This window comes from Salvelinus namaycush, chromosome 6 (assembly GCF_016432855.1).
Source record: "Salvelinus namaycush isolate Seneca chromosome 6, SaNama_1.0, whole genome shotgun sequence".
In the NCBI taxonomy this organism is placed as follows: Eukaryota; Metazoa; Chordata; class Actinopteri; order Salmoniformes; family Salmonidae; genus Salvelinus; species Salvelinus namaycush.
The window spans coordinates 34704186-34776274 of record NC_052312.1 but is presented as its reverse complement, the minus strand read 5'-3'; the positions used below and the strand labels follow the sequence as shown (position 1 = coordinate 34776274).

The window sequence follows — 72089 nt, the reverse complement described above, 5'->3', positions numbered from 1 at the left end:
CTTTCCGAATGTACAGTATGTACCATTTGACATCTACTTTATATCTGTAAGGCCTGTGTGAGATGGGAATTGGTTGAAAGAGGCTAAGCAAACAGGTGTGTGTGTGTGTGTGTGTGTGTGTGTGTGTGTGTGTGTGTGTGTGTGTGTGTGTGTGTGTGTGTGTGTGTGTGTGTGTGTGTGTGTGTGTGTGTGTGTGTGTGTGTGTGGGTGGGTGGGTGGGTGGGTGGGTGGGACAGAAGTAGGCCAAATGTAGAATCTGGGCTAAACAGATGCAGATGGGCTTCTGGTTCCTCAAAACAATCAATATGTTTGTACTGAGACACAGGACAAACCAATACTGTTTTGAAACAGCATTACAAAGAAATGAACAAAGACATTTCAGTCATGTATCATGTCAATTATACTGTTACCTTTGCAGGTGTTTACTGAAAATAATAAAATAGAAGAGGACTTATTTGTCCGTCTTGCAAAGGAAATTTGTTTTTTCCTGTTCCCCCACACCCCTCCAGACAACACAGTCACACGCACTCAATTACATTTGATTTGGGCAGATCGGCTGAAAGAACAAGAATTAAACTTATCAAATGTCCAGTTATGTCCGGATTAGTTTCATTTGCAGGACAGAAAAAACACAGCAGCTGGACACTATTACAGAAAATCATAATGAATTATAATCTGTTATTATTGAGGATTTTTGCTATGTCATTGTGCAACTCAATTACAATAATACAAACACTCATTTCAAAGTAGGTGTAATTAGGACACAGCTATGCTAAAAAGGGGACACAGCATCTGTTTCCGTATAGTAGTTCCCTCTAATGTGATTGTGACAATGTCAAAGAGTAATGAGGAGTAAGAAATGTCGGACCAATACGCAGCGTGGTGAGTATTCATATTTATTCGAATACTTTCAATAAAGAACAAAACAATAAACAGACGAAATAAACGAAGACGCAACAGTCCCGAAATAGTGAACACTAAAACACACGAACAGGAACACCATAACAGGAACAATCACCCACAAACCACAATACAAAACAGGCTACCTAAATATGGCTCCCAACCAGAGACAACGACAAACACCTGCCTCTGATTAAGAACCATATCAGGCCAAACACATAGAAATAGACAAACTAGACAAACAACATAGAATGCCCACTCAGATCACACCCTGACCAAACAAAACATAGAAACATATACAGCAAACTATGGTCTGGGCGTGACAAGTAAAGTCATTGTGAACCAGGGAATAAATATTCCTGGTTAAAATATAGTGTGATTTGGTCAAATCTGTTTCAGAGAGATTAGGGAATGAATGACCTTGGTGTTTCTCTTTCATTTTTGTTATCAGTTCAGAGACCCTGTTTTACTAGGTTCAAGGTTCAAGGTTCATCGTGTCGGGGGGGGGGTCGGTGAAATGTGTCTTTCTACATTTTTCCTCAGTGTTTTGGATCTATTGACGGCTTCTTAATTGGGGAGGACGGGCTCGTCGTAATGACTGGAGCGGTAATCAGTGGAACGGTATCAAATGCGTCAAACACATGGTTTCCAGGTGTAGGATGTCATTCCATTTGCTCCGTTCCGGCCATTATTACGAGCCGTTCTCCCCTCAGCAGCCTCCACTGATGGACACAATGTTTTTAATCTATCAAAACCCTCCAAAATATTCGGGTTTAGGAGAGGATACACACGTTAAGTAGTCAGAACAGACATATATTACTTAGCCTCTGTCTTAACAGTCCAACACATGGGGAGGAATGAGAATAGCTAAATCTCTGGAGGATTTTACAGAGAGGAATGTGACTGCACTACTTCCTCATCAGCTAACATCAACCATCCAGAGAGATATATGTCTAATATAGTAGATGTCTTATATATGGGTGTATTTGGTCCCCAGCTTACATCTGTCTGCTTATGGATTTATTACTTAGAAATTATTTGAAGAAAATAGGCGTCTCGAGACAGACTGAGTGACTAATAACTAAAGCCGACAGCGGGTGAAAACACACACGCACGCACACACACACACATACACGCACACACACACACAGAGTCATAGCGACAAGGCTCTGCTACACTGAACAAAGGAGTCAGAATGACACATCCTCCGTGGCAGTGGGATAAAACTCAACCACCCCCAAAGCCACACACACACTCACATTAACACACATACACACACATTACAGAACAGAATGCAAAAGACACACTCAAGCACACACAGAACACATACAGACACACATTTGATGTCCCTCCAACTCCATTGAGTTCTACCCAAGGTCCTAGCAGTATCAGTTAGAGATGGGGAGATAGAGGGAAAGAGATGGTGTGACAGTGAAGGAAAGGAGGTAGAGAGATGGAGAGGTGGAGTCATTGAGGTAGAGAGATGGAGAGGTAGTGTCATTGAGGTAGAGAGATGGAGAGGTAGTGTCATTGAGGTAGAGAGATGGAGAGGTAGTGTCATTGAGGTAGAGAGATGGAGAGGTGGAGGGAAAGAGATGGTGTGACAGTGAAGGGAAGGAGGTAGAGAGATGGAGAGGTAGTGTCATTGAGGTAGAGAGATGGAGAGGTAGTGTCATTGAGGTAGAGAGATGGAGAGGTGGAGTCATTGAGGTAGAGAGATGGAGAGGTAGTGTCATTGAGGTAGAGAGATGGAGAGGTGGAGTCATTGAGGTAGAGAGATGGAGAGGTAGAGTCATTGAGGTAGAGAGATGGAGAGGTAGTGTCATTGAGGTAGAGAAATGGAGAGTTAGAGTCATTGAGGTAGAGAGATGGAGAGGTAGTGTCATTGAGGTAGAGAGATGGAGAGGTGGAGTCATTGAGGTAGAGAGATGGAGAGGTAGTGTCATTGAGGTAGAGAGATGGAGAGGTGGAGTCATTGAGGTAGAGAGATGGAGAGGTAGAGAGATGGAGAGGTAGAGTCATTGAGGTAGAGAGATGGAGAGGTAGTGTCATTGAGGTAGAGAGATGGAGAGGTGGAGTCATTGAGGTAGAGAGATGGAGAGGTAGTGTCATTGAGGTAGAGAGATGGAGAGGTGGAGTCATTGAGGTAGAGAGATGGAGAGGTGGAGTCATTGAGGTAGAGAGATGGAGAGGTGGAGTCATTGAGGTAGAGAGATGGAGAGGTAGAGTCATTGAGGTAGAGAGATGGAGAGGTAGTGTCATTGAGGTAGAGAGATGGAGAGGTAGTGTCATTGAGGTAGAGAGATGGGGAGGTGGAGTCATTAAGGTAGAGAGATGGAAAGGTAGAGTCATTGAGGTAGAGAGATGCAGAGGTAGAGTCATTGCGGTAGAGAGATGGAGAGAATTATAGGTGGAGAGTTGGAGTGACAGAGGTAGACTGATATACGTGGAGAGATGCAAGGATGTAGAGGTACAGTGATGGAGGCAGAGAGATGGAGAGGTGGAGAAACAGATTGTGTGAAGAGTTTAATCCCCAGAAGCATCCTGACAGCAGCTGCTGACTCCAGATGGGGACAGAGAGCTACTGACACACACACACACACACACACACACACACACACACACACACACACACACACACACACACACACACACACACACACACACACACACACACACAGACACACACACACACACACACACACACACACACACACACACACACACAGGCCCTCACATCATCTTTATGGTGACAGTGGGTGCAGTATCAAGAGTAAATCTTTTTCAGTGAAGGCCTATCAGAAACCCATCTCTGAAACAGTCACACTGGGGTTGACCAGAATGATAGAGACATTTTGGATACAGAGACCTTAAAAAAATGGATAAACATCAACCTGTCAGACAAATGAGCCTTTCTGAATTTCGGACAACAATGCTGCTTTGAAACCTTTTTTGTTTCGCTCTGTTTTGTTTTTCGTATTTATGCGGCTCCACATCCTAGTCAATCTTTCATCGCTCGCTCTATTTAAAGGATGGGCAATTTATCGCCCTTCAATGGAGAATACACACACACTATTGCCCTTCAATGGTACATGGGTGTACGGAGGTGAGGTCACACCATATCAGCTCACTGAGTCGCCATAGCGACAATGGCCATTGTTCCTGGACCCAACAGGAAATGGCTGTGTGGGACTTCCTGTCGCTGATACTCTAACTCTCTGGTAGACAGAGGTGTGTGGGCTGTGTGAGTGCATGTGGTTAATCACATTGTTTTCCAAGTAGGTCTCTAGGGGCCTCTGTATTTCCCAGCCACACAGGGCCCCTGCCCGACCACAGCCTGAAAACCCAGTCCTCAGTCCCACAGCCTTAATATAGATCTGAATACGGGCCACCGGAACCAACCCACAACTCACAGTCTGAACACAGCTTTATTTAGTGTGTGCCAGGAGACAGAGGGACACACACGCACACAGTATACCTACATACACAAACACATACTATACACAAGCAAACACGCACGCACTCACACAGCCTTCACATCACCACCTCAATGGAAAAGACACAAACAGGAACCTGACACAGCAACATGGTGTGTCACACAAAGATAAATGCCCCTAATGTCTGCCTTACTACTGTTTCTCTCTCTCTCTCTCTCTCTCTCTCTCTCTCTCTCTCTCTCTCTCTCTCTCTCTCTCTGTCTCTGTCTCTGTCTCTCTCTCTCTCTCTCTCTCTCTCTCTCTCTCTGTGTAATAGAAACAAAACATCTGAACACAATCCAGTTTTGATCATGCAAAAGGGGCAGTCCAATTGAATAGGAAATAACCACATTCATTATTTATTTAGCAGAATGTTTCGATGTCCTTGTCTATTTTCTCCAAAGGTAATGGTAACAATTTAGAGCTTGCCTCTAGAAGCAAGCAGGAAGGCTTCTCTCCAATAGCGTTACGTTGATCTGTGTCCCAAATGGCACCCTACACTCTTAGAAAAAATGGTTTCAAAAGGGTTCTTCGGCTGTCCCCATAGGAGAACCCTTTTTGGTTCCAGCTTGAACTTTTTTTGTCTCCAGTTAGAACAATTTTGGGTTCCATGTAGAACCCTCTGTGTAAAGGGTTCTACATGGAACTCAAAGGGGTTCTACTTGGAACCAAAAGGGTTCTACCTGGAATCAAAAAGGGTTCTGCAAAGGGTTCCCCTATGGGGACAGCCGAAAAACCCTTTTAGGTTCTAGATAGCACCTTTTTTTCTAAGAGTGTATTCCCTATATAGTTTACTACTTTTGACCAGGGCTCATAGGGACTGTAAACGGTATGGGGTGTCATTTGGAACGTTTTGTTGGTTTCCTGTAACACCGCTGAAAGGCTTTTGACCCGCCAAGCAGGGTTTGGTTGGTTTCCTGTAACACCGCTGAAAGGCTTTTGACCCGCCAAGCAGGGTTTTGTTGGTTTCCTGTAACACCGCTGAAAGGCTTTTGACCCGCCAAGCAGGGTTTTGTTGGTTTCCTGTAACACCGCTGAAAGGCTTTTGACCCGCCAAGCAGGGTTTTGTTGGCAGATTGTGGCTTTCACACAGACATTAGCAGAATCACTGGGCTCTTGGCGATTCTACTCCGGAACAAATGCACAGGAATTTTCTCCAAATAACTCCCTCTATGGCTGAGTCTGAAATGGCACCCTATTCCATATACAGTGCACTACTTTTGACCAGAGCAGGGAGTCCAGAGGGAGATCAGTCTCATCTGTCTATCTATCCATCTATCTATCTCTATCTATCTATCAGCCCCCAGCTGTTGTGTGAGGCCCAGTGAGGCAGCAGCCGGTCATTCACTAACAGACCTACATTACCGGTTGCCCCTCTATTAACCTCTTGCTGTAGAGAGGAGAGAGAGAGGAGAGCAAGAGCTTCACATGTGTTTGAGGCTGAGGAAGATGTATTAATGACTGGATGATATACAATGAACAGCAGAATATTGTGTTCAAGGATCAACGAGAGAGGGGGAAGAAAGAGAGGACAAAGAAAGAATAAAAGAGAGAAACCCTTTATGCTTGTTCCTTGGATAACATTATTATATTATATCATCCATAGATTATGATTTTCTTATTGATTGAGAATGGGCTGGCCATCCCTGACCTCCGGAAGAGCTCAGCGTTGGCTCTTATTTGTTTACAAAGCAGTTATTCTACAAGTCCCGATCTACTTCCCTTCTATCCTGGAGATCTAGTGAACATCATACAAGCACCCAAGTAGGCTACTTTTCCATGTTCCCTGCACTCTTAGAAAAATGGCCTCCACTTCCAGAAGGGTTCTTTGCGGAGGGATAGGGTTCTACCCAGAACTGTTTTGATCTGAAGAACCCTTTCTGGAAGACAAGGGTTCTTTGTAAGGCAAAGGGTCTCCCTAGAACCTTTAACATCCTAAGAACCGTTTTTGGATGAAAGGGTTCTTTGATGATCCTTTGGAAGGCATTGCAGGGTTAATTTCAGAATAGTTTTTTTTATATATATCTGTGCTTTTGCATGTACATTGATTGGTTGATTTAATATTATGCTACACAAAGATAAAAAGCTTACATTTTTCGATAAATAATCCAATCTGTTAGTAGTTGGATTTATTACACCCATTACTGAGATGGTTGTTCCAGTTCAGATGATTGAGGTAGTCTCAGTATTCAATTTTCCCCATGCTGGCTGTCACGTGTCACCATCGTTACACCTGTCACCATCGTTACGTGCACCTGCTCATCTTCAGACTCACCTGGACTCCATCAAATCCCTGATTACCTTCCTTATAAACTCAGCAAAAAAAGAAACGTCCTCTCACTGTCAACTACATTTATTTTCAGCAAACTTAACATGTGTAAATATTTGTATGAACATAACAAGATTCAACAACTGAGACATAAACTGAACAAGTTCCACAGACATGTGACTAACAGAAATAGAATAATGTGTCCCTGAACAAAGGGGGGGGTCAAAATCAAATGTAACAGTCAGTATCTGGTGTGGCCACCAGCTGCATTAAGTACTGCAGTGCATCTCCTCCTCATGGACTGCACCAGATTTGCCAGTTCTTGCTGTGAGATGTTACCCCACTCTTCCACCAAGGAACATGCGAGTTCCTGGACACTGGAATGGCCCTAGCCCTCACCCTCCGATCCAACAGGTCCCAGACGTGCTCAATGGGATTGAGATCCGGGCTCTTCGCTGGCCATGGCAGAACACTGACATTCCTGTCTTGCAGGAAATCACGCACAGAACGAGCAGTAGGGCTGGTGGCATTGTCATGCTGGAGGGTCATGTCAGAATGAGCCTGCAGGAAGGGTACCACATGAGGGAGGAGGATGTCTTCCCTGTAACGCACAGCATTGAGATTGCCTGCAATGACAATAAGCTCAGTCCGATGATGCTGCGACACACCGCCCCAGACCATGACGGACCCTCCACCTCCAAATCGATCCCACTCCAGAGTACAGGCCTCGGTGTAAAGCTCATTCCTTTGATGATAAACGTGAATCCGACCATCACCCCTGGTGAGACAAAACTGCGACTCGTCAGTGAAGAGCCCTTTTTGCAAGTCCTGTCTGGTCCAGCGACGGTGGGTTTGTGCCCATAGGCGACGTTGTTGCCGGTGATGATTGAGAATGGGCTGGCCATCCCTGACCTCCGGAAGAGCTCAGCGTTGGCTCTTATTTGTTTACAAAGCAGTTATTCTACAAGTCCCGATCTACTTCCCTTCTATCCTGGAGATCTAGTGAACATCATACAAGCACCCAAGTAGGCTACTTTTCCATGTTCCCTGCACTCTTAGAAAAATGGCCTCCACTTCCAGAAGGGTTCTTTGCGGAGGGATAGGGTTCTACCCAGAACTGTTTTGATCTGAAGAACCCTTTCTGGAAGACAAGGGTTCTTTGTAAGGCAAAGGGTCTCCCTAGAACCTTTAACATCCTAAGAACCGTTTTTGGATGAAAGGGTTCTTTGATGATCCTTTGGAAGGCATTGCAGGGTTAATTTCAGAATAGTTTTTTTTATATATATCTGTGCTTTTGCATGTACATTGATTGGTTGATTTAATATTATGCTACACAAAGATAAAAAGCTTACATTTTTCGATAAATAATCCAATCTGTTAGTAGTTGGATTTATTACACCCATTACTGAGATGGTTGTTCCAGTTCAGATGATTGAGGTAGTCTCAGTATTCAATTTTCCCCATGCTGGCTGTCACGTGTCACCATCGTTACACCTGTCACCATCGTTACGTGCACCTGCTCATCTTCAGACTCACCTGGACTCCATCAAATCCCTGATTACCTTCCTTATAAACTCAGCAAAAAAAGAAACGTCCTCTCACTGTCAACTACATTTATTTTCAGCAAACTTAACATGTGTAAATATTTGTATGAACATAACAAGATTCAACAACTGAGACATAAACTGAACAAGTTCCACAGACATGTGACTAACAGAAATAGAATAATGTGTCCCTGAACAAAGGGGGGGGTCAAAATCAAATGTAACAGTCAGTATCTGGTGTGGCCACCAGCTGCATTAAGTACTGCAGTGCATCTCCTCCTCATGGACTGCACCAGATTTGCCAGTTCTTGCTGTGAGATGTTACCCCACTCTTCCACCAAGGAACATGCGAGTTCCTGGACACTGGAATGGCCCTAGCCCTCACCCTCCGATCCAACAGGTCCCAGACGTGCTCAATGGGATTGAGATCCGGGCTCTTCGCTGGCCATGGCAGAACACTGACATTCCTGTCTTGCAGGAAATCACGCACAGAACGAGCAGTAGGGCTGGTGGCATTGTCATGCTGGAGGGTCATGTCAGAATGAGCCTGCAGGAAGGGTACCACATGAGGGAGGAGGATGTCTTCCCTGTAACGCACAGCATTGAGATTGCCTGCAATGACAATAAGCTCAGTCCGATGATGCTGCGACACACCGCCCCAGACCATGACGGACCCTCCACCTCCAAATCGATCCCACTCCAGAGTACAGGCCTCGGTGTAAAGCTCATTCCTTTGATGATAAACGTGAATCCGACCATCACCCCTGGTGAGACAAAACTGCGACTCGTCAGTGAAGAGCCCTTTTTGCAAGTCCTGTCTGGTCCAGCGACGGTGGGTTTGTGCCCATAGGCGACGTTGTTGCCGGTGATGATTGAGAATGGGCTGGCCATCCCTGACCTCCGGAAGAGCTCAGCGTTGGCTCTTATTTGTTTACAAAGCAGTTATTCTACAAGTCCCGATCTACTTCCCTTCTATCCTGGAGATCTAGTGAACATCATACAAGCACCCAAGTAGGCTACTTTTCCATGTTCCCTGCACTCTTAGAAAAATGGCCTCCACTTCCAGAAGGGTTCTTTGCGGAGGGATAGGGTTCTACCCAGAACTGTTTTGATCTGAAGAACCCTTTCTGGAAGACAAGGGTTCTTTGTAAGGCAAAGGGTCTCCCTAGAACCTTTAACATCCTAAGAACCGTTTTTGGATGAAAGGGTTCTTTGATGATCCTTTGGAAGGCATTGCAGGGTTAATTTCAGAATAGTTTTTTTTATATATATCTGTGCTTTTGCATGTACATTGATTGGTTGATTTAATATTATGCTACACAAAGATAAAAAGCTTACATTTTTCGATAAATAATCCAATCTGTTAGTAGTTGGATTTATTACACCCATTACTGAGATGGTTGTTCCAGTTCAGATGATTGAGGTAGTCTCAGTATTCAATTTTCCCCATGCTGGCTGTCACGTGTCACCATCGTTACACCTGTCACCATCGTTACGTGCACCTGCTCATCTTCAGACTCACCTGGACTCCATCAAATCCCTGATTACCTTCCTTATAAACTCAGCAAAAAAAGAAACGTCCTCTCACTGTCAACTACATTTATTTTCAGCAAACTTAACATGTGTAAATATTTGTATGAACATAACAAGATTCAACAACTGAGACATAAACTGAACAAGTTCCACAGACATGTGACTAACAGAAATAGAATAATGTGTCCCTGAACAAAGGGGGGGGTCAAAATCAAATGTAACAGTCAGTATCTGGTGTGGCCACCAGCTGCATTAAGTACTGCAGTGCATCTCCTCCTCATGGACTGCACCAGATTTGCCAGTTCTTGCTGTGAGATGTTACCCCACTCTTCCACCAAGGAACATGCGAGTTCCTGGACACTGGAATGGCCCTAGCCCTCACCCTCCGATCCAACAGGTCCCAGACGTGCTCAATGGGATTGAGATCCGGGCTCTTCGCTGGCCATGGCAGAACACTGACATTCCTGTCTTGCAGGAAATCACGCACAGAACGAGCAGTAGGGCTGGTGGCATTGTCATGCTGGAGGGTCATGTCAGAATGAGCCTGCAGGAAGGGTACCACATGAGGGAGGAGGATGTCTTCCCTGTAACGCACAGCATTGAGATTGCCTGCAATGACAATAAGCTCAGTCCGATGATGCTGCGACACACCGCCCCAGACCATGACGGACCCTCCACCTCCAAATCGATCCCACTCCAGAGTACAGGCCTCGGTGTAAAGCTCATTCCTTTGATGATAAACGTGAATCCGACCATCACCCCTGGTGAGACAAAACTGCGACTCGTCAGTGAAGAGCCCTTTTTGCAAGTCCTGTCTGGTCCAGCGACGGTGGGTTTGTGCCCATAGGCGACGTTGTTGCCGGTGATGTCTGGTGAGGACTACAAGCCCTCAGTCCAGCCTCTCTCAGCCTATTGCGGACAGTCTGAGCACTGATGGAGGGATTGTGCGTTCCTGGTGTAACGCAGTTGTTGTTGCCATCCTGTACCTGTCACGCAGGTATGATGTTCGGATGTACCAATCCTGTGCAGGTGTTGTTACACGTGGTCTGCCACTGCAAGGATGATCAGCTCTCCATCCTGTCTCCCTGTAGCGCTGTCTTTTGGCATCTCACAGTACAGACATTGTAATTTATTGCCCTGGCCACATCTGCAGTCCTCATGCCTCCTTGCAGCATGCTTAAGGCACGTTCACACAGATGAGCAGGGACCCTGGGCATCTTTATTTTGGTGTTTTTCAGAGTCAGTAGAAAGGCCTCTTTAGTGTCCTAAGTTTTCATAACTGTGACCTTAATTGCCTACCGTCTGTAAGCTGTTAGTGTCTTAACGACCGTTCCACAGGTGCATGTTCATTAATTATTTATGGTTCATTGAACAAGCATGGGAAACAGTGTTAAAAATCCTTTACAATGAAGATCTGTGAAGTTATTTGGATTTTTATGAATTATCTTTGAAAGACAGGGTCCTGAAAAAGGGACGTTTCTTTTTTTGCTGAGTTTATATGTCACTCCCTTTAGTTCCTTCCCCAGGCGTTATTGTTTCTGTTCTAGTGTCATGTCTGTGCGTTGTTCGTGTTTTCTTGTTTTGTGTCACGTTTATTTATTTAAACACTCACTCCCTGAACTTGCTTGCCGACTCTCAGCGCACACGTTAAAGAATGACGCCTCCCCAGAGCTAAGCATCAGGGAGTTTTTATTTTATTTTATTTTTAGGTGGGAATGACGTCGGATCCGGAAGCCGCTGTCAGGCCTGAGACAGATCGCCAGGCTCCCCTGCCTCTGCCGGGTTCATTGGGCTTTCATGCCTTCACCGGATCGCCAGTCTCCCCTGCTTCCTCCGGCTCGTCAGGCTCTCATGCCTCAGCCGGCTCCCCAGGCTCCCCTGCCTCAGCCGGTCTGTTACGTTCCAGCACCCAGCCGGCGACAGGTTCCCACACATCAGCAGGGGTGACCGGTCCACTCCTGATCCCCAGGATCGTCCCTTTGGTTGGCGTCCTGCGGCTGGAGCCGAACGCACCAGGGAGGGGGTACCGTCACTTATGCTCTCTCCGGCGCTCTAGGTCGCCATGCTCCCGCGTCTCTGCCGGACTAACAGGTTTCCCGCTCCTCAGCAGAGGTGGCCAGTCCGCTCCTGAACCCTGGGATCGTCATTCTGGTCGGCGTCCTGTGGCTGGAGCCGCGCGTCAGGGACGGGGTACTGTCATGTGTGCTCCCTCTCCGTCTCTAGGTCGCCAGGCTGCTCGTTATGGCGCACACCTGTCACCATCATGACTTGCAGGCCTGATGTGGCCTGTAAACCAGGAGTTTCCCAACACCACTATGTCAGGTTATAACTAGGGTCTCAAAAAAAGGCCTTATGATATATGTAATGTATTGTCATAAAAAAATACATGTTGAAGGATTAAAAAAAAAATATATATATATTTTTTTTAATTTCACCTTTATTTAACCATGTAGGCTAGTTGAGAACAAGTTCTCATTTACAACTGCGACCTGGCCAAGATAAAGCATAGCAGTGTGAACAGACAACAACACAGAGTTACACATGGAGTAAACAATAAACAAGTCAATAACACAGTAGGGGGAAAAAAGAGTATATACATTGTGTGCAAAAGGCATGAGGAGGTAGGCAATAAATAGGCCATAGGAGCGAATAATTACAATTTAGCAGATTAACACTGGAGTGATAAAACATCAGATGATCATGTGCAAGTGGAGATACTGGTGTGCAAAAGAGCATAAAAGTAAATAAATAAAAACAGTATGGGGATGAGGTAGGTAAATTGGGTGGGCTATTTACAGATGAACTATGTACAGCTGCAGCGATCGGTTAGCTGCTCAGATAGCAGATGTTTAAAGTTGGTGAGGGAAAATAAGGATGTTGAAGGATAATAAGGCTTGTGGCACCATTCATAGAGGGTTCTTGGAAGAACCTTGAGATTATAAAATGGTTATTGGTAGAACCCTTAATAGAGGGTTATAAGCAGAACCCTACATATAGGGTTCGAGGTAGAACAATATACGGGGGGTTCTAGGAAGAACCCTACAATAGAGGGTTCTAGGTAGAATCCTCTGCAAAAAGGCTTTCCCTATGGGGACCGACCAAAGAACCCTACATGGTTCTAAATAGTGTTTTTAGTTCTAGTGCCCCTCATTTCTGGAATGACCTTCAGCAAATATTAGAGCTCGGTTTCCTGATTTCATTGGGTCACTTTAAGACTTTAATATAGGACCTGTTTATTGTGAAATGTACTTGTAAAATCAAATCATTTTCCTCTGTATATAATTTCTCCTCTGTATGCAATTTTATCTGTTTAAAATGTTTGGTTTGTTGATTGTTATAACACAGGGCATCATTTAAAAAAAGACCCTGGTCTGAATTGGGATTCCCTATTTAAGGTATTCTAGCATTGGGCCAGTAACCAAAAACAAGCTGGTTCGAATCCCCGAGCAAACTAGGTGAACAAACTTTCTGTGCCCTTGAGCAAGGCACTTAACTCTAATTGCTCATGTACGTCGCTCTGGAGAAGAGCATCTGCTAAATGACTAAAATGTTAAACGAAAATTAAAAACAAAATATCCTCTCTCATTTTGTCTCTGTCTGGTAAGAGCTGCCCCTATTCTCTTTATATACAGTGCCTTCGGAAAGTATTCAGACCCATTGACTTTTTCCACATTTTGTTAAGTTACAGCCTTATCTAAAATGGATTTTTTTAAATTATCCTCAGCAATCTACACACAATACCCATTAATGACAAAGCGAAAACATGTAATGTATAAAAAACCATAAACAGAAAAACCTTATTTACATAAGTATTCAGACCCTTTGCTATGAGACTCTGTTGTTTCCGTTGATCATCCTTGAGATGTTTCTACAACTTGATTGGAGTCCACCTGTGGTAAATTCAATTGGATTGGACATGATTTGGAAAGGCACACACCTGCCTATGTAGCGTGGTTCGTTCTGCGTTGTGTACTTTTAATTAGGACGCTGCCACAACTGAAGGTCTGCTAGTTGAATTCTTTTTATTTGCCCTGCACACGAAGAGACAACACACATTATGTTAGCCCTTGGCGCAGTCCTAGCTCTCAGGCACCTTGCTAGCCGAAGGTCAGGCAAAAGAGAGCGTCAAAAGGAAATAACATGTGCTGCGTACACACATTCAATGCACAACAGCACACCATACAATACAATACAAGTAAAATGATACAGAACATAATTCGGACAAAATAAAAGACATAACTGCACACGAAGAGACAACACACATTATGTTACCCCTTGGCGCAGTCCTAGCTCTCAGGCACCTGCGCGAGCACATGGACACTCACTCAAACACTGTCCCAAGTACTCACAAGTTACAATAGATACCGTAGTTAGCAAGCTTTGTGAAACTTGTTAGCATAAATCTTTATATTATCCACATTGTAACAAACGTATGGTAGCATAACGGTACATTGTGTAACATTATGACTGTTTTATGTCAAACAATTTCGGAGCCAAGGACAACATACCTTGCTATGCCGAAGGTCAGGCAAAAAGAGGACAATAAGGGGGTACAGAAATATAGATAACCCGCGATGGGCCAAACCAAAATATACAAAACTTTTACAATCACATGTATGTACAATATTGATATGAAAAAGTGTTTGTACACCAAAGAAAAACATTAGCTATGCAGCTGTAATTAAATAAAAAATACACTGAATTATTATTATTATTATCAAAATATTAACATCCCCTCTTGACCTGGCCTATTTGAATTGGTCCTTGTGTGCAACTTGGTGCATAATCTAGGGGTACAACATCACACTGCTACACCTACATAAGGTCCAACAGTTGACAGTGCATGTCAGAGCAAAAACCAAGCTATGAGGTCGAAGGAATTGTCTGCAGAGCTCCGAGACAGGATTGTGTCAAGGCACAGATCTGGGGAAGGGTACCAAAAAATGTCTGCATGATTGAAGGCCCCAAGAACACAGTGGCCTCCATCATTCTTAAATGGAAGAAGTTTGGAACCACAAAGACTCTTCCTAGAGCTGGCCTCCCAGCATAACTGAGCAATCGGGGGAGAAAGGCCTTGGTCAGGGAGGTGACCAAGAACCCATGGTCACTCTGACAGAGCTATAGAGTTCCTCTGTGGAGATGGGAGATCCTTCCAGAAGGACAACCATCTCTGCAGCACTCCACCAATCAGGCCTTTATGGTAGAGGGGCCAGACGGAAGCCACTCCTCAGTAAAAGACACATGACAGCCCGCTTGGAGTTTGCCAACTGGAACCTATAAATACTCTCAGACCATGAGAAACAAGATTATCTGGTCTGATGAAACCAAGATTGAACTCTTTGGCCTGAATGTCAAGAGTCACAACCTGGCACCATCCTTACGGTGAAGCATGGTGGTAGTAGCATCATGCTGTGGGGATGGTTTTCAGCGGCAGGGATTGGGAGACTAGTCAGGATCGAGGCAAAGATGAACAGAGAAAAGTACAGAGAGATCCTTGATGAAAACCTGCTCCAGAGTGCTCAGGACCTCAGACTGTGGTGAAGGTTCACCTTCCAACAAGACAACGAGTTTAAGCACACAGCCAATACAACACAGGAGTGGCTTCGGGACAAGTCTCTGAATGTCCTTGAGTGGCCCAGACAGAGCCCGGACTTGAACCCGATCTAACATTTCTGGAGACACCTGAAAATAGCTGTGCAGCAACGCTCCCATTCCAAGCTGACAGAGCTTGAGAGGATCTGCAGAGAAGAATGGGAGAAACTCCCCAAATACAGGTGTGCCAAGATTGTAGCGTCATACCCAAGAAGACTCGAGGCTGTAATCACTGCCAAAGGTGCTTCAACAAAGCACTGAGTAAAGGGTCTGAATACTTGTGAAAATGTGATATTTCAGTTCTTTTTTTTATTAGCAAAAATGTCTAAAAACCTGTTTTTGCTTTGTCATTATGGGGTATTGTGTGTAGATTGATGAGGGGGGAAAACAATGTAATCAATTTTAGAATAAGGCTATAACCTAACAAAATGTGGAAAAAGTAAAGGGGTCTGAATACTTTCCGAAGGCACTGTATTTCTCTGTCCCCTTCTCTCTTCTCCATCTCTACATACATTCCTCTCCCTCCCTCCCTCCCTCCCTCCCTCCCTCCCTCGCTCGCTCGCTCCCTCGCAGTCTCTGGGAGTCCAGCCAAACCCTGGTCACTGAATATGTCTGACTGCTGTCCCTGTAATGTGGTTATGGCCATATTAACTCACATTCACTGGAATTCACGCCGGAATGCTTCGGTTAAGTGCATTTCAGTCGTTTCTGTCTACTCACAATCACAGCAGGTCATCGGTGATATTTGTTGAGTTTTTATGTGAAGCCCTTGTTAAAAAAGGAAAATATTGGCAATTACAGTCAATAACAATAAAACAGCCCAATGTTGTTACAGTAATACTATCGTCCTAATCTCTATTTACCCCTGCTGTATCACCACCCTAACACACACATAGAGTATGGATTTTGTTTCATATGGATTTATGTTTTAGGTGTGTGTGGGGAAGGGGTGTGTGTGCGTCTGTACTGTATGCAAAGCTGATCTCAGTACACCACACTTCAAACTCTAGTCTTGGGCCCCACCTCTAGTCTAGTGTGTCCCTTATACAGTAAATAGTCTGGGGGAGTGTTTCTCCTCTCTGCCTTACCCAGCCTCAGTCAGCAGTACTAGCCAGGACCAGGACCAGGGCTGTGGGCACCGTGAGTAATGTTGTCTTTGCCTGGGCCCAGTCAGTCCTACACACACACACACACACACACACACACACACACAGTCCTATTCCTACCCTCACATGCAAGTGCACACACACGCACGCATTCACAAACATACAATTTCACACAGGTCGCGTCAGGCCCCACTAACAGAGCCTGGGGCTGGGGGGTTCGGAGAGGGCCTTCAGAGGCCCCCCACTCCCGTCAATGGCTCCTTTGTCCTGCTCTGTGTTTGCAGAGGAAATAGCTGCTCTTTATTCTCCTGTGGGGAATATGAAGCTGAGATCACCTAATCAAACTGCACTGACAGAGCAGCTCAGTTAACCCTCGCCACCGCAACGCTTATGCACACACACATACACAAACACGCGCACAAACGCACATTCAAACACACACTTACGCACGCACGCACGCAGACACACACACACACACGTGCAGACATGGTAGACACACGCACACACACACAAATATAGTCCAGATACACACACACACACAATGAGACACGCACACACAATGGGCCGTTTACGTGACCCCCCACACCCTCTCTCTCTCTGCCTACATTCATAAATCCTCAGACGGAGACAGCTCTGTTGTTTTAGTGACATAGAGGAGAGGTACAGTATGTGGTCTTAATTTAAACATCAGGAAACCCTGCCGTGGGGTAACCCCCCTTCCTCTCTTAACTAACCTCTCCCTTTCACTCTGACTGTCTTGCCTTTCCGTTATCCCTCAATCTCCCTCTCTCCCCCTCTCCATCCCCTTCTCTCTCCTGCTAGAGCTCTTCTCTCCATCTCTTTATTTCTCTCTACCTCCCCCTTCCCCCCTCTGTCCCTGTCACAGCAGAGAGGTTAAAAGAGAGACACAGTGTCATCCTACAGTAGGGATTAACAGCAGTGACACTGGAACAGATTAACCATGCTGACAACACACACACACACACAGAAGAGAAGGGAAGAGAGGAGAAGTGGAGAAACAACCAGAAGAGAGAGAGAGAGAGGTAGTGCTCTACCTAGATAGATAGATAGATAGATAGATTGTAACGGTGTTCCTCCTCTTCATACGAAGAGGAGGAGTAGTGATTCGACCAAGGCGCAGCGTTGTGATATGACATGTTATTTATTTAAACAAGACGAAAAAACGAACTATACTTGATAAATTACAAAACAACAAAACGAATGTAGACAAACCTGAACATACGAACTTACATAAAACACGAAGAACGCACAACAGGAAAAATGACTACATAAAACGATGAACGAACGAAACAGTCCCGTATGGTGCAACAAACACTGACACAGGAAACAATCACCCACAAACCAACAGTGTAAAACAGCCTACCTATATATGATTCTCAATCAGAGGAAATGAATAACACCTGTCCCTGATTGAGAACCATATAAGGCTAATTAACCAACACACTCCCACATAGAACAAACAACACAGACTGCCCATCCCAACTCACGCCCTGACCAACTAAACACATACAAAACAAGAGAAAACAGGTCAGGAACGTGAGATAGATAGATAGATAGATAGATAGATAGATAGATAGATAGATAGATAGATAGATAGATAGATAGATAGATAGATAGATAGATAGATATCTATAAAGTTTCAAAGACAGTAGTCAAATGTGGGCATGCAGTAATCTAAGATGGGAAGGAGGGATGGAGGGGCTATTGATGCTTTTATAGCTAATAGGAAGAAAACACAGCGATCTGCTGCTATTCAGCCTCCAACCACAGGTCTGAGAACATCAGAACAGGTCACGGGAGGCAAGACAAAGGAGTGGGTCTGCATCTGTGTACGGCAGCAGTTTCCATAGCTCTGTAGCTCCAAGAGAAAACACAAAGATGAGTCTTCATTACTATTTGTCCCTGACCCTGTCCAAGCTCCCTGTGTTTTTCTTCTTCTCATCTTCTCACACTCCGCTCGCCTCGAAGCCTGGAACAAACACTATTAGAAACACACAAGGTTACAACCCTGCTTCCAGCTGCCATTGTCTACAGCTGACATTGGTTCTGTCACTGTGGAGCTACCTGAACATGCGGGGGTCACAGTCGATTCAAAGAGGAGTTCTGTGAAATGGCATTTCATTGATGTTTCATCTGAACTAACTAATGGGAACGGATGTTCTGACTAAGAGAGTGTTCTTCTCTGTATGGTTAGGCTGCTATTGTGTTAGTACTCTCTGTGGGAGTGAAGGGAGGCTGACAGTAAACAAGGCTGAAGGTTCAGGAGGGGAGCGAGAGAGGACGTGGAGGAGGAAGAAGAGGGGGAAGAGGAGAAAAGGAGAGGAGAGATAAAGGAGGAGAGCAAAGTAACTCAGTCCCTGAGCTGCCCCATGGCATAGTGCAATATTGATGTGAGGGGTGAGATACCACACACATGCATTCACAAGCACAAACACACATGCACACACACACACACACACAAACAAAAGACTACCCACACATGCACACATATAGTCATTACTCTGAGATTGCACTTTCACAAAGATCGTAGGAGCAAGAAAACTTCTATCTTCATTAAGAGAAAGAGATCCCTTTGACTCTAACAAGCTCTGCTATTCTTTAGTTCATAGCAGATGGGATGAATCATGATAAATCACAGCTACCGCTCTAACCCTGTGGCCCCTAAAATACCAGTAGGACCTGGTAAATCTGCGTCCCAAATGGCACCCTATTCCCTTTAGAGTGCACTAATTCTGACCAAAAGTAGTGCCCTATAAAGGGAAAATAGGGCACTATAAAGGGAAAGTAGTGCACTATGTAGGGAAAGTAGTGCACTGTAAAGCAAATCAGGTGGCATTTGGGACGCACCCTAAAAGACCAGTAGGGACCCTCAACTCCCAGCAGGGTGTGCCAGGCCACAGCGGTAGTCAGAGAGTGGAGAGGACTGAAGTCTATTCCCATGTAAAGATCAAACCACTGACTCTGCAGGGGAGAGATGTTGAATATGGAGAGAGGAACTGCTGTGTGTGGTGTCTTCTTTACAATTGGAGCCTTTTAAAACATGCAGAGGACGAGACGAGTGATTGTGTGTGAATGTGTGTGAGTGTGTGTGTATGTCGAGTGGTGTTACCTCTCTTGGGAATATCAGCACAGCTGGGAGTAAATTACAATTACAGTGTTTAACCGTTTTATCGGCACTTAGAGGCAGCTATACACTGCCAAGCCCATGTATGTTATGGTACTTAAAACAAACACACATTTACATACACACACACACACACACCAATCAGTCGACTATAAAATACTGTGTTCTATTGATGGATGAATCCATCAACCTAGAGTGAAGTCATCTCTTAAAGAACATTGATTTACAGCTGGTTTTTAGTGTTGTACGGCACATAGATCATTAAATATGACTCTATAAGATATGAGTGACTGATGATGGAGGGAGGGAGGGAGGGAGGGAGGGAGGGAGGGAGGGAGGGAGGGAGGGAGGGAGGGAGGGAGGGAGGGAGGGAGGGAGGGAGGGAGGGAGGGAGCAGAGAGGAGCGGAGCAGAGAGGGAAAGAGCAAAGCAAGAGAGGGACAGAAACTGAGGGAGAGAAAGAGTGAGTGAGAGGGAAGAGAGAGCAAGACAGAGACAGAGCGAGAGAGAGAGAAAGTAGAGGGGCACCTTGTTCCTGTGCTGTGCTGGTATGTAGTGCTGGCTTGTCTCGGTGCCCGTTGGCCAGTTGGCTGCTATGTCCTCTGGCTTGCTGGCTGGAAGGAGGCTGAGGTGGTCAAGGCACTCTGGGTGGCTTCTCTTCTGGCAGAGTGGTGTGTGTGTGTGTGTGTGTGTGTGTGTGTGTGTGTGTGTGTGTGTGTGTGTGTGTGTGTGTGTGTGTGTGTGTGTGTGTGTGTGTGTGTGTGTGTGTGTGTGTGTGTGTGTGTGAGTGAGTGTTTCTGTCTCTGTGCGTGTGTGTGTGTGTGTGTGTGTGTGGTGACTCATGCCCACCTGCAGGGAGACAGAGCAGTGCCAGCCGCCAGGCCTGGAGAACATTACTCACCATCAGGACTCGTCTCTCTCTCTCTCTCTCACACACACACACACACACACACACACACACACACACACACACACACACACACACACACACACACACACACACACACACACACACACACACACACACACACACACACACACACAAAATATTTGGATCCCCACATTAGACCCCTTTTCTTCTGTGTCTGTGTTGTGTCCCTGAAGCGAGGGATGAAGTGAGGGATGAGGTGGAGAGATGGAGCGGGACAGTGTAGCGTTGGCCAGGGGGTGATGCACTGAGAGGACTGTATATGGCAATGAATGAAGATGAATAACAATCTGAAAGGCCTACAACTGAACAATGGCATTGTCCCATCCCACTGGGAACACACTGGCTGAATCAACGTTGTTTCCAACGTCATTTCAATGAAATTGCGTTGAACCGACGTGGAATAGACGTTGAATTGACGTCTGTGCCCAGTAGGATTGTTCTACATTTTGATAATACTAATAGAAATCACTTAGACCTTTATCAACAGACCTGAAGTCAGTAGAATCTGAGTATTATATAACCAGTCCGTTGTGTGGCCTGGACAATTGGCATGTCACACAAACCACAGTAGCCTTTAGTGTGACTGTGAGTGAAGAGACAAGAGTGGTCTCTATCCGTCTATCCCTCCATTACCACCATCCCTCCATCCTTAAGCCCTTAAGCAGCGCTGGTTTTAAAACTCCCTAAAACTCTGTTAAGGCAGATAACATGTGTGAGGCGAGGATAACGTTGATATAATGTCATCTCTACAACTGACACCCAACGTTCTGTCCCGGGTGCTAACAAAACCCATCACACGGCATCAGACAGGGAGAGCTAGGCTAGGAGCTGTCTGTCTGTCAGAGCGCTTAAATCTCCTCTTAATCACACAGAGAGAGGCTCTTATTTAAAAACATTTTTTTTAATGTAACAGCAGAGTTTAACAGAGAGAGGAGAGGGAGATGATGATGATTTGTGATTAAATGATTTGATCACTGTATTAGGGTATTAAGACAGCCATGACAGATTACTTTTACATTCATTTTCGTTCTGATTGGCAGCGATCCAAGATCCCAGAAATGGGGAAATGAGGAACATGAGGCAGGCTGGCTCTGATGCTGTGACGGACTGATCAGTAGCGGTAACCACAGCTGGTGTACGCTGCTACCGCCACCTGCTGGTGATGTGGGGCATGGCCGTAGAGTACCATTACTCCCAGCCATTAGCACTCTCAATCAGAGAGGTTTGTGTTCAATCGTGACGCCTCTGTTTGTCTCAATCGTGACGCCTCTGTTTGTCTCAATCATGACACCTCTGTCTCGATCATGACGCCTCTGTCTCGATCATGACGCCTCTGTCTCGATCATGACGCCTCTGTCTCGATCATGACGCCTCTGTCTCGATCATGACGCCTCTGTCTCGATCATGACGCCTCTGTCTCGATCATGACGCCTCTGTCTCGATCATGACGCCTCTGTCTCGATCATGACGCCTCTGTCTCGATCATGACACCTCTGTCTCGATCATGACACCTCTGTCTCGATCATGACGCCTCTGTCTCAATCATGACGCCTCTGTCTCGATCATGATGCCTCTGTCTCAATCATGATGCCTCTGTTTGTCTCAATCGTGACACCTCTGTTTGTCTCAATCGTGACGCCTGTTTGTCCCCGACCCTGTGTGACTCCTCATCATGGTGCCAAATACCCTGATACCATCTTCCTCCACTATCTGCGTCTCAGACACAGACCAGGGTCTGAAGTTCCAGCCTCAGAAAGAGCAGAGGGGAAGGAGAAAGGGTAAAGAGAAGACAAACGGCAAAGACAAACAACAGCGGCGAGCGAAACGAAACACAAAGTGGCTGCGAGTTCATTAATTAGCATTTCAAATTGGACAAACTCAAGATGACAGCGCCGTGCTTGTCAAATCAGATCATGCCCTGGCTGTGGGAGAGAAGGAGCGGCGATGAGAAAAACGACGGAGGGAGGGGAGGGAGAGCGCTCAGAGCTAAATTCCGCTTGCTGCAGCTGCTTGATGACTGGGCGCCAGCGGTCTCTCTCTCTCTCTCTCTCTCTCTCTTTCTCTCCCTCTTCTCCCTCTCATCTCCTCTGATTACTCTGGCCCGCCCCTCCACTCTGTGCTGTCCCCTAGTGAATGTCACTGCTGTCTAAATAAGATGTGACAATTAAAACATCATCTTATCTTCAGGCTAAGAGGAGGAGGAGAGGAGGAGAGGAGGAGAAGAGAGGAGAAGAGAGGAGGAGGGTGGATAGGGTCCTTGCTTGTCCCTGGGTGTAGGGCAACGACACCACAGGAGACCCACATGAAAAAATACTACAGTCTACTATAGAATACTACAGTACTTAGTATAGAATTCTGTAGTAAACTGTAGAATACTATGCTACACACTAGTACCCCTCAATAATGTGTAGTACTTACTATAGAATGTTGTAGTATACTGGAGAATACTATAGTAAAAACGACAGTATTATCAGCAAAAACACTCCGTACTAAATACTACAGTAATGTCCGCAAAAACATTACAGTCCGCAAAAATACACACACAGAAAATACTATAGTAAATACTACAGTATTTAATTTGCATATACCTTGCCCATTTCCCTCCCCCATATCCCAATTTGTGCCACACACAAGTGAGAAACCTACATTCCAAGTATAGACCATATATTGTGTTCCCTTACAGGTTATAGAAAAGAGCAGAGGCTCTGAACTCTCCATTCAGAACCCAGTCCTACCGACCTACAGGTTATAGAAAATGTTCTTTTAGTATTTCTCCAATAGGTTTCCTGAAGGAGAAAGCCCCCACTTCTATGTCTAAGATAATAAAACAATAACACTACAGTAAATACTACAGAATACTACAGTCCGCAAAAACACTACAGTTAAATACTACAGTAATGTCTGCAAAAACACTACAGTAAATACTTCAGTCCGCAAAAACACTACAGTAAATACTTCAGTCCGCAAAAACACTACAGTAAATACTTCAGTCCGCAAAAACACTACAGTAAATACTTCAGTCCGCAAAAACACTACAGTAAATACTACAGTAATGTCTGCAAAAACACTACAGTAAATACTTCAGTCCGCAAAAACACTACAGTAAATACTACAGTAATGTCTGCAAAAACACTACAGTAAATACTACAGTCCGCAAAAACACTACAGTAAATACTACAGTATACTACAATCCACAAAAACACTACAAGATCAGGTACATGTATAGCTTGACAAGGAAAATTGGAGGACTTGGCTAAAGCACAGGCAGATCTGGAGACTAAGATACCACATTGGCGTGTAAGTGAGACAGACAGAGAGGGGCGTCTTTATTCTTTTGAAACGTTTGTGAGTGTTATGTTTACTGTTCATTTTGTATTGTTTATTTCACTTTTGTTTATTATCTATTTCTCTTGCTTTGGCAATGTTAACATATGTTTCCCATGCCAATACAGCCCTTAAATTGAATAGAGAGGGGGGGGGGGTTGTAAGCTCCTCGCTCCAAGGCACTCTGCAGGGAGGCAAAGAAGAAAACAGAAGAAGAGTGACAATAAAGAGGGGAAGGAGAGAAAAGAAAGAGATGATGGAGAAGACTAAGAGAGAGAAGAGAGAGAGAATAGAGGGAGATGAGATGTATCCTCAGAGTCAAGAGGGAGAAGGAGATAGGATGGAAAGGAGAAGTATGATCCTGCAAACAGCCATATGTTGGGGAATTTGTTTACAGTTTCCTGTCCTGCATGCGATCAACAGCCAGTTAAAAAGGACTACAGTGCAAGGGGGAAAGTACTGTATCTAAGGCCTTGGGAGCTGGGAGCCGTACCAGGGGGTAAGTTGGTAAGATGTGTGTGCTGGGCTTTATACCAGCCTGCCGCAGGGCATAGGGCTGGAACCAGCACCAAACAGCCCGATTTTCACTGGGAGGCAGCTCAGCCAGGAACCATGGGCCCTGCCTTGAGGAACCACACACACAAGGGTACACACTCACAAACACACACACACACTGTACTGAACATAATGCAGTAGACACAAATGTTTTGGTGCGTGTTTATTATTTGGATCAACAGAATAGGCAAAATATTGTATCACTTGACGCATTGCGTCGACGACATAAATACATCTCTTCCATCTAAGCATATATAGAACTTGACATAAAACAGATCTTGTGCTTGACTTTCTAGGTACAGATAGAGAGATATCTGTCAATCAAGGCATTACAGGTCTATAGTAAATGACAGACAGTCCAAGATACATCAGCACACAAATGACCAGTATTATGTTTGATTAGACGTCACCATCAACAGATTGTAGATATAACATACATTTTGACATTAAGCACCACACACTCGTGCACAGCAACTGGCGTGGAATGATATGATACTACTTGTAGAGCTACTTGGCCTTGTGCTTTCTTTGATAGCAGTGGTTTGTGTATCATTCCACCGCTCTCGGTTCCAAGCTTCAGACGTCAGGGATCTCTCTCCCTCCGATATACCAGGGCTTATTTCCAGTGCCCTCTTTGAATTCATTCATCGTTCTCTTTTAGCAGTGCTAAAGTGCTTCTCCTTGAGAAACTTGGTCCGCCATTTAAGCTCACTTTAAAACGGTTATATTTGTTCAAAATAAAAATTCTAAAATGCTCTATTCAAAATAGAAATAGCATATTTAAAAAGAACGTTTTGGCATGGCATGGTTCAAACGCACACTTGCATGTAACGATACTGAAATACATAACCTCTTGTCTATGTAACATGACCCCTTTAAAGGTCTATTGAGTCAAAGTGGTTTAACATTAGTTGCTGCTCATTGCTAACGTTACTCCTCTAAGTCTCCTGCTGGTAATATTTTAGAGTGAACACTTTAGCAGGGCTGCCACACCAGGGCAGACTATTGAGATCTGCACCGTCTGAGTGTCAGTTCTGCGCAGGGCAGGGTGTGTCAACGTGGAGGTCGTGCACATTTTGAGCAGAGTTAGAGTGGAATAATATTGCTACTCACCCTATGGGATTTCAAACTGAACATCCAGTATACTGCAATCTGAGTAAGATTATTGCACATTTAAAAGAGCTTACCCACACACAAGATTTTACTGATATAGAGGTTACACTGCCGGCTTGTTATTTGGTGTGTGTGTGTGTGTGTGTGTGTGTGTGTGTGTGTGCGTGCGTGCGTGCATACGTGTGTGCGTGCGTGCATCTGTGTCTTGGTTACACGAGGACAGACCAGTCACTCTGGGTCCGGCCGTACTGTGACCAATGAGAGAAAAGATCATCAGAAGGTCAAAGGTTAAACTGGGGTCAAACAGGCATAAAAGCACAGGCCAACAATTACAGTAGCAGTCACAAACTGTTTTAACTCCTTGCCTACAACACAGTGAATGGCGCAACCGAAAACACAAAACAAAAAATAACAAATATCCCAAGAAATCTTGCGAACTCAGCCACACACAAAACAACGACCAAATCAAAACAGAATGTTCCTGAACTGCGACAACCGCGGAGACAAATCCAATTATTTACGTCTCATGTTGCAAATTAGTTGTAATGGACAGAGTCGTGAAAATAAATAAGCACCCGCGAAGAGAAACAAAAGAAATGCAATTTCTAATTAACATGAAAGAGAAACGGAGGACCGTGTTAGTAAACCCATCTTTCATCCCTCTTCTCATCCCTCGCTCCCCTCATCTTAGACAACGCGTTTGTTTGTGCCCAATGTCTTCTTCTTGGGGAGGCGGACGCCATTCTCTTTCTCATCCAAATTAAGTGTCAACAGATTTAACATCAGGCTGGAGTTTTTTTTGCATTTTGTCGACGTTATTGTTCATTAGGCTCCTCCGTGTCTCTCTCTCTCTCTCTCTCTCTCGCTCTCTCGCTCTCTCGCTCTCTCTCTCTCGCTCTCTCGCTCTCTCTCTCTCTCTCTCTCTCTCGGTCAAGCAGCGTCATTTGCGGCATCTTGGCTTTGATCACAAAGGCTGAGACAATAATTAGGTTTGTGTAATTACAGCAGGCATCTTAATGAGAGCTTTCAGGACTGTGTGACTGCTCTATCTCCCATCCCTGCCCAGCCATTACTACATGAACCTCCTCCTATCTCCTCTGTCTGGGTGTGTGCCAGCGCTACAATGAGCTACAGGGAGGAGAGAAGCCACACATACACTCAGATAAGGTTTACACACAAAGGCAGGCACGCACGCACACACACAGATCCACACACACACAGCTACACACACAGCACTAGTGGTTTGGCAGAGGAGACACACACAAGCTCTCACACAAAGCCGGGGCGATGAGGAGATTTAGAGGGAAAACGATAATCACCTGACCTAGCCCTGATAGGGTGAAATGATATGAGGCAGAGATGAACACAAACTCACTGACGTGACAGAGAGACGGCCAGACAGACAGAGAGAGATAATTAGAAAGATCTAGACTGAATGAATGACCCCACTCAGTTTAACACCCCCACTAGCAAAGGTATTCCGGTAGGCAGGCAGGGTGAGTGGGATGGTATCCATTTACAGCTCTTAACCAAGGCGATGGAGAGTAGAACATACAGATATGTGGCAAGCTACAGGGCAGAATACACACTACACTTTACTAATACAAAACGGCCCTGATACACTAACACAGAGGAAACAGAATCGAGATGAATCTAGTATGTATCTCTATGGAATAGTCTGTGTGCTGAGGATGACATCAGTCTAGGTCAGACAGTCGACAGGCCCTGACGTCCATCCAGCTGTTACCATTACTGTGGGAGAGGCCACATCTGCTGTGCGTGCCTGCATACATACGTACGTGTTTGGTTGCGTGCGTGACGGAGGACACTGTGCTTGCCTAACAGTATATCTTCCTTCACTGTCACTGTCCACTTTCTGGGCTCAAATGAGTGATCCGCTGCTTCGACAAACACACGTGACCGCCGGCTCGACAACGCCTTAGCCAGTTGCGCCTCCGAAAAGGATCCAATTTGATAGCGCGAGTTACAATACAATCTACCTCTGTTACACGTGTCTCACTGGGCACACACTGGTTGAATTAAATGACGTTGAACCAACGTGGAATAGACGTTGAATTGATGTCTGTGACCACCTTACCTGTATATCTGTGAGCTCCTTCATCAGTCTAGAGGCCGGCTGGGGGAAATCCTCCTGGCAGGGGATATGTAGGTTCTAGAGAGAGAGAGAGAGACACGCACGCACACACGCACACACACACACACACACAGTTTAAAAAATACAACTTTCTGGAGTAGCTGTTCAGCGGTTTATGACAAAGTGTTAAACGTGAAAGTGCTTGATTCTAATGTTTTGAATGCTTGCTTGATTGCATCATTCATCCAGCCATCCAGTCATCCATCCATTCATTCATCCATCCATTCATTCATCCATATGTTGTAAGGGTAGTGAGTTGTGGTTGTGTACCTCTCCCTGGTAGAGTATGCGTCCCACAGGACTGACCACACACGCAGTACCAGAGCCAAACATCTCCTTAACACGGCCCTCTTTCAGAGCCCAGCGCAGGTCTGCCATGGTCAGGTACCGCTCACACACCTTAAACTCCCCCTAGAAGAGGAGGGGGAGAGGTGGATGAGGAGAGGGGGAGGTGGATGAGGAGAGAGGGAAGTGGAGGAGGAAAATACATATAATGAAACTCATACAAGGGCAGGCTTCTGTAAACGCTTAGCTTCTCATCTCTGCTGAAGACTTCCTGCATTCTGCACAATGTTTCACTCTCTCCCTATATATCTCTCTCTATATACTAGGGATCTCCAACCCTGTTCCTGGTGAACTACCCTCCTGTAGGTTTTCACTCCAACCCCAGTTGTAACTAACCTGATTCAGCTTATCAACCAGCTATTCAAATAAAGTGCGCTAGATTAGCGTTGGAGTGAACGCTTACAGGACGGTAGCTCTCCAAGAACAGGGCTGGAGAGCCCTTCTCTTTCTCTCTCTCTCTCTCCCCCCCCTCGCTCTCTCTCTCTCTCTCTCTCTCTCTCTCTCTCTCTCTCTCTCTCTCTCTCTCTCTCTCTCTCACACACACACCCCAGTGTGGCATCTTAGTTGCCAGATCTGCCTGTGCTTTAGCCAAGTCCTCCAAGATTCCTTGTCATACTATACATGTATCTGATCTGGCAACCAGGCTACTGGTTTCATGGCCAGTGATAGCCACTGGTATAGTGCCTGTGCCCCTGTAGCAGATGGAAGCACCCCTGGTGGTATGTCCATGCGAGTGTCAAGTCCATCTTTCCCTTAATTAAACCCTGAGTGCCCTGTGTTGTTGTTGAACTGTGTTGTTGTTGAACTGTGTTGTTGTTGAACTGTCTTATGTCTTACCCTTAGAGAACACATTGTACTTGCCCCCCTCTTACCCTCTCTATATACAGTACCAGTCTAAAGTTTGGACAAACCTACTTATTCCAGGGATTTTCTTTATTTGTACTGTTTTCTACATTGTAGAATACTAGTGAAGACATCAACACTATGAAATAACACATGTGGAATCATGTAGTAACCAAAAAAGTGTTAAACAAATCAAAACATATTTTAGATTCTTCAAAGTAGCCACCTTTGCCTTGATGACAGCTTTGCACACTCTTGGCATTCTCTCAACCAGCTTCATGAGGTAGTCACCTGGAATGCATTTCAATTAACAGGTGTGCCTTGTTAAAAGTTAATTTGTGGAATTGTTTTCTTTCTTAATGCGTTTGAGCCAATCAGTTGTGTTGTGACAAGGTAGGGGTGGTATACAGAAGATAAACCTGTTTTTGCTTTGTCATTATGGGGTACTGTGTGTAGATTAATGAGGGGAAAAAACAATTCAATCCATTTTAGAATAAGGTTATAATGTAACAAAATATGGAAAAAGTCAAGGGGTCTGAATACATGCCAAATGTACTGTATATAATTCTCTCTCTCATACCCATTTCCTGGTGAGTTCCAGGATGCTCTGCCGCGTGATCCCAGGTAGGATTATTCCATTCAGAGGGGGCGTTGCCAGCTCCTCCTCTGGAGAGAAAAACATTGGATGAACAAATTAATTTAACAGATCTTTTAGTGTCAATGGAATATCCAATCTGATCCAGTTTACAGAGATGAGGTGAAGAACAGCATTGGCTATGTAAGACTGCAGCTGCGGTGATATACACTCTAACCACTAGATGTCACTGTTGTACAATCAGACACAAAGATCAGTTTCCCGTTCAGTAACATTATGTCCATATCAACAGATCCAGAAGAGGATGGTCGTGTTCCCCTGCTCAGACGTTGCTGACGCATGCCAGATCTTACAATGCCTGGATAGGTACTTTAAGTATCAGCTAACCACGTCATATGTTCTAGAAATTGCGTGGCATGCAACCATTGGTTGATGCATGGAATGTCTGAACATGGGAACGCAGCCTATATTTCCTTTGGCCTTGTCCAATTGCAATAGCCCGATTTAAGCAAAGGTATTATCTCTAATCTCATTGGCCATGACACTGAAAGTGATCCTGATTACCTCCTTTCTCGTTATTCCAGAAGAGGGACATATTCATGGTTCCGACCTCTGTGACTTGATGGTGTCTCCGTACAGCCAGAGGACCTGCTGGCACCCATAATCCACTGCTTCATGCTGGGCGTAGATAGACGCTCCATAGTTCCTGTAAACAAACCACCATGTTCATGTTCATTTTATTCCACAAACGAGAGTTGTCCGTTTACATTTAAATTCCATGTGTCGTAATCCAAAATGATTTGACACTGTTCCGTTCGTTAGAGTAACCTAGCGTGTGGTCTTATTGTGTACTGTACATAAATCGTGTCACAATGAAATCCTAAGCTCTTTAGAGTTGAATCTGGTGTAAAGCTGTATTAGTACTGTTGGCAGGGTGGGAATATTAGGGTCAGGACAAATTAGTACAACACGTTGCAGAGCAAGCATTTTTACTGCATCTCAAAAGAATACTACCATGTCTGATCTTCCTTTCCTCAAAGGGTACAGTAACCAAATCCAATCCTAACTTGTGATATGTTGGATATTTTACAGTCTCCAGTCCCTCCTCTAACCCTTCCATCTTTCAGTCGCCAGTCTCTCCTCTAACCCTCCCATCTTACAGTCTCCAGTTCCTCCTTTAACCCTCCCATCTTACAGTCTCCAGTCTCTACTCTAACCCTCCCATCTTACAGTCTCCAGTCCCTCCTTTAACCCTCCCATCTTACAGTCTCCAGTCCCTCCTCTAACCCTCCCATCTTACAGTCTCCAGTCCCTCCTTTAACCCTCCCATCTTACAGTCTCCAGTCCCTTCTCTAAACCTCCCCTCTTACGGTCTCCCATCCCTCCTCTAACCTACCCATCTTACAGTCTCCAGTCCCTCCTTTAACCCTCCCATCTTACAGTCTCCAGTCCCTCCTCTAACCCTCCCATCTTACAGTCTCCCGTCCCTCCTTTAACCCTCCCATCTTACAGTCTCCAGTCCCTTCTCTAAACCTCCCCTCTTACGGTCTCCCATCCCTCCTCTAACCTACCCATCTTACAGTCTCCAGTCCGTCCTCTTACCCTCCCATCTTACAGTCTCCAGTCCCTCCTCTCCAGGCTCTGATGTATTTGGAGTCGGCCCAGAGAGAGACTGGTTTAGTTCCTGTACTGAAGAAGGAACCAACAGGACTCAGGATGACATAAAGTAGAGCATGGGACGGCTTCTTCACTCCTAGAGGCCGCTAGGAAGGGACACAGGCCACACACACACGTACACACATGTCAATAGTTGACATACTCTTGAACTATTCACAAATTAATGATTTCAACTTCACCAACAAGGACAGGGGAAGCTAGATGGAGGGAGAGCCCTGTCACAGCATATGAGAGTGAATGAGACAGTCCCTCACAGAAGGAGACAGAGAGTGGTTGGTTGGTCATCTCCTCACCTCAGTACCCAGGAAGGTGGGTCGGATGTAGAGACTGGCAGAGTCTGACTGGGGTACCCACTCCAGATCCACCTGTACCAACCTCCTGATACACTCTACCAACTCTGCCCTGTCAAAGGCATGGAGGAGGGAGGGGGGAGATAGAGAGAGGACAAATGAAAGGTTGAGCCAGGAAAGGAGAAATGGGACAAAAATATGAACAAACAGAACATTCAGTGACTGCAGCAGACACTACAGAAAGTCATTTAGCAGACTCTCTTATCCAGAGTGACTTAAAGTTAGTGCATTCATCTTAAGATAGCTTAGTGAGACAGTACATTTTTCTCAATTAAAAAGTTATCTGCAAAGTCAGTGCTAGTAGGAAAAGCAATTATGTTGATGTTCTGGGGAACATTGTTCCAGTCTTGTACTGTACATGATATGATACACTGTAGATACTAGACACTGTATCTATACTGAACACATATATAAACGCAACATGCAAAAATGTCAAAGATTTTACTGAGTCACAGTTCATATAAGGAAATCAATCATTTTAATAAAAATCATTGGGCCCTAATCTGTGGATTTCACATGACTGGGAATACAGATACTTTTTTTTTTTAAAGGTAGGGGGCGTGGATCAGAAAACCTGTCAGTATCTGGTTTGACCACCATTTGCCTCATGCAGCGCGACACATCTGCTTCACATATAGTTGATCAGGCTGTTGATTGTGGCCTGTGGACTGTTGTCCCCCTCCTCTTCAATGGCTCTGTGAAGTTGCTGGATATTGGTGGAAACTGGAACACATTGTCGTACACATCAATCCATAGCATCCCAAACATGCTCAATGGGTGACATGTCTGGTGAGTATGCAGGCCATGGAAGAACTGGAACACTTTCAGCTTCCAGGAATTGTGTATAGATCCTTGCGACATGGGGCTGTGCATTATCAGGCTGAAACATAAGGTGTTTGCGGCAGATGAATGGCACGACAATGGGCCTCAGGTTCTCGTCACGGTGTCTCTGTGCATTCAAATGGCCATCGATAAAATGCTATTGTGTTCGTTGTCCATAGCTTACAGTATGCCTGCCCATACCATAATCCCACCGCCACCATGGGGCCCTCTGTTCACAATGTTGACGTCAGCAAACCGCTCGCCCACACGACACCATACACGTGGTGAGTGCGGTTGGACGTACTGCCAAATTCTCTAAAACAACGTTGGAGGCGGCTTATGGTAGAAAAAATGTACATTAAATTCTCTGGCAACAGCTCCGGTGGGCATTAGTGCAGTCAGTGTAACGGTTTTCATATTCGTCCTCCTCCTCGGACGAGGAGAGGCGAGACGGATCGGACCAATACGCAGAGTGGGTAGTGCTCATGATAATTTATTAAATCGAAACTGAACACTAACAAGAAACAAAATAACAAAATGAATACAACCGACAACAGTGTGGCACGAATACAAACACGGAAGCAAACACCCACAAAACACACGTGAAACCCAGGCTGCCTAAGTATGATTCTCAATCAGGGACAACGATTGACAGCTGCCTCTGATTGAAAATCATACCCGGCCGAACACAAACATCCCAACATAGAAAATCACACATAGACAAACCCACCCAACTCACGCCCTGACCAACTAAATAAATACAAGACAAAAGAAAACAGGTCAGGAACGTGACAGTCAGCATGCCAATTACACGCTCCGTCAAAACTTGAGACATATGTGGCAATGTGTTGTGTGACAAAACTGCACATTTTAGAGTGGCCTTTTATTGTCCCCAGCACCAGGTTCACCTGCGTAATGATCATGTTGTTTAATCAGCTTCTTGATATGCTACACCTGTCAGATGGATGGATTACCTTGGCAAGGGAGAAATGCTCACTAACAGGGATGTAATTCTGAACTTTTTGTTCAGTACCATAGCCTGTACGTGTTCTTACCCTCTCTGCAGACTTGGCCATACGGTTCATGTTGAGCATGGGTCTGAAGAGACGCACTTTGTCATCAGCACCTCGGTATGCCTTCATACTCTCAAACAACTGACCACAGAACAGAGGAGAGGAAAGAGACAGGGGTTAAGACTGGCAGACAGGAGAGAACCACTGACCTCTAGTCATTCTCTGAACAGAGTGAATATACTAAAATGTAAATGTAAACGTAATGAATGAGGACCAGAATGGGAAATTGGCTTCCTGAACCTATGTGTGTGTGATAGTAAGTTTCAGTACATATGAGCGTACGTGTTGGCCATTTATGTCCAATCCACTGTCCTTCAACTATCCTAGCTGTGCCTATTCTTATCAGAGCTACAATTAAAGTATTGTACATTATTCTTAAGCTCTCAACACAAAATCTCAGCAGCACAGTCTGTTTCCTGATTGAAGACACTGAAATTGGGGCTGTAAGATGTGAAGACCATGGGGAAGGTCCTATACATACAGTACCTGTAGTGTAGATGCTGACCTGTACATTTTTACCAGTGTTGGAATTGCTCATTGGTAGGCTGGTTAGAGCCTGTTAACCCCTCCTGTGCCAAGTACGTTACATTAGCTACACATGCCTGTTTAATTCCTTTTCATTTGGGACGTTTTCAGACTTTTTGTTTGTTTCGAAAGTCGTTTTGCACATGTTTTGTAAATATTTCTGCCATCATTCATTTTCGAACACTATAATTGGCACCTGATTTTGCACCTTTAACTTTGCCTCCTGCTGCTTTGTCATATCCTTGAATGAATTCATGTTATTAGACATATTTAAAATACATATAGATTGCAAAAGTTATTTTAGTACAAAATAAATGTATCAAAAAATGAAATGTGTGTAATACATCTACCAACATATTTCCACTGTAGTCTTCATTACTATCAGGTGGGCAGCAAGAATGGACAGCATGAGCCTGAGATACATTAACTTTCTAACAAGGTGGTGCTTCCTACCTGCACAGCGTAGTGCATGGCTGAGCAGGCCGAGTGGAGAGACAGGTTACCAAAGGGCTTGATGGGAGGTTTCTGCCACCCTCCAGCGTTGGTCCACTCTATGGTCAACATGTGGTCAGAGAACACAGTTCCAAACACCAGATTGGTCAGGTCAGGTTTGGCCTTGTGGGTCTGGGACAGCTCAATGACCAGGTCAGCTGCCTGGGGGGGGGGGGGGGTGTATAATGTAAACTCATTATACACACTGCTTTAGGTGTAATATACTGTATGTCATTGTCCACAAACACTGTTGTAAAATGTATAGGTCAAAACAATGTCCATTTGATTAAGGAGTACTTTGTGGACATTTCAAAGTGAATTCATTCTGTGTTCATTTTTGTGTCATCATTAGTACAGTGTAGGCCGATATGATCCCAATTCTAGCTCCAAGATGCCGGCATACAGAAAAAGTAATTGGTGCTGATTTATTGGCTCATTGAACCATGTGCGTGTTCCGTAGTTAAAAGATTATGTGGATAGTGCCTGAATAGCTAAATTCCGACATCTTTAGGCACCTTCGCCATTGTACAGTTACGTAAACTTTGGTTAAGTTACATCCTTATTCTGAAATTGATTCAATAAATAAAAATCCTCATCAATCTACACACAATACTCCATAATGACAAAGTGAAAACAGGTTTTTAGACATTTTTGCAAATGTATTAAAAATAACAAACAGAAATACCTTATTTACATAAGTATTCAGACCCTTTGCTATGAGACTCGAAATTGAGTTCAGGTGCATCCTGTTTCCATTGATCATCCTTGTTTCTACAAATTAATTGGAGTCCACCTGTGGTAAATTCAATTGATTGGACATGATTTGGAAAGGCACACACCTGTCGATATAAGGTCCCACAGTTGACACTGTCAGAGCAAAAACCAAGCCAGGAGGTCGAAGGAATTGTCCTTAGAGCTTCGGGACAGGATTATGTTGAGGCACAGATCTAGGGAAGGGTACCAAAACACTTCTGTAGCATTGAAGGTCCCCAAGAACACAGTGGCCTCCATCATTCTAAAAGGGAAGAAGTTAATAACCACCAAGACTCATCCTAGAGCTGACCGCCTGGCCAAATTGAGTTATCGGGGGAGAAGGGCCTTGGTCAGGGAGGTGACCAAGAACCTGAATGTCACTCTGACAGAGCTCTAGAGTTCCTCTGTGGAGATGGGAGAACCTTCCAGAAGGACAACCATCTTTGCAGCACTCCACCAATCAGGCCTTTATGGTAGAGTGGCCAGATGGAAGCCATGACAGCTCGCTCGGAGTTTGCCAAAAGGCACCTAAAACAAGATTGGTCTGATGAACTCTTTTGCCTGAATGCCAAGCATCACGTCTGGAGGAAACCAGGCACCATCCCTACGGTGAAGCATAGCGGTGGCAGCATCATGTTGTGGGGTGCTGGGAGACAAGTCAGGATCGAGGGAAAGATGAATGGAGCAAAGTCCAGAGAGATCCTTGATGAAAACCTGCCTCAGAGCACTCAGGACCTCAGACCGGGGTTGAAGGTTCACCTTCCAATAGGACAACGACCCTAAGCACACAGCCAAGACAACGCAGGAGTGGCTTCAGGACAAGTCTCTGAATGTCCTTGAGTGGCCCAGCCAGAGCCTGGACTTGAACCCGATCTAACATCTCTGGAGAGACCTGAAAATAGCTGTGCAGCAACGCTCCACATCGAACATGACATAGCTTGAAAGGATCTGCAGAGAAGAATGGGAGAAACTCCCCAAATCAAATCAAATCAAATTTTATTGGTCACATACACATTTTAAGCAGATGTTTTTGCAGCTGTAGCGAACTGCTTGTGTTCCTAGCTCCAACAGTGCAGTAGTATCTAACAATTGACAACGGTACACATAAATCTCAAAGTAAAAGAAGGGAATTAAGAAATATATAAATATTAGGATGAGTGACTAGTGTTCCATTTAAAGTGACCAGTGATTCCATGTCTATGTTCATAGGGAAGCAGCCTCTAAGTTGCAGGGTTGAGTAACCGGGTGGCAGCTGGCTAGTAATGGCTATTTAACAGTCCGATGGCCTTGAGATAGAAGCTGTTTTTCAGTCTCTCGCCCCCAGCTTTGATGCACCTGGACTGACCTCGCCTTCTGGATGATAGCGGAGTGAACAGGCAGTGGCTCGGGTGGTTGATGTCCTTGATGATCTTTTTGTCCTTCCTGTGACATCGGGTGCTGTAGGTGTTCTGGAGGGCAAGTAGTGTGCCCAGGTGATGCGTTGGGCAGACTGCACCACCCTCTGGAGAGCCCTGCGGTTACGGGCGGTGCAGTTGCCGTAGCAGGCAATGATACAGCCCGACAGGATGCTCTCAATTGTACATCTGTAAAAGTTTGTGAGGGTCTTAGGGGCCAAGATGAATTTCGCCGTTGAGCCTTCTTTACTACACTGTCTGTGTGGGTGGACGATTTCAGATTATCAGTGATGTGTACGCCGAGGAACTTTAAGCTTTTCACCTTCTCCACTGCGGTCCCGCTGATGTGAATAGGTGCGTTCTCTCTCTGTTGATCAGCTCTTTTATTTTGTTAATGTTGAGGGAAAGGTTATTTTCCAAACTTGATGATTGAGTTGGTGGTGTGCATGGCCATGTAGTCAAGGTTAAACAGGGAGTACAGGGGGGGGCTGAGCACGCACCCTTGTGGGGCCCCTGTGTTGAGGATCAGCGTAATAGAGGTGTTGTTTCCTATCTTCACCACCTGGGGTCGGCCCGTCAGGAAATCCAGGACCCAGTTGCAAAGGGCGGGATTTAGACCCAGGGCCCCGAGCTTAATGATGAGCTTGGAGGGTACCATGGTGTTGAAGGCTGAGCTATAATCAATGAACAGCATTCTTACATTGGAATTCCTCTTGTCCAGATGAGATAGGGCAGTGTGCGGTGCAATGGCGATTACATCATCTGTGGATCTATTGGGGCGGTATGCAAATATATAGTGGGTCTAGGGAGTCAGGTAAGGTGGAGGTGAAATTATCCTTAACTAAGCCACTCAAAGCACTTCATGATGACAGAAGTGAGTGCTATGGGGCAATGGTCATTTAGTTCAGTTACCTTTAATTTCTTGGATACAGGAACAATGGTGGACATCTTGAAGCAAGTGGGGACAACAGACTGGGACAGGAAGAAATCGAATATGTCTGTAAACACTCCAGCCAGCTGGTCTGCACATGCTCTGAGGACGCGGCTAGGATACCGTCTGGTCTGGCAGAATTGCGAGGGTTAACACGCTTACTCACTTTACTCACGTCGGCCACGGAGAACGAGAGCCCATAGTCCTTGGGAGCAGTTCACCTTCAGGATATGTGGTTTCCAGTTAGCACAAAGTCCAGTGTTTGTGTTCCTTGAGGGCCTTCGTAGTATCAGCTTGAGGGGGAATATACACGACTGTGTCTATAACCGAAGAGAATTCTCATGGGAGGTAATACGGACTGCATTTGATTTGTGAGGTATTCTAGGTCAGGTAAACAAAAGGACTTGAGTTCCTGTATGTTATCACAATCACAACATGAGTAGTTAATCATGAAACATACACCACCGTCTTTCTTTCTCCCAGAGAGTTCTGTATTCCTGTCTGCGCGATGTACTGAGAACCCAGCTGGCTGTATGGACGGGGACAGTATATCCGGAGAGAGCCAGGTGTGCCAAACTTGTAGCGTCATACCCAAGAAGACTCAAGGCTGTAATCTCTGCCAAAGGTGCTTCAACAAATTACTGAGTAAAGGGTCTGATTACTTATGTAAATGTGAGACACATTTCAGTTGAAGGCATTCAGTTGTACAACTGACTAGGTATCCCCCTTTCCCTTTCCCTATTTCAGTTTTGTATTTTTTTAAATAAATTAGCAAACATGTCTAAAAACCTGTTTTTGCTTTGTCATTATTGGGTATTGTGTGTGGATTAATGAGGGGAAAAAATTATTTATTTCATTTTAGAATAGGGCTGTAACGTAACAAAATGTGGAAAAAGTCAAGGGGTCTGAATACTTTCCAAATGCACTGTATCTCATCAGGCGCTTCAGAGTTCTACAATTCTCCCGCTGGCCAGTAGAGGACACTCCAGGCTTTTAACTTCTAGGAACATGAGCCACTCAATAAACAATCACAACCACAGAGGACACCTGACACAACCGCTCTCAGTGTAGGAGTTGCCTCTACCACAGTTCTAGGACCAGATAACTCTCCCCCAATCCTAACATTAACCATGAGGGTGGGGGTAAATATCAAACCTAGTCCAGATCAGTAGCTAAAAGCAAATGCTCTGCTGTGGTTGGCAGCTCTAGGCCTGTCTCAGATCTCCCCCTCCTGGCTGCATTTACACAAGCAGCCCAATTCAGATTTTCTTTCTTTCTTTTTTTTTTCTTTTTTTTTTTCTTTTGACCAATCAGCTCTGAAAAAGGTATCACAAAAAAGATCTGATGGGATTGGTCAAAAGACCAAATAGAGGACAAAAGATCAGAATTGGGCTGCCCGTGCAAATGCAGACCTGTTGCAGCATTGCGTCATCTCAGATTACAGAGGGGTAGTGCTGGCCAACAGTCTGAGAGAGCACTGTCAGATTACTCTCTCTCTCTTTCTCACAGTCACACGTCACTGACTACAGCATTGGTTACCAATGTTTTGGCCTAATATCGCCATTTACTTATCCAGCCATGAATCTGATATATTGATATTTTTAAAGTTCAGTGTGATAAAATTGGATAAAATACAGTACATTTTCTAGTGACTATATCTTCTCATTAGTTCAGAATTCACACACATCTTTTAAGAAGTGCATGACAAATCACTTCTGACCTGCTGTGAGGAATCTGAGATAGGCCCATTTACAGAGATCCTGATAACTCTGTTAACTAATGTAATAGCACAAGAGAGCTCCAAGTAATCCATGTTCAGCGTAACATCACACGCGCCATTGGTCAGGGATTACCAAACTATAAATACTCTACATCCAGCTCAGGTGGGTCACAAAACAGGAGTCAGATTCCTACAACTGTGTACCGTGGCAACACAGGGGTCTATAGCGTACACAAGCTAGGCTCAGATACAGTACTACAGAGGTGCTTGTAGTCCAAGACTACAGACCTGATGCAGTTATGAGGATGTAGCATCTATGAGGCCATTTTATCAGACATTGAATAATTAATAATAAGCTTAACCCAGCCCTGAATGCCCAAGTCTTAAAATGGTCCTGCACAGCCAATGACAACTCTCTATCTCGTTCTCTTTCTCTTTCTCACGCTCACCCCCTTTCTCTCCCCCTCTCTTTCTCCTAATCACCAAATCACCACCTGCGCCTGCCGCCTGCCTGGCTGTCTCGTCCCTGTGCAACGTTAGAGAGCAGAGTAAATCAGAGCTAAAAGCCTGTGGCAGATCACAGGTCACAGCCTGATTGACAGGTGGTGTTCAGCGTTATCTGGGAAAGTGGATTCTCTGCGGAGACGTCACAGGACCTCCCAGATAGACCAGGGCCCTCATCCTCCTCTTTCTCTATACCTCTCTGAGGGCCACAAAGGGCCACAACATTGAGTATGTGGTTAGCACAGGGGTCTGGGGAGCACAAGCCAAATGAGGGGCCCCAGAAGGAGTACACCCCCATGGATCTATAAGATAAACATCTCAGGATCTCAGGTGGATTTCTTTGACTCGGTTTTGCTGAGGCGGACGTATTGTTGTTTTTGTAGGGGGATGTGTTTTTTTTTTGATCGAACGGACTGAGAGGTATTAGGAGAGCCATGTGGGTGGGGGGAGGTGTCCATGCTGTTGGTGTGATCTGGACCTTTTGATTGACAACCAGGGGAGGTTTTATGAATATCAGAATCATATCCAGGAAACATCAAGATGGTGCAGCTGGGCTCCTCACTGAAGGCAAGTGATTCATCTGATTCAGCACACTGAAATGGGCAGTTGGAGGGAATGGCGTCTCCAGTTTGCCATACACTGACAAACTTCAAATGCCTTGTGATTGCAGTTTACATGCAATATAAATTCCCTAATGTAGCAGTATGTGCAATATCTGAAGTGACCCACATTAAAATACCATTGCTGTACCACATGCCTTTGCACACACTTGAAATGAACGAGGAATAATGCTCATTGCTATGCACATTGTACCACAAGGTAAATGATTAGAATGTTACCTTGAAGCCGTGGATGCTGTCTTCCATGCCGTTACTGGTGGATACATCTTTACCAGAGCCCTGGGAGGACATTGTACACAACTTTATATAGATGACAACTTTACATAGGATGTAATCAACTACATATATGCCTAAACTTATTAAAACATTCTCACTCTGGTAGTGTATTCAGACAATGAGAGAGTAACAGGGTTAGTTATTAAAAAATTATAATTGGTAACAGCATGGGATGGGGAGCAGGGAGAGATGGGGTTGTTGGAAAGAACAGTGAGGTTTGCTGACGTAAATTGAATGAGTATAGGACTAGGTATTGTCTGTGAGGGTTGAATTCCCTGCTCTGCTCAGCACAGCACAGGAGCTCATTTTACCTGCAGCAAGACGATAGTCCGTCGCCAGGTGAACTGAAGGCTTGCATTTATATTAGGTTACCATTACTCCACAAGCAAAGGCCTAATCATATAACAATAACAGGCATAATAATCCTAACAATAATTGTGGTCGATTTAGATTCTATAATACAAGATATTTTAACATGTGATCATGCAGTAAATACTGTGAAATAACGTCATTGATTACCCCTCATAGTTATTATGAGCCATTGGTAGGCAGCCAATAAATAGATAGGCTGGTTATAAGAGCGACATGCGAATAACAGAACATCCCGTCAGGCGGTGATGCAGTTATATAAAATGTGTCGTCATATGCTACAGGTGCCATCTCAAAACACACAGGGCTAAGCAATATAGATATGTTAAATCATTTTTTCATCGGTATATCAAAAAAAACTATAACGGACGCAGTTCAAACAAGTGTATTGAATTACAATCCTCCTATCTTTGTAGGTTGTGCGCGGTTTAGTATTTTCTGAACGAAACCTGCGTCAGGACTTCTTATCCAGTCATTTTCATGAATAGGAAACGATAACTTATAGGTTAGCAGTGGCGATGAGATCCAGCACGGCCGTTTTTCGGGTACTGGAAAGAGGACGTTTACCTTGAGAGATGGAGCGTTCGCTGATGATGAGGGGACGGCTGTAACACTCGCCATGATGAATCATACGCACTCTCTCTCTGTCACCAACACACTCCTAACCCGCTTACAGATTAAACATTTATTCACTTTCAAACCCATTGTATAATGTTAGATCTAGGTGCCTGGGCCATCAACAACATTGGTTCTCGTTGCAAATGTGTAATGTATGATTTGTTGGCCACTTTTTGGTGAATCACATTCTGTGGGACTGCGGGACAAATGTTATTGTGGAACGGCAGTCATGCTAAACCTTCACACACATGGGACAGTCACATTATAAGGCTTAACCAGCCGGCTTTCTCAAGCAGGGTTGTCATAGATTTTCCAGAAGGTTATCTATAGAAGCTCATGTGGATATAGGCATAGGTCCTTTTAACTACAGAAGCTTGCTTCCAACTGTCCTCCAATTATTAGTCGTAGACAAGCTGTTTTATTTGTATATTATGGACATTCAATCTCTCCTTATCCCAGTCTGTTGTCCCCACATGCTTCGAGATTTCCACCATTGTTCCTGTACGCAAGCAAGCTAAGGTAACTGAACTAAATGACTATCGCCCTGTAGCACTTACTTCTGTCATCATGAAGTGCTTTGAGAGTCTAGTCAAGGACCATATCACCTCCACCTTACCCGACACTCTAGACCTCCTACAATTTGCATACCGTCCCAACAGATCCACGGACAACGCAATCGTCACTGCACTACACACTGCCCTATCACACCTGGGTCTGAACTCATTCCTGTGCAACTGGGTCTTGGACTTCTCCGCCACACTGATCCTCAACACGGGGCCCCCCAGGGGTATATGCTTAGCCCCCTTCTGTACTCCCTGTTCACCCACGACTGCGTGGCCACGCACGACTCCATCTCAATTATAAAGTTTGCTGATGACACAACAAATAACGACAGAGCTGAGGGCAATGGCATCGTGAACTTTACCCAGTACCAGGACATTTTAGACAAACACCTGTTTGCCTCTGCCAGGAGGCTTAAACTTGGCCGCAGCCCATCATAATCCACAAAGAATTGGTTAATTGACCACAAAATCAACATTTTGCAATTGCCGTCTCAGTCTCTGGACTTGGACCCCATTGAAAACCTGTGGTTTGAATTGAATGGAGTGTTCCATAAGCGCAAACAAAGGATACTGGGAAACATCCTGTATGGAGGAATAGTCTAAGATCCCTCCCAATGTGTTCTCCAATCTCATAAAATATTTTAGAAAAAGGCTCAGTGCCATTATCCTTGCAGGGTGAAGTACAGTTTATTGGAAGTATGGGTTCCAATAATGTGTACCCCTATCTTTTTTAGAAAAAAAATATTACTTCTTAAACAAAATCTCTTTCTCTGAGCAATTATATTAGAATAAAATAATATAATTTTCCCATACAATCTTTTTTTTCTCATCTTTATGAAAGTTGTCAATAATTTTGGACCTGACAGTATGTTGCACCATTGAACAAAAATCTAAACCCAACATAAAGTGTTGGTCCCATGTTTCATGAGCTTAAATAAAAAATCCCAGAAATTTTCCATACGCACAAAAAACATTTTTATCCCAAATGTAGTGTACAAATTTGTTTATATTCCTGTTAGTGAGCCTTTCTCCTTTGCCAAAGTAATCCATCCACCTGACAGGCGTGGCATATCAAGAAGCTGATTAAAGAGCCTGATTATTACACAGGTGCACCTTGTGCAGAAAGCTTAAATTCTTGTTAATCTAACTGCACTGTCCAATTTACAGTAGCTATTACAGGGAAAGAATACCATGCTATTGTTTGAGGAGAGTGCACATTTTTTACCACAAAAAGTTATTAATAAACAAATTAGGCACATTTAGGCAGTCGTGATACAACATTTTGAACAGAAATGCAATGTTTCCTTGGATCAGTCTAAAACTTTGCACATACACTGCTGCCATCTAGTGGCCAAAATCTAAATTGCACCTGGGCTGGAATAATACATTATGGCCTTCTCTTGCATTTCAAAGATGATGGTACAAAAGAAATACAAAAATACTGTTCATTTTTTCTTTGTATTATCTTTTACTAGATCTATTGTGTTATATTCTCCTACATTCATTTAACATTTCTACCAACTTCAAAGTGTTTCCTTTTAAATGGTACCAAGAATATGCATATCCTTGCTTCATGGCCTGAGCTACAGATGGATAGATTTGGGTATGTCATTTTAGGTGAAATTAAAAAAAAAAAGGGGCCAATTCTTAGCATGGGTCTGAAGAGACGCACTTTCTCAGAGAGAGTGAGAGAGAGAGAGAAAGAGATTTGAACTTGTATTGTACAAAAGATATTCCAACCAGTTCATGGGCCTTTGGTGTAGATCGACACTAGCCTCTACACTCTCTCTGAGGAAATGACGTGACCTAACCGGTTCTTCACTCTTAGAGCACATTTCTCCATGCTTAACCCTGGTAATGATTGATTGAAAATCGCACAGACATCAGAACCATGTTTGTATTGATATAAACAGTAACACTTTGAACGTTAACCATTAGCTTACATTGAAGTGTGATGTTTACATTGGATCACAGCATGTCTACTGCAAAATAGGTACATGGATTTGGCATTAGTTGGCACGGTATTCTATTCTTCAAAGTTATCTCAGCTATATTATATTCTAATAAAAAGACAGGGTGCAGTCTCTTTATTAGCTAAAGATACAAAAGAACGCAGAGCAGCGGTAGTGGAAAAAGTACCCAATTCTCATACTTGAGTAAAAGTAAAGATACCTTAATAGAAAATTACTCAAGTAAAAGTGAATGTCACCCAGTAAAATACTACTTGAGTAAAAGTCTAGAAGTATTTGGTTTTAAATATACTTAAGTATCAAAAGTATATGTAGTTGCTAAAACATACTTAAGTATCAAAAGTAAAAGTAATATATTTTTATTTATTTTAATTTTATTTTTTACAGATAGCCATGGTCCCAGTCCAACACTCAGACATAATTTACAAACAAAGCATTTGTGTTTAGTGAGTTCACCAGATCAGTGGCAGTAGGGATGACCAGGGATGTTCTCTTGATAAGTGTGAGAATTGGATACTTTTCTGTCCTGCTAAGCATTCAAAATGCAACGAGTACTTTTGGGTGTCAGGGAAAATGTATGGAGTAGAAAGTACATAATTTTCTTTAGGAATGTAGTGAAGTAAGAGTCAAAGTTACAAAAATATCAATAGTAAAGTACAGAGACCTCAAAAAACGACTTAAGTAGTGCTTTAATGTATTTTTACTTAAGTACTTTACACCACTGCAGGGCACTGTAATCAACTTCATAGACAACCCCCGTGGCCGGTGGTACGACGTATTTGTTGGTTTTTACCACTTTCTCCAATCACACAGCTCCAATTGTGGATTTTTACACTGCAAAATCACAGACTTTCGACTTGTGAGTCTATAGGTCTGTGATCAAATGGGGATGCAACAATATTATTGGCCACATAGGGTCAGTGTTGGCTTGGTTTTAGATGAGGGATCTACCTCGTCCCTTTCAAATTGCATTCACGTCACTCAAGCGTTCTGATTGATTTCCCGAGTGTGGTTTGACTTTGAAGGCTATATCAAGCGAATTGAGACTTCAACGAGGACTATTTACGTTTACAAAAGATAGGCTACACGGTAAAGAGAGGTTAGTAGCCTACATCAAAATCCAAGTATAAACTACGACAGTCTGTCGTTCATATTTATTGAAAAAATGAAAATTGGCGTCAATCATTCATGGGAGTCGTTGTCGTCCTATTTTGCATAACACAAGGCAACAACATTTTTGTCTCGTCAACAAAATATATATTAGGGTAACAATCACTCTTGTTAGTTTCATGTTTTTAGAAACATTTGTTAGTTTACAGAATATTTGATTTAATAATAAGTGTCCTTTCAGTTAGTGGCTCAAGTAAGCTCGTTATTTTTATCCAGGTAGACTGCTGGTGTGCTGTTCTCTGTTGCTCCCATTTAAAAACTATAACCCTATAGTCTACACACAAGAAACACAAGGAAGATAGACTACTACAACCTCAATCAACAACTGTAAATGGTCTATTTGGGATGTCTGAAATGTCATGAACTTGAAGTATGTGGTGTGATGGACTATCAGTATAATTCCTCTCCTTTCACTAAGCCTGTCTCCTTTTTAATGATTTATTTTATCAGGCAGGTCAATTAAGAACAAATTAATATTTACAATGACGGTCGGTCTCCAATGACAGCCTCTCCCCTCTCTAGCTCTTGTCCTGTTGTCACCCCCTGCTCCAGCATGGACCTTGGAGTGGCCCATCGTCAACGCCACAACCCTGTTGACAGCATCTGCCGTAAACTGCAGACCATCCAGCGGCACGACCGTGAGGTGAACCCCTCCTCGCCCTTCCAGATCCCAAAATTCACCCCCAGCAGCTACGACAACCCCCAGTCCGGCCTGCGCCGCAACCTGGAAGTCATCCTGAAGAAGCGCGAGAGGGAGGGGCTGTTAACCCCCAAGGGTTCACCCCAGCTTCCCAGGAGCTCCCACTGTCCCAACTCCACCCCTGTCAACCCCACCATGAACCCCCCAACCCCAGTCAATGCTACTTTCACAATCACCAGTAATCCCGGGGAGTGGAGGGGCACAGGGGTGGGGTTAGGAGGGCAAGGGAGAGGATGGAAGAGGAACTGCTCCACCCCAGCTGTCCAGATTGGAGACACTTTTTTCAGCTTCTCTCATGGTCCCCAGTTTACTCAGCCTGAGGGGACAGGGTCTGACGGCAGTGAGAGGCACAGGACCCCATCTCTGTCCCAAACTCACACACCTGCGCATAGCCTGCTGTCCTATAACCTCAACTTCTGCTCTTTGGACGCCACTGCCAACCTGCTGCAGAGTGAGCTGCCTTACCCAGCCCTGGTTGTCAAGAGACTGTCCATGGGAGAAGGTAAGGGGAATACACACACTCACTGTGGGATTACGAAAGCACTGCTCAGTTCTTAGTGAACAATGATATCAATTATAGATGATTGATCACAGGAGGTTAAGAGCATTCCTCAGGCCTCTCACACACTCCTTTCCATTCGCCATGTCTTATGTCACACACATTATGTACATTTTATTATGTTGCCTCACGGAAAGTTATGCAACTGACAGAACAATCATGTTTATTGGCCGCTAATGTCTGTTGATCGATTGGCCAGTGTAGTTACAGAAAGTGTGTGTGTGTGTGTGTGTGTGTGTGTGTGTGTGTGTGTGTGTGTGTGTGTGTGTGTGTGTGTGTGTGTGTGGGAGCCATGTCCTCTGAGAACCGGAACGAGGTGATGGCTGAGGTCAGTCTGATCTGTGAAGAGGATTTACTAGACACCATTTTCCACGCTTGTGACACCCAGCGCAGAGGTACGCACTCACTCACATACAGTACTGAACTCTCAAATATATACTGAACACAGAAGTACACTGGGAATATCAAATCTAGCACATTGTGAAGTACACACTCTTCTATCCAGACTCACAGTATCGAACGCACACAGTATGAGGCACAATCTCATACACACACTCACTGTGATAATGTTTTGTAAAAAAAGGCAGTCAATAATTTGCTCCACTGGGGTGTAGCCAAGTCTGCTTTCTTTTCTTTGTTTCTGAAGCAGTCAGTGATGTGGTACAAGTGCTCCAGGTTCCCTGTGGGTGGTTCTCTTTACAGTCCTGTTTTGTTTACTGAAAGCTGTTACTGAAGAACCTCAGGCGGAGGAAGGAGATTGCTATGGCGCCTAGGGAGGTCCCTTACGATACTAGTCAACAGACTGACCACCGTAACCCAGTAAATTACTATGGTAAAGACAGTAACCTGGGCCCCTCCTGCTCCTTCAGGTAAGGTGTACGTGTCTTGTATCGTGGACTACCTGCGTCACACCACCAGCCGTGGTTCTGAGGACAGCGGGCTGGAGGACCTGTGTAATATGCTGGACCCGGAGCACAAAGATATCTCCATAGACCTGGACACCTACCACGCCATCATGAAGGAGTGGATCGATGACTGCAGAAAGAATGGGTACTGGAGCTGTTTTCTGTGCCCCCCCCCCAAATGGCACTCTTTCCTTTTATAGTGCACTACTTTTGACCAGGGCTCTGGTCAAACGTAGCGCACTACATAGCAGTGCATGTCGTCTTGTCACACTTTTGTCTGTAGAGGGTGCTGTGTTCTAATTCATGTGTTCTGTCGCAAGGGCAAATGGATACCAATTTTTGCAGCTGAATATTCTTATCATAGAGCTTGTTGTCTATTAGATAAGCTTTTGTAACTTCTGTGTGGTAACCAATACATTAACCTCTGCATTCCTGGCTGTGTGTGTAAGTAAGCCTGTGATATTGTGACTGTGTAATGTCATGTTTCTGGGTGTCTGTCTCCTTGTCTTCACCACAACCACAGGGTCGACACACCAGAGGACCTCACTCAAGAGTCTGTCAGACTCCGAGACAACCTGTCAGGTGAGTTGACACAGACATATACAGTTGAAGTCGGAAGTTTACATACACTTAGGTTGGAGTCATTAAAACTAGTTATTCAACCACGCCACACATTTGTTGTTAATTAACAAACTATAGTTTTGGCAAGTCGGTTAGGACATCTACTTTGTACATGACACAAGTCATTTTTCCAATTATTTACAGACAGATCATTTCACTTATAAATAAGTGTATCACAATTCCAGTGGGTCAGAAGTTTACATACGCTAAGTTGACTGCCTGGAGAATTCCAGAAAATAATGTCATGGCTTTAGAAGCTTCTGATAGGCTAATTGACATCATTTGAGTCAATTGGAGTTCTACCTGTGGATGTATTTCAAGGCCTACCTTCAAACTCAGTGCCTCTTTGCTTAACATCATGGGAAAATCAAAAGAAATCAGCCCTCAGAAAGAAATTGTAGACTTCCACAAGTCTGGTTCATCCTTGGGAGCAATTTCCAAATGCCTGAAGGTACCACGTTCGTCTGTACCAACAATAGTACGCAAGCATAAACAACATGGGACCACGCAGCCGTCATACTGCTCAGGAAAGAGACGCGTTCTGTCTCCTAGAGATGAACGTACTTTGATGCGAAAAGTGCAAATCAATCCCAGAACAACAGCAAGGGACCTTGTGAAGATGCTGGAGGAAACAGGTACAAAAGTATCTATATCCACAGTAAAACGAGTCCTATATCGACATAACCTGAAAGGTATCTCACGAAGGAAGAAGCCACTGCTCCAAAACCGCCATAGAAAAGCCAGACTACAGTTTGCAACTGCACATAGGGACAAAGATCGTACTTTTTGGAGAAATGTCCTCTGGTCTGATGAAACAAAAATAGAACTGTTTGGCCATAATGACCATCGTTATGTTTGGAGGAAAAAGGTGGAGGCTTGCAAGCCGAAAAACACCATCCCAACCGTGAAGCACAGTGGTGGCAGCATCATGTTGTGGGGGTGCTTTGCTGCAGGAGTGGTGCACTTCACAAAATAGATGGCATCATGAGGATGGAACATTATGTGGATATATTGAAGCAACATTTCAAGACATCAGTCAGGAAGTTAAAGCTTGGTCGCAAATGGGTCTTCCAAATGGACAATGAGCCCATGCATACTTCCAAAGTTGTGGCAAAATGGCTTAAGGACAACAAAGTCAAGGTATTGGAGTGGCCATCACAAAGCCCTGACCTCAATCCCATAGAACATTTGTGGGCAGAACTGAAAAAGCGTGTGCGAGCAAGGAGAGTAGGCCTACAAACCTGACTCAGTTACACCAGCTCTGTCAGGAGGAATGGGCCAAAATTCACCCAACGTATTGTGGGAAGCTTGTGGAAGGCTACCCAAAACGTTTGACCCAAGTTAAACAATTTAAAGGCAATGCTACCAAATACTAATTGAGTATATGTAACCTTCTGACCCACTGGGAATGTGATGAAAGAAATAAAAACTGAAATAAATCATTCTCCCTGCTATTATTCTGACATTTCACATTCTTAAAATGGCATCCCGGGTGGTGCAGTGGTCTAGGGCACTGCATCGCAGTGCTAGCTGCGCCACCAGAGTCTCTGGGTTCGCGCCCAAGCTGGGCTGGGTTCGCGCCCAGGCTCTGTCGCAGCCGGCCGCAACCGGGAGGTCCGTGGGGCGACGCACAATTGGCATAGCGTCTTCCGGGTTAGGGAGGGTTTGGCCGGTAGGGATATCCTTGTCTCAGTATATAAAATGTATGCACTCTACTGTAAGTCGCTCTGGATAAGAGCGTCTGCTAAATGACTAAAATGTAAATGTAAATGTAAAATAAAGTGGTGATCCTAACTGACCTAAGACAGGGAATTTTTACTAGGATTAAATGTCAGGAATTGTGAAAACTGAGTTTAAATGTATGGGTGTATGTAAACTTCCGACTTGAACTGTAGTCTGTCTGACTCCGAGACAACCTGTCAGGTGAGTTGACACAGACATTAGAGGACTAATGAGAGAAACGGATGACTGTTCTGAGGCGCAAAGTTTATCCAGTTGATATTCTCTTGTACAATGTCTCCAAGTAGCCATGTTGCCCTCTCTCTCTCTCTCTGTTCTCCGTCTAAGAGAACGTCTCCTTCTGTCTCATTTTATCAAATCAATGTATTTTCTCCCTCGTTCTCTAAGCATAGATAATTTCTCTCCTTCTCTCACTCATCTCTCTCTGTCTTATCTCTGTTAGCTAAGAGGTCTGTCCTGCTGAACATGACCTCAGGCAGTCTGGAGGCATTCGGAGGGGAGGTGTCACGAGCAGATCTGTAAGTAATGTTCGGTTGTGCGTGCTTGACATTGTCCAATTCTACATTTGACGAACCGTGTTTTACCCTGTAGTCTGTTGTTGTGTGTATTCCTCCCCAGTGAGACGTCCGATCTGGTGTTCTGTGTGTCCGACCTGCAGTTCAGTAACCAGAAGCTTCAGCAGGAGGTGAGGAAGCTTAAGCAGAGCATGGAGACCATGGAGGACCATAACCAGAAACTAGCAGAGGAGAACGAGGAGCTCAAGTCACACGCCAGACTGTAAGGATTGTACACACACACCAACAGATGCAGACACACGCAGTCACACATAAATGCCTATCTTCCTATTCAATTCTCTGCGTTGAACCTCCACACACACACATCCCCAATTATAATGTCCCTCTCTCCCCCCTGTAGAGGCCAGCAGCTGGCCCAGAAGGAGAAGATGTTGAAGGATGAGGTGGAGGAGATGAAGATGAGTCTGAGCTGTACAGAGGAGGGCAGGGCCAGGGCCTCAGCTCAGAGCAAACATATGGTATATATACACACCCCATCTTCACTGTCATGCTATTCAACCATCTACACTGAACAAAACGCAACATGCAACAATTTCAAAGATTTTACTAAGTTACAGTTTATATAAGGAAATCAGTTGATTTTAAATAAATTCATCAGGCCCTAATCTATGGATTTCATATGACTGGGAATACAGATATGCATCTGTTGGTCACAGATACCTTAGAGAAAAGGTGTGGATCAGAAAACCAGTCGGTATCTGGTGTGCCACCATTATTGCGGCGAGACACTTCTCCTTCGCATAGAGTTGATCAGGCTGTTGATTGTGGAATGTTGTCCCACTCCTCTTCAATGGCTGTGCGAAGTTGCTGGATATTGGCGAGAACTGGAACACGCTGTTGTATACGTCGATCCAGAGCATCACAAACTTGCTCAATGGGTGACATGTCTGAATATGCAGGCCATATTGGACATTTTCAGCTTCCCGGAATTGTATACATATCCTTGCAACATGGGGGCCGGTCATTATCATGCTGGAACATGAGGTGATGGCGGCTGATGAGTGACATGACAATGAGCATCAGGATCTCGTCACGGTGTCTCTGTGCATTCAAATTGCCATCGATAAAATGCAATTGTGTTCGTTGTCCATAGCTTACAGTATGCCTGGCCATAGCATATTCCCATCCCCTCCATGGGGCCCTCTGTTCACAATGTTGACGTCAGCAAACCGCTCGCCCACACGACGCCATACTGTCTGCCATCTGCCCGGTACAGTTGAAACAAGGATTCATCCGTGAAGAGCACATTTCTCCAGCGTTCCAGTGGCCATCGAAGGTGAGAATTTGCCCACTGAAGTTGGATACGACGCCGAACTGCAGTCAGGTCAACACCCTGGTGAGGACTACGAGCACTCTGATGAGCTTCCCTGAAAAGGTTTGTGCAGACATTCTTCGGTTGTGCAAACCCACAGTTTCATTAGCTGTCTGTGTGTTTGGTCTCAGACGATCCCGCAGGTGAAACATACCGGATGTGGAGGTCCTGAGCTGGCATGGTTACACGTGGTCTGTGGTTGTGAGGCCGGTTGGACGTACTGCCAAATTCTCTAAAACGACGGAGGCGGCTTATGGTAGAGGAAATAACATTCAATTCTCTGGCAAAGGCTCTGGTGGACATTCCTGCAGTCAGCATGCCAGTTGCATGCACCCTCAACTTGACACATCTATGGCATTGTGTTGTGACAAAACCGCACATTCTAGTGGCCTTTTGTCTCCACCACAGCCAACAAAACACCAAATTATGGAATTTCTCGTGGAAGAAGGGTGTGGCATCCCTCCAATAGTGTGCCAGACACTTGTAGAATCTATGCCAAGGTGCACTGAAGCTGGCTCGTTTTGGTGTTTCATTTGGCAGTTACCTGTATGCAACTAACTATACAATGTCCAGAGCCATATACTAACCCAACATCTCCCCAACAGGAGAGAGAGAACCAGAGTCTGATTGCAAAGATAAGCTGTCTTCAGGATGAGGTACTGTACTGGATACCTTTCTCTCTTCACACAGAACCCCTTTCAGCAAGATCTACATTGATCTTGGGTCATTTCAGTACTTTATCATGTATTTAATTGGAGGCATCTAAAAGGTGCCTCAAGTGCTTCTATGTGGTTGTCATTCCTTTTAATGAGAGATGGATTTGGTGGTCATCAGGATTGTACTCTCCGACCAATCAGTGTCATTGGTCAGTTAAGTGCCTACTAGGGCGACAAAGCAGCAGCACTATCTGCTTCCCCTGGGAACTTCCCATCTGCCGTTTTTCCAGGATCCAGGACAGTGTTTCCCAACCCTGGTCCTCGAGTACCTCCAACAGTACACAGTTCCGTTGTAGCCTTTTACAAACACACCTCATTCAACTAATTGTGGGCTTGGTGATTAGTTGACAAGTTGAATCCGATGTGTTACAATATAAATGTGTACTTTTGAGAGTAATGTAGGACCAGGGTTGGGAAACACTGATTTAGGAAATGCCATTCCATAGCTATCTAGTCTATCTAGTCTAATGTACCTTGTCCGCTGTTAGGTGACATGGTAGGGTAAAATAAGCCGTCTCTTTTGGGTTGAATTACTCATCTCTCCCTCCTCCTACCCCCCCTCTACCTTTTGGACTAGAACATCAAGGTCACCATGGAGATGGATGACCTCCAGAAGAGGATGATTGAACTGTGTGACCTAAACGCTGAGCTGCAGGTGGGTCCACATAACCGTTGTGTGTCTGCAGTGAATAAAAGTGAACAAGCTATTGTACCGTCGAGGGAATAAGCGATTCAAGGTAGGCAACTAGAAAGCGGTTTCCTGGAAACAGATTAAGCCTAGTTCTCGCCAAAAAAAAAATCACTTTCAATTAAGGTTCTCCGTTTAGAATGCTTCTTAGTAATCTGTTTCTGGTCAACTGCACCTAGAAGTAAAGTAAAGGTTGTGTGAATGTTTGTTTTGCCTTTTCATGGTCTTCTGAAAAGGCCTGGAGTGCAGTGCTATGGACCTGTGTAACTGGCCTTCAGGATCAACGTGATCCCCCACGCCTGCTCCTGATTGGTCTGTCTGTGTTGTGGATGAGTGCCAGCGGTGTCATGGTGTAGTGTCTGTTCTCTCATCCACAGGTCCAAAACCATTCCTTCGATGCTGTCGTGAGTGAAAAGGAATCCCTCATACTCCAGGTCAGTATCATCTGAATAAAAAAACAAAGCATTTCTTTCTAGTACTTTTGTTCAGTATCTGTTCAGTAAGGAATAAAGCTGTATCGTTATTGTAGCCGTGCTGTCCCCTACATTTGCCATGGTAACACGGCTGTACAAAGCGAAAGTCACATTGTAGATTGGGTCCTGAGATCAGTAATAACCCAGGCTTCAGGGTATGGAAGCCTTTTGATCTTTAATTTTTTTTGATCTTTTCATTCATATGACCGTACATGTAGAACGTTTCCGAGACATTGTCCTGGGGGAAATATGATATTGTTGATGAAAATCAAGAATATTGCTGTCATGTTGTCACCCCTCTACAGAAGTGCAGACAGATTGAGGAGCTGAAGGGTGCAGTGGTGGAGTACTCGTCAGTCACAGAGGTGAGGAGGCTGTCTGGAAATCATTACCCTATCCCAAATCTCCCCTTAGCCCCTATTCCCATGCACTAGATCATAAAGGAGTGGGTGGGTACAAGCAGCAACACTGTAACCCACTGCTCTGAACTGCCGACCGAGAGCTCTGCAAAGGTATTTGTCAGGCCTCCCGAGTGGCGCAGTGGTCTAAGGCACTGCATCGCAGTGCTAGCTGTGCCACTAGAGATTGTGTGTTCGAGTCCAGGATCTGTCGCAGCCGGCCGCGACAGGGAGACCCATGGGCCGGCGCACAATTGGCCCAGCGTCGTCCAGGTTAGGGGAGGGTTTGGCCGGCAGGGATGTCCTTGTCCCATCGCACACCAGCGACTCCTGTGGCGGGCCGGGCGCAGTGCATGCTGACACGGTCGACAGGTGCACAGTGTTTCCTCCGACACATTGATGCATCTGGCTTCTGGGTTAAGTGGGCATTGTGTCAAGAAGCGCAGTGCAGTTGGGTTGTGTTTCGGAGGACGCACGGCTCTCGACCTTCGCCTCTCCCGAGTCCGTACGGGAGTTGCAGCAATGAGGCAAGACTGTAACAACCAATTGGATACCACGGAATTGGGGTGAAAACGGGGTATACAAAGTATTTCTGTCTCTCTCAGCAGAGCACTATGGATATCCATTTCTTTCTGTCTCTGTCAGCTGCAGTGAATATGTATTAGCTGCAGCAGTAGTGTTGTTATCTAACTGTGTTTGATGTCTGTTGTTGTCTCTGACAGCTGTTGAGAGCAGACAAGACCAAGCTGGAGAGACGGATGCACATGATGCAGCCAGACATGGCAGTGTAAGTACACTGTACTAGAGATGGCGCCTTGACTATTCTAGTAACAGGATTGGGGAATGCTGTGTGTTCTCTCTGTTGTTTAACTATGTCCTTTTGTCTTCGTAGTTTGTTCCGTTTTGGTTTGCTCTCTCTCTCTCTTTCTGCCGTGAAGCAGTCTTTTCTCTGTGGAGTGGGATGATGTTCTTTTTTCCCCCTTTCTCATTCTGTCCCTTTGCATTCTCGTTCCCTCTCTCTCGCTCCCTCGCTCTCCCTCTTGCAGTGCAGGTCTCTCCCTGTCGTTGGCATACAGGTTGAACCAGAGCACTACAGGATCCCTGCAGACAGAACTGGCCCTTGCTCAAACACCTCCGGAGGTGAGTGAAATATATCCCCTAGTTCCATGTTTGCGGCTAGTGAATTGAACACCCACTCTCTCTGTTTGAGTACGCTCACATTTTCGAGCAACAACCCACTGTATTCACCCAAAACATCAGCTCCAGGGACCCTATTAGGCTACAGTTTATTGACACCATCAGCCTATCCGCTTCAGGGTAAATGACCAAGTCGTGTTGTTTTATTTCCAGGGTGCGGAGTGTGTGTCGCCGCTGAGCTTTGCATCTGCGCTAGATGAGACTCTGGACAGGGAGGTGTTACTGCTCCTGCAGGGCCCCACACCTGACCAGATGTCCCTTGAGTTCAAGAGCCTCGTCAACAAACTGGTACTCTATACAGTAGACATTGTCCCAATTTTACACTATAGATACAGCAGTCCTGATAATTCATTAGATATCTTCAGCCCTTACTGTCCTAATTATGCACTCCATACACTATGCAGGGACTGGTATCTAACCAGCACACATTTTAAAAGCAGTGTTCATGGAGAAAACTACTTTTTGTGCGTCTATGATGTCATTGTTCTTTGACTATGTGGTGTAGATACATTACTAATTTTCTTCCATAGCAAATTGAATTTGATTAATACTTCAAGTAGTTACGCCTGAAACACATTCATTGTTTTTCTGTTTGTTCTCAGAAGAGAGATTTTAAGGACGAGGGCCTCTCCATCTTGTCAACACTCAGAGGACTCATACACCACTATGGAGGACCAGGGGCTAGTAAAGACCCCAGACTGCAGGTGAGGGGCATACACACCCACACACTATCTTGATCTCTCTCTCGCTCGTGCGCACGCACCCACTCACACACACACTAGAGAGCCATTAGTGGCTGTATCAACCCGCTATCTAGCCCAGTGGTAGAGGAGGATGTTACTGAGTAACTCTGTTACTGAGTAACTCTGTGTGTGTAGGTGTTTGTCTGTGCGTAGGCATGCTGGGGGTCAAATATGTGTACCAAAGCGGAGGTTGGTGTTTCTCTAGGGTCAGAGATGCAAGAGAATAAAGCAAATCTATTTTGGTTTTCCATCATATTGCTTTTCACTTATCCTGTTCTTTCAGACCAGTGCAGAATGCAGATACAGGAAATGAGGCAAGGAAAAGAGCAATTAGGATATTGAGATGCACCCTACTGAGTTCAATGTGGAGAGTAGGGAGGAGTTTGAGCTGAATAGGACTCTCTCTGCTCGTAGTTTTTATAGGATTACATAATATGGCCATTCTCTCTCTCTCTCCTCTCCAGAGATCCCTGATCTACAATGTTATATAACTATCTCTAGCCCATCAATGCCTATTAATGCTGTGCGGCTTAGTGTGCTGTAGCGTAAATGCAGTCTCTCTCTCAACACACACACGCGCCCCCCCCCCCCCCCCCTCTTCCTGCTCTCTCGTTCTGTCTTTGTCACCTCCCTCTGCCCCCCTCTGTCTCTTTCATTCCCCCTCTCCCTCCCTGTCACTCTATTCACTCCCTTTCCTCTCTCCCACCTCCTTTCTCTCTCCGATCTGCATTCGTCAGACACGTCCACAGTAAACATTCTTCTTGGGTAAAGAGTGAGTGCAGTAGTGTCACTAGATGGACACACTTTACTGTATGTCTAGTACTGCTGGATAGACTATCGGTCTGACTGCCGGAGACCCAGCAGCTCCAGGAAGAGGCTGACTCCCTGACCTTTCTCCCCCCCCCAGGCGGTGCAGTCTGAGCTGGATCAGAGGAGGACGGAGTGGGGCCTCAGCCTGGAGCAGTTGGACCAGTACACCGACTCCCTGGAGAACGAACTGATCAAGATGGCCAGCAACATAAGGAGGTCCCACACTGAGATACTACACCTGTCAGTCAGGTGAGTGGGGGTTGAGTGTGTGTGTGTGTTGGAAGTGAGGGTCAAGAGGAACTGGTGCTGCTCTTCTCTCACTGGTCAAGGAGGTTTTGCGGGTCTTGTATAAGAGAGGGTTACAATGTGGAGGGAGGGGCTGTCATTGTCTAAGATACTACCCTGTGGCAGGAGGGATCTTGGGAGGAATCTGGTCATATTTGTCTGCTCTCCTGAAGTCTCTGTGCTCTGGGTCTGACTGGGTGACCTCTAACCTGTCTAAGTAGTGGTTGGGTCCTGGCCCAGTATGGCTCTCTATCTGTAGCTGCCTCACTGCCACGTGAGTCCGTTCCACACTGCCGCCCTGCTCTGGAGGATAAAAGGGGGAGGTGGGCCGTTATCAGGCCAGGCTGTGGGAACGTTGTCTGGGCTAGCCAGCTGTGCACAGGCCCTCTAAACTACTCTGGAATACTCTTGGACTGGGTGTTAGGAGCTGTCCGATACTGGGAGTTAGGGGCTCTCCAGAGCTCCTATCATCCTAGTACAGGCTGGGCAACAGCAGCATGGGACACTGCATGGGCCTGCGGATTGGGTACAGTATGTTATGTTATGGACCCTTCACTACGCTGTCAATGGGCTGGGTGAGAGTGATGAATCTGTCAATTTGCTTTGTAGTCACTGGATGCATGATTGCCATGGTTTCAGAAGTATTTGTGGCTAGTGACCATTTTATTGTTGACTTTAGTGTAGATGGATGGGGGGGGGGGGTTGTTTTATGTGTCTGTCTGCGTAAATATGTGTGTAATTTACGTGGGTTCGTCCGTGCAGGGTTCAGGAGCAGGAGAATCAGAAGCAGCAACTGCGTGAAGAGTTGGACCAGCTAAATACCCCGGGGGACAGCAGGGAGGCCAGCTGCCAGACCCCCGACGAAGACCCACAGGTAGGAGGGAGAGGGAGGGATACAGAGATGGAGGGAGGAACGAGGTAGACAGGACAGCAGTGAGGCTAGCTGTGAAACCCCTGACCCTGATGATCCACAGGTAGGACTAATTGAGAGATGGGGAGACATGGGGGAAGAGGTGGTGTCCCCTGTGCGCCACAGATGACATGTAGCTTTTGAATGTCTAGAATATATTGTTGTAGGAAGATAAGAGAAAGTTAGCGTTTCACTCAACTTGTATGCAAGAAATATGTCTGGTATAGTGGATATTGGGCTACTGTTATCACACAGGCATTGAGAGCCATGGAACATAGCAGAGAATAGAACTCTGATTCAGATGGTGAATAGTTGTGTAACTTTGGAGTACGTTTTCCATCCAGATGGAGAGGCTGTTTAATAGAGATGCTAAAGGATGGAGTGGGAGGCTGTGTGGACACTTTGCACACTTTCTGATACGGAAAAACTATTCTGTGTTCATCTCTCTCCTATTCTGTGATGTTATTTTGTGAGTGCCTTTATTGTCTATTATCACCCATAGGCACAGGTCTAAGATCAGTTTACCATCTCCCCAACCTTAACTATTAGGGAGGAGAAACACAACTGATCTTTGATCAGCATTTGGGGAAAATGTCACTTCATCGTACTCCATGTTTGTTTTGCTATTAAACTCATAAACCTCACATTAGCACTTTGAACAAGCTCCATTCTATGTATATATATCTATCATTTATTTAAGTAGGGACAGATGCAATTAAAACATTGACACATTGAATAAACAAGTGTAACTTTATCGTACTGTTTGTTTTGCTCCTGACGTGATCTGAGGTTCTATTCTATTCAATCAGTTTGTATTCTTGAACCTTTCTAGACAGTTTCTCCTGCACTACCGTGCTTCTACGTGCTCTTTGGTGTCTAGGCAGAGTTACTGGAAAACCTCTGACAACTTCTGATGTGAAAAATGCTTTAGAACTAGATAGGATTGATTGACCTTACATCAATTCCCTGAACAGGTTTTAATTCAGCTGATTTACTTTGTCAGGCTGGGGAGGACCTGTACTGGGACGAGGAGTTTGTCCTCCAAGACTTCCTGAAGAACGAGGGGGTGGAGACGTACAGGGACTTCAAGAGTCAGGAGACGGGCCCGACGGACGAGGACAGACTGACGGAGAGAGGGGATCAGCCTGGAGAGGGGGAGGAGGGGGAGGTGGGGGAGAGGTGGACCGTGGTGGGGGGAGAGGGACAGGAGGGGGGACTGAGGGGGATCTCCCTTCTCTCTCCTCTCTCGGAAAAAAGTGAACCCGACCAGATGGAGGGAGAGGATCTGAGAGGTGAGTGAGTAGGATTCCACAGATTAGTAATGATCATGATATCCTATTATAACTCCATATTGGGCTGTGTTTTAGTGAGTTTACAGGAGTTCCTGTAAGGTCTTTCTCTATGGTTCTGGGCTACTGGGCCGGGTGAAACACTGGGTAAACCAGGGGTTAGTGAGTCCGTCAAAAGCCTGTGTAGATTACCCCTGTAATCCCTGGAGTCACAGAGCACTCAGCCACCCTTGAAGAATCAGGCCCAGACACCCACCCAGCCCTCTGGGGTTTGTGGCAAGGACAGCCATAGATGGCCAGGGTCTCCAGATAGGGACCTCTGTGTGTGTGTGTGTGTGGGTGTGTGTGTGTAGCTGTTCGCTGGCAAGCCTTCTATGGCCAGGTGTTAAAGTCATCCAAACCTATTGGAAGTGTTCAGTAATCCCCAGTGGTCTCCCTGCATCACTGGCTGCCAGAACCCAAAGAATGTGGTTATTACTGCCTCTAAACCCACTCTAACACAGACAGGGAGTTCAATGGTCTAATATTATGGTCCAAGATGGTAGTGGGTGGGGCTTAGTTTGACCGTGCCAGTGGCCCCAGCTGAATATCAGAGACGATTTTTCAACTTTAACTAATTAGCTTTTCTTCTTCCTTCCTGTCTCTCTCTCCCCCTCCCTCCCTCTCTCTACCCCCCTCTCTGCCTTTTTCTCTCAGAAACCACAGCGTCAACAGACAGTGACCAGAGGGTGAACAGTCTATCCCCACAGGTAGATGGCAGTCTTTAAAACCTATTACTGTGGATGTACTCTTACTGTGACAGTGTTATGGTTATCCACTCCAGACTTAAAAGACTGAACTATATAACATATTTTTTTTAAATGCACGTTTTTGAGGGGTTACCCTCGTCATGCGTTTTGTGAAAGGAACACAGCTCTGTCGCTGTTAAGATTTGACTGGTGGTTGTTTTTCATATAAAACAAAATGGGTGTTCATTTGAGTAGAACCCCACCTTGGAACATTGCTTTGAATGGGGATGTCCCTTCTAGTATGTAGATCTACGTAGTCGTCGGAGTGCGTGTGACCGTATGTGATGATGATGACAGTTTTAAGAGGCCACTTCTTCCTTTGGTACTGGTGGGCAGGAAAAGGGGAAACGGTCATAGGCCCCGTTCAAATACTTTGAACATGCATCCTTCCCTCACCTCTTCCTTGAATGAGTCACCTATCTATCCTGGTCACTTAGGTTTTGTGTAGCTTTTACCAGTCCTGTCATGTCTGATCAGTGACCCCTCCAAGGAAGGAACACAGGAAGGAAGCATTTTAAGAGTATTGGAACAGGAGCAGAAGTGTGAACCACACCTCTGTGAATAGACAACAGGACATGGACCAATCTAGGCTGGAACACACTCTTTCCTTCCATATTCCTCTCTCATACTTTTTACTTTCCTCCCACTTGACATAACAACTCATACAACCTTGCTTTTATTTGACTACCAAGTGGACTTATTTGCTCATGTCACTAGTTCTAGATAGACAAAAGAGAATGGCTCATCTTCTGCAGTCGAGCTTTCTTACTTAATCGGATCGATAGGGAATACAGAGGTGATATAAGAGGTTGTTTTTTTATGCTTTGTTGTTGGGTAAGCAAAGGCATTGTTGCTTGCCAGTCTATCGCTACATCCTTTCACATTAACTGAATGGACAGGTGGCTGTTATGTATTGATGCTCGTCTGTTTATCATATTCATACTCTTTCTTTTTTAAATGATCTGTATGTGTTGTGACTCAGGGTGCCAAACTACCAGAATGCTTTGGGCCTGAGGACACCCACCAGCAGGCTGTTGACACCGAGGAGCATCCACTCCCTCCCTCCCACTCTTCTCTATTGGGTAAGACCAACTCTGTCTCCATCACTCTCTCTCTCTTACTCCCCTCTGATCAGTCTTTCTCTCTCTGCACCATGCAATCCCTGACTCACTCTAGCCTGCAACTACAGCAAATTAGTATTGTCTTCATGCATTCAGTTGGATGGCCCTCGCCAATGCCATTTCACCTTATGACTCCTACTCACCCTTTTGTCCAGATACAATGAGCCCTGACACCATAGTGCCTCTTCTTCAAGACACACCTCAGCCTGGCTCACCAGAACACGACAGGACTGTCACTGCTGGGAACAGTCCACCCCCTAGGCTGGCTGAGATTGTATCTCCCAGCTGCACTTACCCTGTGATGGATGAGACCATTTTACTGACTGGAAGGTGAGAACAGAGCTCTCAGTGGCTTTTACTGTACAGTTGTAGTTTCGGTGTGTGTGAGTGCACTGTAACACGCTTCTCTTCCTCTCGACACATTTGCCAGTCAAATTTAGTATTTTCCAAGCTGTGAGGAGGGAAATGTTTGCTGTGTAATTGGGCCCCTTTAGTGATACTTTGCATACCCCGAAGCACCTGTAATCGGGGCTGGGGCAGTGACCGCTCTCATAGGTTGGTGCAGTCACAGTCAGTGACCCCAGCTGCTTCCTACTATCTGAGAGGGAGAAACACCCACCAAAACATTTATAATTTCTCCGGTTGGGCTCCAAGCGACACTGATACACTGATTTTTCACCTTTCTCTCTGGGTCAGCCCCCAGCAGACCGATGGCAGTGGAAGAGGAAAAGGAGGAGAGGACAACATCACCTCAACCAATATGAGTGACGCGCAGGTCAGTACAATACACAGGAAGTATTTTACGGATGGCACGATGATGGGAAAACTAACTTCCTTCATTGACAGTCACAGCCACTGTGACACCATCTCTCTCCTCTCGACTTCCCCTTTTCTATCGCTTGCTCTTTCCCTCTCTTTGTCTTTTACTCTCTCTGTTCATTCTCTTCCTGGTTGGGCTGAGTGGTGCTGTGTTGTGGATGGAGGGGTATGGACAGGGGCTAGTCGGCTGAGGGCTGTGCCCAGAGAGGAAGGGGTTAGGGTGGAGGAGGACCATGGTCCCTAACTCCTGTGTGAGTATTCTGCCCCAATTGCTTCACTGCACCACTGCACTGTACACTTTGCCAAAGGAGGCAAGTATGGCTTATTTGGTTCCTAGCTCCAGATTGTGCACATATGTTATGTCTGTGTAATAATGTAGTCTTTATCTTTACGTGTATACCATTGTGTAGTCTACTGTAAACCTTTCTCTATATTTTCTGAGCCGGTTTGTGTTCGGTTATTTCAGTCTTGTTTACAGGGGTTAGCTGTGATTCAATCCGCAGAGACAGACATGCTATTTCTGTTATTCCAGTCTCCTGCTCTGTGTAGGCACAGCGGAGTGGCACTACGGTGAGAAATGTTTCCAGGGGGAGCCAACAAATTCCTTTTAATCGAGTTGAGAGTGCAAGTTTCTTCTGTCTGTGGTGAGGATTAGCAAGTGGTTAGAGCTGGATCTGTCTGTCAGTTTGGTAGACTGGAGAGCAGGTAGCCTAGCGGTTAGAGCTGGATCTGTCTGTCAGTTTGGTAGACTGGAGAGCAGGTAGCCTAGCGGTTAGAGCGTTGGGCCAGGAACCGAAAGGTTGCTAGTTTGAATCTGAGCCATGTGAAAAATCTGTCTGTGCCCTTGAGCAAGGCAGTAAACCCTAATTGCTCAAGGGTAGCCATTGATGCCTGACCTTGACCCAACTCTCTGAGTGTGTCTTGGGGAGAAAAACACAGGAGAAAAGCAAGCAAGCGCCCACCTAATAATAATAATTAATATGTATCTCTTTGTAGGCTATTAATCAACAGTTTGACTTATGTGAGTTTTTAAAACCCAATTAACAACGGTAACCAGGATCCCAGGACTGTCTCACTCTTCACATTTCCAGAAAACAAAATATGAAATTACAATATTTTCCCCCAATGTCGCACTAACGCAATTCCACAAAATATACATGTGCAGCAGAAGATTGGCCAAAAAATAAAATGGCACATTATCCAATCAGGTTGTTGCATGGAAGCCAAACACATTTACTAAACACAAAGTCGCCATCAATTCAAATCACGCACACAATTGACACTGCCGGACTGCACACAGAGAACGGAATGCAGTTTAGAGTTATCATCAGAGGTTTCATTATTAAAGCACGTGTCAAAATACCGTTTTAACATTTCCCCGGCTTCTCTGCGCTGTCTCCTATTGCTGCCCATATGAGAGCTTCGGTAGAGAACGTGTGATCAGCAAATGGTATTGGTTCCCGTTAAGATACCTTACAATTTCCTCTCTTAATTTCTCTGTTATTCATGAGCTGACCTGCTATCTGTATAATCATCCACTCGATTTAGCCAAATAGGAGATATTATGTCATTCGCTGGGAGGTTATCTAGCAAGCTTAGCAACTTTGGTCATTTTACTTTTGTTTGACAGCCGTTACAAAGTCTGTATGATTTGAAAACTCAAGAGTGCGCTCTGTGTTGACACAGCCTAGGCCTATAGCCTACTGCTGAAATATGCTGAATTAATTGAGGAACATAACGCTCAGAATGTATGAACGGCCTGTTTCGTAATTGGCGAACAAAGTTACTATATCATTGCTAAATATCAATTTCACTTGGTGTGAAATCTTTACATAGGCTAGTGGTGCAATGACTATCCCTGGCTTAGTATCTTGGCTTTAAATGGGCACAACTGATTTTTGCGGTATTTCCTGGGACTCTCGGGTTAAATATGCATTATTCCCGGTATTGAAACTTGGTTGAACACACTGAAAGCTTTATAATCCCTTTATGAACACTTCATGACACATAGTAACATCAGCTTTGGCAGTTATTCAGTGGCAAGAAACAAAGACTGGTGTTATTGGCCAAATCTGCTTGACTTCAACACCGTGTTTGCTTAAGCAATGTCATGGACCGGTTGTTGCGTGAATAAATGCAACAGTCTTGGATTGTCCCGCGTCCTCCCTTCTGAATAACCGTTTTGTATATAAACATGGGTTGTGTAGAGTTTAAAAGCTTCATAGATAGATCCAGATCCCTTTTATCTGTTTTGCAGTGAGATTTGAGGTTGGTTTTATAGTGTCATTCTCATCTTGATTGTTATGCACAGTTCCATTTACCTTTTTAACCAATCCGCATTCAGGATTAGACCCACCAGTTGTATAACAGCCCTGCGCTGAAGTGCCCTGTTTTATATAGTCAGTGAGTTCCACTCTTACGTATCTGAAGTGTGTGTGCTGTATTCCACCGCCCCCACTACTTACTGCCCTGCCAGTGTAAATGCGTCGTCCACACTTACTCTGTCCAACACTCATACTCGCAGCCCCCGACACACACACACACACACCGCACACTCCGCTGCAGGGCTCTCCATCAACCAGCACATTATGTAAGAAATGAGCATTCTCCATTCCATCCTTGTATATTCACTGTACAGAGCAGAGAGAACATTCTGATGCCATGGGACAGGTACGGTATGCAATTGTGCGTGTGTTTCTCTTTTTAATCGTGAACTTCCTCCGACAAATGGTGCTGAAAGTATGTTACAAGGCCACCTGCATTTATCTCTCACCTCTCTCGCTCTTTCTCAGAAGCTAACCCAGGACCAGCTGGCTGAGAGAGTGCTAGCAGAGGACAGGTGAGTGTCTGTGTGTGTATACATGGTTGTGTCCTAGTTACATGATGGAAGTGGTGTACTTTCCTCCGACGTATGCTGTCTGTGTGCTGAGATGTTAGGAGGTTTTCTGTTAGGAGGTTAATGTCTGCTTTGTTTGGAATTGTTTAGAATGTTACTCTTGCTTTTGGTTGTGATAGAGGCACACGGTAGTGATAAGGGCAAGTTGTGCAATTGTTTTGGCATGGTGGAATTGCTGCAGCGCTCTCGTGTGTGTGTGTGTGTGTGTGTGTGTGTGTGTGTGTGTGTGTTCCAGCACCAGCCTGTTACCAGTACTAGAGGAGGAGGAGGAGGGCATACAGGAGTCAGTGGTGCAGGTGTCTACAGCGGAGGTGGAATTGGCAGGTAGGAGGAAATAGAAGAGCTATGGCCTCCTGCCAACATTGTGTGTGAGGGAGAGTGTGTGTGTGTGTGTGTAACACTCCTTTCACCGTCTCTACAGGGACAGTCAATCTGGCAGGGGACGGAGGCTCTCAGACCATGGATGGACTGAATGTTGCGCCCACTGACCCATCACAGGGTCCAAGGGATGCTGCGACGCCTGACCCCCCAGGAGCCAAAATTGACTCCCTGTTTCTCAGGAGCAAGTTCAAGAAGGAACTGGTGAGCTGTCTATTTAATGATATATGGCTCCCTGTCTCAAATGGCACCCTAATCCCTAGTGCACTACAAGGGGTTCTGATCAAAAGTAGTGCACAAATCATTTGAGATGAGATCTCTGTGATAGTGAGAACTTTGCATACATAGTATCATGACCTTGTGACTTATTGAGAAAATGTTGTCTTTCCTGCCTTGTGTGGGAGTGAACATTCTTTCACTTTAGTCGACTCTGTGCTTATCTACACAGGGAAGCACTTCACAGCGCTCTGGCGGAATGAATGATAGTCCTACAGTATACCTAGCTAGATCTGTACAATGTGACATTGGTTCCTGGATACAGTCTGTTAGATCGTTAGAATCGTGTGTGTCTGAGGCGGAGGATAGCAGCGAGACCGGGAAGAGTGTGTGTACAGTGAGGGAGAAGTGTGTGTGTGTGTGTGTACGGAGTGTGTAACGTTCACCACAATCATCCAGGAGCTGTCTCACAGTATGGATGTCATCGAGGAAGGGAAGGTACAAGAGGAACAGAGTGAAACCAGTGTTACCACAGAGAAGGACGGTGAGTTAACCCCAGATACCTCAGCTGAGAATGCTCCTAATATATTGATGATAGTATAAGTCCAATTACTGACTGAAGTCAAAATTGTCACATTGTGTGGTCGATTTATAGTTTTTCTAATCTATCTCTTTCTATTGTAGAACAGAGATCAATAGCAAGACAAATGTTTGGATATTTTCAACCATGAGCCTCTTTCTCTTGCTCTCTCTGTGTCCCATACCAGTTGAAACCTCTGTTGTTTCTGAGGACTCAACCGTAGGTGACAGAAGCAGGTAGGATACTCAACAATACAGTACAATACCTCATATTTTAGAGATGCATTGCAAGATAATAATATAAATGCTCTCAGGTACTGACTCATAGCGTTGTTTTCTAGTGACACATACTGTGATACTCTCTGTTTTCCTCATTGCAGCCTGTCCCCTAACGACAAGGAGATTGAGGTAGTGGTAAGCTTTCCAACATTTTCTTTCTCTTGATTATCTCTCTGTATGTACCATCATAGAGCTCAGGCTGTGTTGTCTTCCTGTCAGACGGAGTTCCAGCGCCTGTCCCTGGGCTTTAAGTGTGACCTGTTCACCCTGGAGAAGAGGCTGAGGCTGGAGGAGCGGTCACGGGACCTGGCCGAGGAGAACGTCCGGAGGGAGGTGTCCAGTTGCCAGGGACTACTACAGGTAAGAAGTTTAAGAGAGGGGCGATATGTGTAAGAGGGAGACAAAGGAGTGAGGGGTCCAAATGTAGCTGTCAGGACTTGCTACAGGTGAGAAGGGTATACAATTTCTTTTTTACCTTCCTCGTGTCTGCTCTTCCCAGGCAATGGCCCCTCTGTGTGAGGATGATAACCAGTCTATGGAGATCATCGAGAGACTTCAGAAGAACCTGGACATCCTCATCCAGTCCATGACCAGAGTGTCCAGTCGCTCAGAGATGCTGGGCGCCATACACCAGGTACAGTACAATTGAATTGTGTGATTTGTCCCCCTCTCTCCTCTCTTTTGAGGAGAATCATCTAGGTAGACGGTGTAGGTCGGCGTCTGTGTGATGTCTCTCTCTCCCCCTGCAGGAGTCTCGTATAGGTACTGGTAAAGGGGTGGGGGGGTGTATGTGTGTAACCTCTCGCTCTCTCCCCCCCTCCAGGAGTCTCGTACAGGCAAGGCAGTAGAGATAATGATCCAGCATGTAGAGAACCTGAGGAGGATGTACACTAAGGAACACGCTGAGCTCACTGAGCTGAGAGAGAACATGCTGCAGAACGAGAGGTCCTTCGGCTCCCACTCTGGAGGAACACACTCCGGTGAGGGACACACACACACACACACACACACATACCTCTATCTTATGTTTCTTTCTAATACTGAATATGTTTCCTTCAGATGATTTCAGAGGCAAAAAGCAATCTGGAGCAACGTACTATAAGGTAGGTCAGTTTAGGCTCAGTGTATATGATGTGCTGCTGTTTTAGTCACTGTCTGTGCATCTGTACACTGTCTGGTATTGTTTCCCTATTCCTCTTTTCCTCAGGCATCAGCCCGACGGGTCAGCATAGCAGCTATCCCCCGATCCGGTGGGGGAGGGGGACCCATGCACTATGACACGCCCAATAAAGCACAGGACACCACAGAGACGGAGGCGGAGAGACTCACCCGCAGATCTCCCTGGTAGGTAGACTACAGCACTGTGTGGGGGGGAAATAGGGAGTGGTTGAATAATATTTAACCGCAGTCTTGACCCTGTTTTGCAAAACAAACACCATTCGGATTTCTGAGGGAGAAATGTCCATCTAGGGGCCTTTGTTAAAACATGACTTGCGGGCTGTGTAGTTTGTGTGGAATGTGACGTATGTATGTGGCGCGGTTACAGGAATGTGACAGGGAAGAGCACGGGGCGTCCTCCTCTAAAGCGCTTTGTTAGCTCCGGGGCTTGGGTTGAGACGGATGAGCCCTCACTCGTGATGCTGATGAAGGGGTAAGTGCTGAGATCGACTGTGTGTCAGAAGCACTTGACCTCAACCTGAAAACAAACATTCTGCATGATGTGCCCATTTAAATTTGCCCAACCATGTACTGTATGTATGTAACAAGTCTGTGGTTATACGTATTCAGCAGGAGAACAACCTGCGTACATAACAAGCGCATGTGGGACATTTGATTGCAGAGTATCTGTGTGCTTTTGTGTACGTGCCCTGAGCATGTATGTAACAATGTGGGTCCTTAGTGTGTGTTGTGTTAAACAAGTGTGTGTGTGTGTGTGTGTGAGACATGCATTACAGAGTGTCTATGTGTGTATGTATTTTTGTGTGTGTGTGTGTGTGAACCGTGCATGCCCACACCGTTCCACAGGCCTGCCTACGACACAGACTCCCCTTCAGATGAGGAGAGGAGGGAAGTGCCCGTTCAGAGGAAGTCCAGTCTCACTGAGCTGGGCAACAAAATCACCGCCCTGATTATGCCCAACAAGACGTTAGTAGTGAACCAACCACTAGTGTTTCGCTTCCATCTACAGCCAGGCAGCACTGCTTTTTACTGCTGCGTAGCTGGTTAGGCTTAGCAGCTTCTCTGCTGCTCCTGAGGCTTATATACTTTTCACACCATCGTGCACACTTGAACCATACTGTACTGTGCTGGCTCAGATAATAGTTTTTTTTCACCAACTACCGTGGATGCGTAACGAGGCCAGAGCAGTACAGCTCGGCTTAGCTCAGGAGTGTGAAAAGCGTTGTTGATGCTGTAGCCTGGATTCCTGTCTGTTTTCTGCTTCAGCCAACTGCTTGACAAATGTAAAACAGTTGGTTAAATCATAAGCCCATCTGGCTTCCAGGCTGTGCTGCTTTAGGTCCAGGGAGCAGACTCTGGTCCAGATTGACTGAGCAGAAAGACGGGTGTAAACAATATACCTGGTCTGGAGCGAACGCTTTGTCAATCTGGCCCTTGGTTTCTGAGCCCGGGCAGTCTCTGGTTGTGGTGAGGGTCTCGGTTCAGTGTTTCTGCTTCAAACGAACTCTCCTTCAGCTCTAATCTCTTCCATCCATTCCCATCAGGAGAACTGGTGTGACTTTGTGTGTGTGTGTGCTCTGGGGAGTGTATGTGAGATATGCAGTGCCTCGCCACTCAACATGCTGCAGTGCTTTAGTGCTGTTTTTCTATTGTCTGTGTGCCAGGTGTGTGCTACACAGAGTGCTTTAAAAGTGGTGGTCAGTCCACGCTGCTTACGCCATCCTAACTTAGCCTAGGCACCAGTCTGTTTCTGCATCGCTACATCACTGCTTTGGGGATACGGACAGACGGCCAGCTGGCTAAAGCAGACTGACTGTCTCATCCAGACATTAGCTTGGCTTCGCCTAACCCAGGCTAAATCTTATTTTGGCGTCCATTCTAAATCTTCTCTTTCCCTCTCTCCCACTCTCTCTCCAGTCCCATCCTGGCAGAGCAGGCCGCAGCAGCCCCAGGTTCAGGCTACTCCTCCCAGCCTGCGTCTGCAGCGAGTGGGTCCCGGGGACTGTGGCTGTGGCTGGCCCTAGTAGTGGTCCTAGCAGGCCTCCTGGCCCTCCTAGCCAGCCTGGTGCTGCAGCCGGCCGTGGACGCAGCGCCCGTGGGGACAGGGGACTCCTGGGTGACCATCCAGCAGCTCCTGTGGCCCTACACAGGGCTGAGGCACAACGGACAGCCACCGGTTTAGAGGCGCTGTGGCCCCAACAGACACAGATGGACGGGCAGGCATCTGGCTATGGTCAACCCCTGGAAGGTCTTCTGCAACTTGAACCATCACGTGTGTTAGACTAGTTAGTGTTTGAAGAAAGAGCACTTGAAGACAGAAGCAGTCGGTGTGTTGGTGCTGAAGTTTCTGAACACTGACCACCACAGCTAAGGGAGATTTCCTATTGGTGCCCGGAGACATTCTGCCACACCATTACGGAAGGGAGATTGTAATGTTATTGGCCGTTGTATATGTGGGCACAATGTTGTCCAATCAAGTCAAGGAGGACACCAGTGTTGGGCTGTCCAATCATGTAATGGACTTCAGCGCATGCTATCCAATCACGTCACACCTTTTTGAGCGTTTGTTGGTCCATCAACATGCTTGCTCATGGACAGTGGATTTAGCAGTTTTTGCTTTTTAAAACACATTTCATAGTAAACTTCTGAATCTATGGCATTTGCGGTTGCCTGAAGAGGCCACCACTTTAAGAATTATTTAGCATTAATTTGTTAAGTTGTTGTAGGTGAAATAGTTGTTTTTATTACATTTATGAACCTTGGTAATACACTGCCATTTTTTAAATTTAATTTATTGTTTGACAGCATTAGACTGTGGGGATATGAATATCTATTATATTGCATCTGTTTTTGTTATAACCAGCGTTTTGTTACAAACTCACACACATGGTGTTTACGCTACTTCTTTAAGTGCTCACTTGTGAAATTCATCCACTTTTGTATGTTCCAAAGAGGGGGAGTCAAACTTTACACAATAAAGGAACTTTATTCTACAGAAATAAACTTTGTGGTTTTACATGAGGGTCCATCTGTTGTAAGGGTTAAAGTTCACAGTGAGCAGTCTGTCATACCCACGGTGTTCTGCACAGAGTAGGTTGAAGTTGCCGCTAACCTCTGATACAAGATCAGATATACATATTCCCCCTAATGGTTCAAGTTATGATTGGGAATAGTCCAATCTGATCCTATTTCTGTGGTTTTTGGCTACTCCTACATGGGGAGTCTGGTATCTACTGTAGTCAGGAGTATGTGAGAGGCCGTGTGGCACACAGCAGTCTATGCGCGGCATCGACGAACAGGTGGTGAGAGCGTCGTTCCTGTCCGGCGCGGGACATGCCGTCTCCGAGCAGGTGCAGGAAGGTGGAGTGGAACTCACTGCCGGAGTCCAGCTCTGGAGAGAACGCCTCACTGTGTTCCTTGCTCATCAGCCTCTGGCACCTCCGGGCCCCCAGCAGGTACACACACCACGAGTCCTCTTGGACCGGGTCTAGGTGCTCACACACCTGGGGGAGAGGTTAATCCTACTGTACACATACTGCGACACACACACCACGACGACACTGGGATGGCTGCTAGATGCTCACATTCTTTGGAGAGAAGGTGCCAATAGTACGGTAAATATCCATTCCATCTGTACGGACAAAGTACTATGCAGGGTAATGTCAGTACCAGAGGTGAATGTCAATCAAATCTAGTTGTCCAGTCAACCAGCTCAATGTTTCCCCTATATGCACTGCAGCTCTTTGTTCCTGATTCTGAAGCTACTTCTGTTACTATCTGGGAAGGTCCTCTATCCAAGGACTCTTCCTCATTCTGTGTGTGTGACAGAGGATGTGAGTGTGTTAAACAGTATGCATCTCTAGGTGTGTGTGTGTGTACCTGCAGCACCAGATGCTCCTGGCCACACTGTGTGTTCCACTGGCTCCAGGAGAAGGCAGAGGAGAGCAGTGCCATCTGTTCATACACCGCGTGTTCTATCAGAGGGTCCTGGAGAAAAGGTTAATGTTATGACACAAGCTTTTCAACTCGACACCATTTAAGCCTAACAGGATTTTCAGTTCCAAGAGTTGATTTGTTGAACTTTTTTTTACAGAGGGTCCTACAAGGGAGAAGGATACCGCATCAGACGTGTCACACCCCAATCTAGCAATCCACTGTAGGTTTCCCATGAGTTGCTAATAGGTTTTTGTTGCGAAAGGCTATACAGGTTCAACGGTGTTACAAGCAACATGAATTGTGTGCCCACCCTTGCTTTGTGTAACATTCATCATCTAATCCACAGTATGCGGCTTGATGGCACTCACCTTTTGCGTTTACGGGTGACATATTTGTCGGAGTATTGGTTGACGAAGATGTTGACCCCGGTGCTGACCATGGCTTTCTGCAGTACAGAGGGACTCATCCACTGGCCCAGGATGTGGTTCAGTCCTCTCTCCTGGTCTGACTGGAGCATACACTTGTTGCCCTGTCAGAGGAGCAAGGAGTCAGGATGCATTGTGTCATGGATTTGGGCAATGCCTAGATACAATAATAGCCTCGTTTCCTTCATTACCACTGAAAACATTGGCTAGATTTCCACAATACTGTTTCCCCAGATATGAATCACTGAGGAATGTTCACGAATAAAGGAAGAAATGTTAGACTGAGACGCACCCAGATTC

General features: G+C 45.3%; 1 protein-coding gene and 1 pseudogene across 1 annotated transcript; one reads left to right on the top strand and one right to left on the bottom strand.

Annotated features, from left to right (window-relative positions):
- Positions 1–25687: 25687 nt before the first annotated feature.
- LOC120049349 lies at positions 25688–41552 on the bottom strand (annotated as a pseudogene).
- A 4253-nt stretch (positions 41553–45805) lies between these two features.
- Positions 45806–70413, top strand: LOC120049087 (inositol 1,4,5-triphosphate receptor associated 2-like). Its single transcript, XM_038995332.1, has 34 exons — positions 45806–46478; positions 46802–46906; positions 47381–47561; positions 47940–47998; positions 50220–50295; positions 50396–50554; positions 50693–50810; positions 52270–52320; positions 52958–53035; positions 53446–53502; positions 53847–53906; positions 54662–54726; positions 54986–55079; positions 55290–55424; positions 55739–55840; positions 56787–56938; positions 57737–57848; positions 58888–59176; positions 59870–59922; positions 60944–61043; positions 61238–61412; positions 61779–61857; positions 64694–64740; positions 65033–65121; positions 65219–65379; positions 65851–65935; positions 66159–66207; positions 66351–66378; positions 66469–66609; positions 66749–66883; positions 67073–67229; positions 67309–67352; positions 67457–67593; positions 69346–70413. Exons 1-34 carry the CDS (start codon positions 45806–45808, stop codon positions 69608–69610), a joined length of 4311 nt encoding a protein of 1436 aa, XP_038851260.1. The 3' UTR covers positions 69611–70413.
- Positions 70414–72089: the final 1676 nt, after the last annotated feature.

Coding starts and splice junctions, on each gene's coding strand:
- LOC120049087 (XM_038995332.1), top strand. CDS start 45,806: ATGGACCTTGGAGTGGCCCATCGTCAACGCCACAACCCTGTTGACAGC. Junction 47,562..47,939: donor GATGACTGCAGAAAGAATGG/GTACTGGAGCTG, acceptor CCACAACCACAG/GGTCGACACACCAGAGGACC. Junction 67,594..69,345: donor CTCACCCGCAGATCTCCCTG/GTAGGTAGACTA, acceptor CTCTCTCTCCAG/TCCCATCCTGGCAGAGCAGG.